Raw genomic sequence first — 72,089 nt, forward strand, 5'->3', positions numbered from 1 at the left:
TTGCCTTAAGCAATTGCTGTTAGGAGAGCTACTGTTGCTGATGCCAGCTGCCTGCAAGACCCCGTGTTGGTAAATCTAGCACTCTGTCGCTGCAGCCTGCTGTCCCTGTGGTGGTGAAGCTGCTGATACCATTATCGCTGCTAAAGCGCGAACGATGGTACAGTACGCTTAGGAGCTGAACAGCCGTCCCTCTGCGAAGACATCCAGCAGATTCCAGCTGCCCGCGGACGCTGTCCCCCCTCCTTCCTCGACGCGCTGAAGAGACCCGCTGCCTTTCTCGTGCAGAGAAATCCAGCTACGGCGTTTCCGGTCTGCCCTCGCGGGTGACTGGGATATCGAGAGTGACCCCTGAAGGAGATACCAATCCTCCATCATTCTATTCAGAGGTATGGTGTTGACTAAACCCTTAGACGAGAATTCTTGAAACAAACCTTGGCAAAACCAACTTAACTTAAGCTACTTACTTACTCCCCTTTTCACGTGTTAGGCTTAGGTCAGGCACACTGGGGTAGGCTTAGTTAGAAGCACCAGTTGAGTATGTTAGCCTAATGTATATATGACTGTATATATGTTTTATTACTTTTAAACCATTGTATGGCTAAGAAACCATATCAATGCTTTTACAGTTCTATTTCGCAATCCTTATCTTACTGTACGTACTTTTTATAATAACAAGTCTTGCAATTGTGGCAATACATTTCTCTTGTATGAGAAGAAAGACTGTTCAATAAATGTTAACCCTTTATTGACAAACGCCCGTCTCTCTATTCTCTACATCTCGTGAAAGTAAACTGCACTAGACTGACTGAGTGAAATACGTGTCTATTGTTTCACACGACCCTAGAGATTGACTCTTGATCTGAGGAGCAAAGTTGTCATGTTGCACGGTTGTTGGAAAGCTGAATCCCTTCTTGTCTGTGCCAAGGAAGCTGATCACTTCCTATGCAGAGAAGAAAGTTTCCAGTGACCTCTGAGCTAGTTGGTAACACAACCCAATTAAGTTTAACATAGTCAGTGGAGGCCTGGAATATCCGCAGTTCCACGTCGCTACTACTGTTTATGTTATTCCAATGTGCAGGGCCTAGTGGGAAACTAGGAACTACACTACATGGCGCCCAACGTTTGGTAAGGCGATAAACTAACGCAAGACAGTTAGAGTAACTCAGTCGTGCATATTTCACACCCTTTTCTCCCGTAAATACTCCAATAGACGTCTGGAGTGGGTGAAAGGTTAAAATCCGCCCGACCTTAGTAGGAAGATATTCCTATGTAAAGCTCCGGTTTATTCAACGTTGAAGGATACAGTGTTCCAAAATATTGTGCACCTAATCTTTGTCTCCTTGGAGACCTACTCTGCAAACCTTGCATTTTTACAATGCCAGAAAACGGAACCAATGGGGCCGCAGCAGATGCGACTCAGCAAGGTCCCGAACACACAGACCCGGATGCAATTATCATCCCGGTCCACTTAAGAAGATCTATAACTTTAAAACTTATAGAAAATGGACTGACACCTCAAGGTGGTACAGTAATTTTCGTGATAGACGCTCACGATTATCGGCAGACAGAGGTATTCTATTCATGGATAAACTTTCCAGCGATAAACGCTATAACAAAAGAGTTTCACTATTACAAAATAGAGAAACCTCCGGAAGAGTACACTCCTTTCGAGGAGATTGAAATTCCACTTAAATTTCAAGAGCACCTGCTCTGGTTTAATGGCGCCCTAAAAAACAATGATCACATTACCAGGCTCGGTCCACTAGGTAGACCAGGAGCCACGTGGCCGGTTCTAGCCAGCTACACACCACATCCTGACATTGCAAAAATGTCAAAAGAAGATCTCTTCGTTAACATAGGAGAATTAACTAAAGCTTATAGAGAGTTAGTAAAATTATTTATTAAAAATAATTTAAACACTCCTAAAAAGAGCTGGGATGGAAATAAACAATCCACTCCCAAGGAAAAGTTTTCCAGTCCAGAGGAAGGTCTCCTCGACGGAGGGAAAGAACTCCGACTCGAGAACGCCAGTCTCCCCAACGGGAGCCCTCTGAGAAAAGATATAACCTTTGAAATAGGGATAATCTGAAAAAACCTGATAGATATCAAAGTATTGATACACGTCCCTCTCGATCTTCTCCACAGAATTCGGAAAGAAGAGGACGGTCAGACCCAGGAGAGCACACCAAGTCCAAAGACAAGGAACCTGCTCAAAATAAGAAATCTCAATTTCAGAAAAAGAAGGTAGCCAGTATTAGAGTAATCAACCATGCCGAGAATACTGAGGACACAGTTGAAAAACGGGGAGTGGGCATTGACAATGTTGGACAGTGCAGCAGAAATCAGTATAGCGCGCAAGATCTTGATGAGTCATCTGGAGACAGTGGACACGAATGAATACATTCAAGTTGAAACTGCCGACGCCAGACTTAGCGAGCCCCATAAAATATACGAAATTACATTACGTATAGAGGGTGATAAGACTAGGAAAATTAAGGGTCTATTTTGGGATAAGCTCTCAAAAGGCTATGATATTCTGTTAGCTGAAAAAGATTGGCCCCCGGAGTTTGTCAGGGAGTGCCCTCGTGGCGAAGAAGTGATTATGCCTGCCTTCTCGAGTCACATTCCGATTCATAAAAAATATACATATGCACGGAAATGGGCAGTAGCCCAGGCACCTGCATTGTATAAAAATCATGTAGGATGGGATGAGGACTCTCCTCCTCACAAAATCCAACTAAAAAGTGAACCAACTGCCCAACGGCAGTATCCCATAAAGCAAGAAGCTAAAAAACAAGTCAGGGAGATCTTAGATCAACTTGAATACCAGGGGGTGATTGAAACATGCACCTCTCAAATGAACATGTTTCCTGTCTCCAAGCCAGACAATTCATATCGTCTAGTTTTGGACTACAGACACCTTAATACATGTTGCAAATCTTTTGCAGTACAAAACTCGCATAGTGCAGCCCTAATGAATAACATAGTTAGGAAAAAATATAAAACGACATTAGACATATCTAATGGTTTCTTTTGTCAAAACATTGCACCAGAAAGCAGATATTTGACCGCTTTCTCCGCATTTGGGTCGCAGAAAAAATTCTGTCGACTCCCACAAGGGTTCAAGGACAGCCCAGGACTATTCTCAGCTAGGGTAACAGAGTTACTACAAATCTATGATGACGAAGCATTATCTTACGTAGATGATATTTATCTCACAGACGACGACTTGGATACTCACTTGAAAAGAGTGAACACCATTATACTTGGGTTCGCAGCAGAGGGTTACAAATTCAACTTTAAAAAGTCTGGAATTGCCCATCTGACAGTACTGTTTTTAGGGTACGAATTATCAAGTGAAGGGAAAAGCCTAGCGGACAACTTCTTAGAGAAGTGCGCTGTACTCCAAGCTCCAAAAACACTGAAGAATTTACAATCCATTCTAGGTTTTCTGAATTTCGGAAGAACTTACATCCTAAATTACGCAGAGAGGGTTAAACCTCTCTACGAACTAATTAAACCTGATTTTAAACAAGTCAATTGGACTCAAAAACACACAGAAATTTTGAGATCACTGCAAACAGACATGTTAGCAAAAACAAAATTAGATACACGTGACAACACACGCGATCTTGTAATCCGAGTCATCCCAGGAAGATGCGGACTCACATACCTAACCTCTAATGAGGGAGAAAAGGTACCAATTTCAATTAAATCACACTTGTACACACAAGTAGAAAGAACACTCAGTCACACAGAAAAAACTGTGAAAGCAGTGCAAATCGCATTAGCAAATGAACGAGAACTAGCACACGGCAAACGGATTAATATCCTTACAGTGGAATCCGCCTTCGAGGCGCTATTCAGCCCAGTAAACCTGCCTACAGTGTCACTGGATCCGAAATGGATACAGTGTATAGATTCTCTAGGAGCGGAAGATGTGAAATACTATTTCGCCCCGCAATTCCAAGAACTGAATGATTTAGAATATGAAGAAGAATATCCTCTGCCAATCGAAATTCTGCCTGTCCCACAATACGCATGTATAATCTATACAGATAGCTCTGTACAGCATTTCAACGTAGAGAGAAAATCCAACGATGCAGCGTGTGCGATCATTAAAGGTCGTTGGCTGTGTGGTAAATTCAGACCGAAAGTAACAAAAACTGAATCTGTAAGAAACTGTTCGGTTCAAAGAACTGTAATCAGATCTTTAAAGATGGCGCTCGAAAATGCAGAACGTGAATTCCCGACACTTATAGTGTGCGATTCTCATTTTTGCGTCAACTCTTACAATAACAAACTGCAGAGTTGGATCGAAAACGACTACAAAGATGACACAGGTGCCACAATAAAGCATAAATTGCTCTGGGAACAGGTAGCTCTTTTATACAAAGAACTACAAAAGACTCACGTGATTCACGCACAGAGTCTTCAACGTGATGGCGTTCACGTTGCAGGGAATTCATTGGCTAATACAGCCACCGCGGAAGCAACTAACCCGGCTTCCGTAGCCACAAAAAAGCGTACAGATAAATACATAGACGGGGAAACCATGCTGGCAGTAAAAACGACCGTAAAAGGCGTCTGTGCAGCACTGCCCGTAAACTATCCACTCAATTATGCATACATAATCGATGCAAACTCCGTTCCTTTTGCTCGAATCCCTGGAGTGGGGGACAGAGTAATTCCAAACAGGAGCAGGAGGGGCTTCCTCTTACTGGAAGCACACATGGGGTTGGGTCTGAAACACCAAACAATCAAGGCTTCTCTGAAAGAATTACAATCAGAGTACTGGTGGCCAGGAATGAGTATAGATATTCAATGTTTTGCTCAAAATTGTGAAAACTGCAACTGAGATCGCAGAAATGAACAGGCCAGTGTAGTTTCAGGATCCCTTCTAGAAAGCATAAGGCGGTCTATCTGCGCAATAAAAGAAGAGAAGCGCGTCCCAGTGTACACCATTAAGACGAAAAGCACTTAAAAAATGAGGCCTCCAGCGCTCGGCTGACGCTAGAACGGTTATAAAAGATTTGCGAGTCAATATCGGCACATACGCAATTACCACGTTCCATTCTGACCAGGGTCCTGCTTTCAGCTCTCGAGCCTATAAGGAGGCCATGGCTAGCATGGGAATTGGGTTGCGGTATTCTTGTCCGTCGCACCCCGAAGGGAACAGTGTGGTAGAAAGAAAAAACCGTGACATAAAGCAATCTATAACAGCGAAGGTATTAGGTTCAGGCGCTGGGTGGGTCAAACATTTAATAAGTGTCCAGACTAGTTTTAATAACATGCCAAGAAATTCTCTAAAAGGTTTCAGCCCATACGAACTATTGTTCGGAATTAGAATGCGCGTTCAGGACCTCGATAGTCAGATGTCAGTGGTACAAGAAGAAACAACGCACTTTGATGTAAAGGATCGTTTGGCTGTTTTACAGGAACTGAATGAAACAAGAAAATCATTAAGCAACATAAAGTTAAAGCAACAGCCAAGTACCACTGACGAGGCACCACCAGCAACAGCCCCAGCAAGGCCTGTCTGGATTCCAAAGATTGGGGATCTAGTCAGAGAAAAGATCGCGGTTAAGAAGGAATTTGGGCCTTCTTACAGAAAAGCAGTACCTGTCTTGGCAGTCACCGGAACAAGATCAGTTGTGCTACCGCCCCTTGCTGGTAAAAAGGAGAACAGAGTCGTGTCCATCGACCTGGTAAAACCACAAGCATGTGGCCTATAATCATTCATTTCCAATCTTTATTTCGACCATTCGGTCATAAAAGATGCAGATAATACATAAAATCACATGAAACTTGTCATCACAAATAAAACATCAGTACATGAATTAAAAAAGCTCAGACATAGCAGCAATTTTAAGAGAAATGGAGCATTTCTAGATCCTACCCAGCATTTTTTAAAAAGCGATTACGCGTGTACCACACATTTGTAAAGAATTTGGAAAGTGCAAAAACAGTTGGGCCGGAAACATCGGATTTTAAAATCCTATACATAGGTGCATATTCCCTGCCACCCAAATTCTTAATCAAAGGAAGGAGCCAGTATTTTCTGGCTGCCTTATAGGCTGGGCAGAAAAAGATCACGTGCAAATCATTTTCCTCTTTGTCATCACAAATAGGGCAGTGCTTAGTAGAGGGGACCGGTGACCAGGAGCTTGTGAAGGACCGAAAGGGCAATGAACCATATCTCCATTGGAGGAACAGCTTCCTAGCAAGTGTGGGATATATAGGGTCCAGTGCCCTCTCAAATCTATAGAGATCCTTGTTTTGGAGGAAGACAGATGATAAGGACCCCTCTATCTGAGTAGCTTGGGCCCTTGCCCTTTTGTGTTCATAATACAAGTTCGCCAGGGATCTCTTGGAGATACTAGGTGCTACATTTGCCGGATCGGTCCACAGATCAAGAAGTCCCAGATCAGTACAGATGGCTTGGATGTTTTTAACCCAGGGGATGCTAAGCGCCTTAGGATGATTTAGTAATTCGACCAGTTCTGCCCTATAGTCGGCCAGATCATTGCTGCTCCATAGCCTTCGCCAAAAGGCAATGGGTCTCAAGCTTATCTCTTCAGCAAGTGGTCTTAGCCCTAGATCAAGCCTCAGGGGGAGGAGTGGGGTGCTGGGGGGAAGTGCGGCTATCTGTCTTATAAACTTATTTTCTGTTATTGACAGGTTCCGGCATGGCGTGTGGCCCCACAGTTCTGCCCCATACATAATCGCCCCCCTAGCCTGGGCCTTGTATATCTGGATTAGAGCCCCCAATGGGCGATAGGTCGAACCGGTCATCATCCGGGCAATACCTCCAGTGGTTTGTATTAGTTTGAGGTTTGCCCTACTCTGATGGGACCCCCAGGTCATGGTTTCGTTGAGTGTCACTCCCAAATATTCGAAAGTGGCTACTCTCTCCAGCCGCACGGCTCCCAATTGTGGATTCGGGCGCTGTTTCGGGCTGGGGTTCAAAACCATGAATTTGGTTTTTGTGGCATTGATTTCCAGCCCTCTATCCTGACAGAAAGCCATAAAGGAATCAAGTATCCTTTGTATGCCCATGGGTGTTTTAGATAGCAACAGAGTGTCGTCCGCAAACATTATTGCGGGCACCCTGCTGCCATTTAGTTTGGGGGCGTCAGTGTAGTCGGTGGCGTTGAGGTGGGCGATTACCCCGTTGACGAAGAGGCAGAACAGGGTCGGCGCCAGCACACAGCCCTGTCTTACCCCTCTGCCAACGGGGAATCTCTCAGTCAATTCCCCCGCCCTCCCACACCTCACACGGGCATAGTTATTGTGGTGCAGCCTCTGCAGGATCAGTAGGATATCTGGGGGCACTCCCATCTCTGCTAGGACACTCCACAGTTTCCCCCTAGGCACCAGGTCGAAGGCGGCCCGAAGGTCCACAAAAATTGTGTACAGACTGCCGCCCTCGAACTTCGCTGTCTTCCAGTAGATCAAAGTTAGTCTAAAAACCTGGTCCACTGTGGATACCCCCTTCCTAAATCCTGCCTGATAGGGACTGAGGGCACCCACCTCCTCCATCCAATCCTGTAGCCTGTTCAACAGGACCCTGCCGAACAGCTTCTGTGCTACGTCTATCAGACTAATCGGTCTGTAATTGGCCGGGAGGAGGGGCGATCCCTTTTTGAATATAGGGACCACCTCAGCCCCCAGCCAAGTAATAGGGATTTCCATGCCACCGAGGACACTGTTGAAAAGAGCCGCAAGGTAAGGCGCCCAGACGGTGGGCTCCTGTTTAAACAAGTCCCCAGGAAGCCCATCCAGTCCCGGTGCCTTCCCCGAGGCCAGACCTGAAATGGCAGCAGTGACCTCACCCACTGTTATTGGATCCCCTCTAGGACCCGTCCTCTCCTTTTCAATGGGAGCAGAGAGTTCTCCCGGCTCGGAGCTATACAGAGACTGGAAATGGGCCTGCCACACTCCAGGAGCTATATTAGGCTCCAATGCCGAGTGTAAACTCCCCGATCCCCCATTGACAGTCCTCCAGAACAGGCGTTGGTCTTGGATCGCCAGTGCCTTGGTGAGTTCTTCCCACTTGGTCTCCTCCCATTCTACTTTAGCCTGGACAAGCAGCTTCTTATAGGCTTGCCTGCTATATTTAAGACGTTCCCCTCCTATGCCTTCCTTAATTACTCGAAGGAGTTCTGTTTTGGCCCGCCTACATGCTGTGTTATACCACTGATTTTTGCCATGGCACCTCTCCCTAGGCTTCCGCGCACTGCAAGTGAAATGGGGTGCCGCAACTTTTATGAGTTCCTCATGAGCTTCAAACAGTCTGCTCTGTGAATCTCTATTGTTTTCCTCTATGTCAAGGCTCCCCGTGATTTCCAAGATGGGAATAATCTCTGCATAGAGCAGAGGGAGTTTGTCCTTATTTGTAACCATATGCTCCCACCTAATTCTTCTCCTGCTATTATCCAGGAGAAGCGTGGGGTTGCTCCCTTCCTCATAAGACACTGGCGCTTGAGGGCCTGGGCGAACAAGGTCAAGCTCAAGGGCATTATGGTCACTGTCGGTCCTGTCTATCACCCTAAAGTCCTGTATTACCGACCACCTCACTATTTGGACCAAAACATAGTCCAAATGAGATTCTCTCCCCCGTCTATTGTAGGTATTTTTGCTAGGTATGTCGGATTTCATTCGCCCATTACAGGCTCTGAGTCCGAACCTTAGCGTGAGGGCAGTAATTTGGAGTGCTAAAGGGGTCCAGGCTTTCGGGGGTGGAGCTTCCACCAGTGGTACTGCCCACCTGCTCTCTTCTTCCGATGAGAAACCCTCAAGAAGGCCGGGGAGTGGCTCAAAGTGAGAATTAAAATCCCCACCCACCACATAGTATGAATCATTCGACAGTTCAGATAAAAAATTCGAAAGTTCATCAATGGTTGGTGATTCCTTTGCCATTCCCATCGGCCTGGAGTAGATATTAATCAGAAGAAGTTTGGCTTTATTAGGCCATGTTAATAAGACCAAAAGGATATCATCAGAATTTAGTGGCTGTCGTATGGCCTCACAACCCAAATGAGCAGCGATCCATGTCATAAGCCCCCCTGATGGGCGGCCTTTGCCTTCCCACCTTGCTGGGATGGAAAATGATGAATAGCCTTGATGGCCGTAATCCTCTCTGGCCCAGGTTTCTTGAAACATACATATGTCGCCAGTCTCTATGTAGTTTACCCAGTCCGGCTCTTCCAACTTATTGGCCAATCCCGCGATGTTCCAGCAGATTAGCTTTAGATGGTCAGGAGTGGCGGGTGCCGTGCCTTCAATGTTAGAGAGAATATTTCCAGGTCCCACTTCTATTGCAGTGCCTGGAACTGAGGCAGCAGGAGATGGCACAGAAAGTCTGGGCACACCATTGTCCACAAAGAGAGGGACCCTATCTGTCCCCTCAACTCCGGCTACACTGTCGGTGATTAGATGCAAAGATTCACCATTGCCATGGTCAGGAGCCACTGTGTTTTTCAATGGGCCAGGGGTTACGCCGGAAGCCACATTCGGCAGTTCGAGGGGTCCACAGGGACCATTATCCCTGGTCAATGGCTTATGAACAGTGAGTCAATCAACCCCATCCAAGCCACTCAAGCAGTTGAATCGATTAAAGTGGCAGAAGGGTGTGTCCGGCGGTTGGAACTGTGGGCGTTGTGCATAGCCTTTGTATCTACGTCTGTGTTCCACCCTTGTCCAATCATCGTACAGTGGTGCCTGATGCCTACGAGTGGGGGGGAAGAAAAAAGAAACTGGGATAGTCTGTATAGTAGAGTCCAGAGATCTATTTACTCCTCCACAGATATGCTGAACAGTGCCCGGATCTTTAAAAGTTACTAGAATGCAGTCCCCTATTATGGTTTTTCTGGTCTTCCCTACCCATGGGACCCTTCTCACCATAATAATCTCGTTGTTAAAATGGGATGGTAGGGGCCGGTTCCAGTTGAGCCATTTGATGACCTTTTTCTTAAGGGATTGATAGTCCTCGTTTTCCCCTGCTCTAACGTGAGGGGCACCCGCTAGAACCACTGTTAAACTATTGGATTCTGGCGGCAGGTCTGGCCTCCGTGGTCTGGGGATTGACCGGGGTGGGGAATGTGGAGAGGCGTTAACCTCTGCTAATTCTATTCCAGTAGTCTTCGTGTGAGATCTGTGAGAGGCATGATCTACTGGTTGTGTGGGTCTGTTGCTTTGGTTGTTATGCTGGGCCTGAAGTGGAATGGCCATAAGAGGTTGCAAAGGGGCAGGAGTTGGCGGATTCCGGGAGGGGGCTTTATTGGCAATTGTAACAGCTTCAGTTTTTGAGGGGTCCCCACCCGAGGGATAAGTTCCCACTAGCTTTGTTTGCTTGCTTACTAAGGTGTTCAAAGTAGTAAGGGATGTTTCTAATAAAGTGAGCCTAATCTCAACTTTTTTCAAACTATCGCTAATGGGCTGCAGGAGGGAGCGGAATAGAAATTCGATACTCCCTATAGCAGTAGGAGCCAGGATTAAGTTTGATATGCTGGCCTCTGGTTCTTTGGTGGTAACAACTATAGTGGGGCTTAGAGGCTTAGGGGGTGGAATGGTGGGTACTATCTCCATAGCCTTCCCCAGTAGGAGGCTGTTAGTATGTTTCTTGCCAAAGTCAAGATGTAGTGTTTTAGTTTTCCCCCGTCCCCCGGCTGCCTTGCGTGCACGTTTGCTAGGCGGGGGCCTATGCAACTCTACCACTGCATTAGGTTTTGACTTAGTTTTCTTCGCTATCTGCATAGGGGGCGTTTGGGTTACCCGATTCACAGGGGTGGGAGATGGCTCTTGAGGGTCTAACTCTGCATTATTTCCGAGTGCTCTCCCTAGGGTAGGTGACGTATCCCTTAGCAGGAGGGGGAAGTCCTCGAGTGTCGGGTTATTTGAACTGCTAGGGGTCGCGCCTTCCTGTTGGGAGCTTGGGTAGGGGATAATATCATTAAATGGTCTGTTTTTCATGGATTCAATGGAGCGTCTACGCTCCGCCCTGCGTTTCTCTAGTGAGCTTTCCTTTCCCACATCTCCTTTCGCAGTTTTGAAATAATTGTCCAAAGTCCCTGCGCCAGAGGCCCCATCCCTTGATGGGGTTTCTCTTGATGGTGGCGAGGGCATGAGTTACTTCTATTGGAGAGTGGGATCAATAGAGTAGGCCCGGCCCGGCCTCCTGCGGCCCCGGACGGCCACAGACGGTCCCGCCCTTGTCCCGTGCTTCTCCCGGCGTGCTCCCGCGCGCTCCCGCGCAGCGGTGTCCGTGCACTTATTTATATCTTTAGAGTCAGTTGGGTAATTGTAGGGGGCGGGGCGATGAGGGAGAGCGGCCCAGGTGTTACGGGCGCGAGGTAAGCTGAGACTCTTGGGAAACTGAGTCCAGCCCCTCCTGCTCGCAGCCCTCGCAGCCCTCAGCCCAGAACGGTACTCACAACAGCTGCTCACAGGTCCGGCAAACGCCCCTCAGCGAAGCGGGACCCGCGCAGCGGGTTCCGCGAGGCGTGGAGGCAGAGACGTTCCAAAGGGAGTCCTCAGGTCCTCGTAGTCAGGAAGGTAGGCACAAATGGGGGTCCCACGCAGAAGAAAGTGTCCAATGCTTTTCACCAGTCTGTTGGGGGCGGGGCGATGAGGGAGAGCGGCCCAGGTGTTACGGGCGCGAGGTAAGCTGAGACTCTTGGGAAACTGAGTCCAGCCCCTCCTGCTCGCAGCCCTCGCAGCCCTCAGCCCAGAACGGTACTCACAACAGCTGCTCACAGGTCCGGCAAACGCCCCTCAGCGAAGCGGGACCCGCGCAGCGGGTTCCGCGAGGCGTGGAGGCAGAGACGTTCCAAAGGGAGTCCGCAGGTCCTCGTAGTCAGGAAGGTAGGCACAAATGGGGGTCCCACGCAGAAGAAAGTGTCCAATGCTTTTCACCAGTCTGTTGGGGGCGGGCGATGAGGGAGAGCGGCCCAGGTGTTACGGGCGCGAGGTAAGCTGAGACTCTTGGGAAACTGAGTCCAGCCCCTCCTGCTCGCAGCCCTCGCAGCCCTCAGCCCAGAACGGTACTCACAACAGCTGCTCACAGGTCCGGCAAACGCCCCTCAGCGAAGCGGGACCCGCGCAGCGGGTTCCGCGAGGCGTGGAGGCAGAGACGTTCCAAAGGGAGTCCGCAGGTCCTCGTAGTCAGGAAGGTAGGCACAAATGGGGGGCCTATAATCAACAGTAGGCCCAGTGGACTCCCAAGAAACAGCAGAATACCCAAACTTGCAACAATCCAAGAGGTTCAAACTGAAAGACTCATCACATTCGATCAGCCTGCAGTGCACAATGAAGGACTATGCAATAATGCCATGGAACTCGTGCCTCTTGAAACACAGATTGAAACAGTTCGTCAAGAAAGAACACCAGTCTACAATGATGTGGCATCAGAAAGTGCTACCGAAAGACAGATTGAAAGAACAATCCCATCAATTGACAGAACTGCCTCTGGTTATTTCATCAACTTCGACAACTTCTCTGAAAATCAAAACGACCTCGAAATAATGGCAGAAACAAAAAAGTCTTTTAAAGAAAAAGCAACGGAACTCTTTCATCAACTGAAGGAAATCTACCTTATTTCCCCTTGGCTAGAGTTCTGGTTCGGTCTAGGTGTATTTTTACTCCTGCTTTGGCTCATCATGGTACTTTGTCTGGGAAAATTCATTGAGGGAAAATATATTACAATGGACACAGCAAGTCAGAACATCAACCTAGTCCTGAAACCACAGAGATCATCCCACGTGAAGAAAAGAGAACTGTCAACAGTAAATGTCACAGCAATTCCAATACCTGGTGGGGTAGTATGGGAGAAAACAGACTATGAGATATATGGTCCGGTCGAAATCCTGAAGTATCCTCATCAACTAAAGGTTTCCTTAAGTGACTTTGTGACACCTAGTACATTCTCTGATGATTGGGACTTTAACAGTATTAATGACATGATGTCTGATTTAGTAATGTCAGCTAGATTCACAGATCATGATTATTTACAAGGTTCATCTAGTTATGAGCAATTATTCTGTTACACCCACTATGGGGATCATTACTTGCATAAATCTGCACAGCCTAGAAATGTTTTTATGTATAATCAATGGGAACATTGTTCTACACCACCTAAAAGCAGTTCTAAAGCATTTTTTGAGAAATTCAAATACTTCTCAGGGTTTAACACCAGTGATGCAGAAACGTTTTATTACAAACTGTTAGATAAAACAGGAATGAAAACAATGCTGACAAATTCTAAATTGATATATTCAGAAGCATTTTATGACAAAATGATGCCATTTGGTTTTGATTATTGGAAAAATAATATTGAAACGAAAACAATTTGGGGTACAAAAGATTGGCAGGTGCAAGGCATTGAAGCACTATTTAGAACCTGCATGATACCAGAACAAATGTTGTTTTTAAATGACACAATACACCAAACATCTTGTCTTGGCCTAGCTAAGAACAAAGACCTTAAAACACCCTCTATACCAAAGCCAATACCTGAGAATGCTACCCCGGATATTGAGTTAGACGTGTCACAAATTTTACATTTCAACAGAACACATCCTGATTGGAAAAAGTGGTTAATCTGGCCTACAGACACAAATAGCTGTCAAGATAGATTCCTGAATAAAACACAGGGGTTAAAAATGACCAGATTAGACTCGAGATATTCCCAGAGACAACATCCAGGGATTATAACAACATACAGTGTAGGGAAACTCTGCCTTGAATGGCTAACTTCGTCCACACTGGCTGAAATGAAGCAACACTTGTCTTTATTAAAAGATGGTGCTGATTTGCGCGATTTCATCCTTGGACCACGCAAACAGCGTCAAAAGCGTTTCATAGCGACCAGTATCTATGCTGCTTACAACGAGGCTTGGAAAGTAAAGCAAATTGAAACTGCTGAGAAAATACGAGAAATTGATCGTATTAATTTGGAAAAATCACTTTCTGTAGTAGACAATGGGTTAATGACTCTGTCTTCCAGAATATATTCGTTGGACAATATTGTATCCTCTGCCTTTGATGTGATAGACAGAGATTTGCTTATGTTACAACATGGCCAGTCTCAATTACGCTCTATTATAGAATTAGGCTGGACGCTGCAAAATCTTCGTTCAGGCTATGTGCCTTGGCGTTTAATCAACACGACGTCATTATTTTCCAGTTTTAACCTTACTGATAAACAGATCAGTTTGGCACAGAAAGGAGCAGACTATACAATCCTGAGCATCGAAAAACTCGAGAGATTACCATTGACAATGTCAGAGAGTCCTGTCATTGAATGGATAATACACGGAATTATCACAATTCCGATAACAACTTTCCGATTTAAAAAATGCCTTGAGTACATACCTGCTGGCCAATATGAACAATTGGGTAAAGGATATGTAAAATCTGAATGGAAATTACCATACACTCATTCTTGCTATAGTGACAGCAACAAAAATGTATTTCTTAGTGGTAACAACTGTAAACATTCACTAAGCGGTATACTTTTGTGTCAGGGTATTAATTTACACGGAGCATGTGATGGAAATTCTAACAACCTTTCATGCCACCAGCTAGTCACACCTGCAACTCAGATAGAGCCCTTCTTTATGCAACTTTCGAACGGGAGTTACATTCTTAGAACGGATCACAGATGTTGTGGCCTCGTGCCAGGGAAAAGTTATCTAGTAGAAGTAACATCCATGGTCAAATGCTGTATGCAAGCATTGTTTCCGAGTGGGCCTGCAGACATAGTGACTCCCATCTGGCCTCGTCTGAATCTCTATTCTATACGAATTGATACATTAAGCAAAATGAAATCTGTACTTTTACAGACAACAGTGCCTATAACGTCATCTAAAGAGACGTATGATCTTCTAGTTGCAAGGACAGCTACTGAAGTTCATGACCTTTTATCAACAAATTGCCCTGTGCATTTCGTAGAAATGTTAAGCCAACTCCTTAACATGTCTAGTGCAACAAGCATCCCAGGCATATTTAAGACAGTCTTTACGGGACTGCTAACACCCTTCGAGGCAATTTTGGGAATCGTTCCTAATTTTGTGCACTCTGTTTTTGGAGGGATACCATTATTTTTGGGACTTGTAGCAGGGATTCTATTTTTGACCCTCCTGCTTCGTTATGGCAAGCCTTGACTCAGACATAGCTCCCATGGGAATGGAAGAGACAATCCTAGCAATGCGCTACCGGGACAGGATAACTAACGTCCTTGGATTGGCCAGGCTGAGAGATCTAAACATGACCTGGTTCCTTTCATTCAGACCTATATGGCAGAACTGTATCTTACCGGTACTAAGATGTATGCTATGCGGCGATGAATGCGTGTTGGACATCTGTCTTTCACTTCCATCAGCAGTACCAACGGACGTCAATACTTTGCTCAGTCCAATAACGGCTCACGCATTGTGTTGTCCCCAGCGGCTACCAATCCTGATGACAGCATTCGTTGAGACTCCTGTGCTACGACTAGGTGGTAACAGTGGAGCGAGTGACAAAAGCAACATCACCCAGGTACGACCTTCTGTGAGCATTGCTGCTCCTGACTACGATGACAGCAATCATTCTCACACCTGCCAAGTTACAGCGCTATCTAATTTGGTTGAACTGTCACCTGATTTTGTAGACCAATTCTTTGAGAGCCTGTCTGATACGATGTTCTCACCCGTACAGAAACAATAACTTTTAAGAAGCTTTCCGACAACACAGCGTTCCCATGAACTCTGAATTCGGCCTTCAGTTTTGATCAACAAAAACTGCAAAAAAGCTTTGGAACTCTATGTTTCCCCGTTCAAGCATTAAAAATTTTTTTTTCGATTTGGACAATTTTTCTAATATTGACCCTTTTTGGCACGAACAATTCTTTGCTTAACGTAAAAACTATTCTTAGAGAACAGAAGCTTCACACTTCTATTTCTAAACACATCTAGAGACATAACAATATTACACCAGCCTCTAGCACATGTTATTACAATGCATTTTTATGTGATGATTTATCTCGCTTTTCTTCTGTCAGAGATACTTCATGTGTAATTCTTTATGCATAATCGTTCATTGATTTCATATGCAATAATTTTTTGAATGATTTCTATGCTTTAAATAACGTACAGCACCTAAATTTCATGTATTTCAAGTACGCCTGTTTCAAATGCATTTATGTATTTTGGGGTGGGCAATGTTACACATGCATCTAATTGCTTTAGTTTTAGTAATTTTGATGGACATTAACCCGTGGAGTGGGTGTTGCGTGTTTATCTAGGTTCCTGATCGATACTGTGACCTTATGCCCCTATTCGGCTATAAATCCATTTATTCCCTATATTGGCATAACCGTTCAAGTGCGATTTTCTGAAAAGTCATCTCTGGCCTCACACGAACAGAGCCACATTCCAGCATAGTTCTCTCTGCCACTTCCTTTGCGACCAATTAGTGCAATGACAGAGCAGTAGTCACTATCTGATATTCCTAGATAACACTCCGAGTTCTTCAACAAGATAAAAACTCAGCAAACCTGGAAATCCCCGCTTGCTGTGTTTTGATTAGTAATGGAACTCTAATGAGCAACTGATAACTATCACTTTCTAGTGACATCTTTAATTGACGTCTTATGTCCAGCAAGCTTGCGTCAAACCCGGCACCTGTCAGGTATAAATATTACCAACGTTGCCTTAAGCAATTGCCTGTTAGGAGAGCTACTGTTGCTGATGCCAGCTGCCTGCAAGACCCCGTGTTGGTAAATCTAGCACTCTGTCGCTGCAGCCTGCTGTCCCTGTGGTGGTGAAGCTGCTGATACCATTATCGCTGCTAAAGCGCGAACGATGGTACAGTACGCTTAGGAGCTGAACAGCTGTCCCTCTGCGAAGACATCCAGCAGATTCCAGCTGCCCGCGGACGCTGTCCCCCCTCCTTCCTCGACGCGCTGAAGAGACCCGCTGCCTTTCTCGTGCAGAGAAATCCAGCTCCGGCGTTTCCGGTCTGCCCTCGCGGGTGACTGGGATATCGAGAGTGACCCCTGAAGGAGATACCAATCCTCCATCATTCTATTCAGAGGTATGGTGTTGACTAAACCCTTAGACGAGAATTCTTGAAACAAACCTTGGCAAAACCAACTTAACTTAAGCTACTTACTTACTCCCCTTTTCACGTGTTAGGCTTAGGTCAGGCACACTGGGGTAGGCTTAGTTAGAAGCACCAGTTGAGTATGTTAGCCTAATGTATATATGACTGTATATATGTTTTATTACTTTTAAACCATTGTATGGCTAAGAAACCATATCAATGCTTTTACAGTTCTATTTCGCAATCCTTATCTTACTGTACGTACTTTTTATAATAACAAGTCTTGCAATTGTGGCAATACATTTCTCTTGTATGAGAAGAAAGACTGTTCAATAAATGTTAACCCTTTATTGACAAACGCCCGTCTCTCTATTCTCTACATCTCGTGAAAGTAAACTGCACTAGACTGACTGAGTGAAATACGTGTCTATTGTTTCACACGACCCTAGAGATTGACTCTTGATCTGAGGAGCAAAGTTGTCATGTTGCACGGTTGTTGGAAAGCTGAATCCCTTCTTGTCTGTGCCAAGGAAGCTGATCACTTCCTATGCAGAGAAGAAAGTTTCCAGTGACCTCTGAGCTAGTTGGTAACACAACCCAATTAAGTTTAACATAGTCAGTGGAGGCCTGGAATATCCGCAGTTCCACGTCGCTACTACTGTTTATGTTATTCCAATGCGCAGGGCCTAGTGGGAAACTAGGAACTACACTACAGCGGAACCTTTTGACACATAAAAAACTTGAATAAAGAAGATAATTTTTGCATACAAACATCGGGGCATATTACCAAGCAATAGCGATAATTATCGCTATTGCTTGGTTAGAGACAAAAATTTATCGCCGACCTGCGGCGATTTTTATCGCAGATAAACCTTGGTATTACCAAGGTTTATCGCAAATGCACGCTGAAAAGTCAGCGATATACATGCATTATCGAGCTAATGCTCTTACCATGTTATCCACCTCCCATTGGATAACATGGCTAAGAACTGCTCAGGGCAGATGTTGGCTTTTGGAGATATTCGCGCTTAGTGCGAATATCTCCAAAAGTCGGTAATAGGAGATAGCAATGTTAGCGACTGTTTCCAGTCGCTAACATCTTGGCACGCCCAATTTGCATGTCATTAGTGATAAATTTCTCTGACATGCAAAGTGGCGCCCAAGATGGTCGCTATCTCCTACTAGCTGTCGCTAACTGGTGTTAGCGACAGCTAGGTAATAGGGAGATAATTTTATCTCCGCTTTCTTGGCTTTTAAAGCCAAAAAAGCAGAGATAAACCCCCTTGATAATATGCCCCTTCATTCTTTCTGGACTCTATCTTATTACGCGCACCCCCAACCAAACCTTTAAATATCTCAGTGATCTGGAGCTCTGTGGCGTCACTCAGCAGCCGACGCAGGGGTTGTTTGCACGTAACTTTTCAATTATTTGCTGAACTGGGACTAAGGTGCGGCATCCAAGGACCCGCTGCTGGTTTTAGATTTGAAATAGCACTCAACAAAGTGCTGAATATTTATCACTCTATGGTGAAGCATCATGGGATCATGCCTGTTCTGGTGGCTTGGTGGGCTAATGCATCCACTGTTAGGATCTGTGTGTGACCTCATGGTAGCAGGGTATAATTTGAGTGGACCCCCTCAGCCTTTCAACCACAGTACCAATTATATGGGTAACAATAAACAGCCTTGTTTGCAACCCTGTTTAATATATATTTTGGGAAACAAGCAGTTTTTGTCAAAACAACACATAGTTAAATATTTGTATATAACTGGGTGTAACTAACCCATGCTACTAATTTCCACAATAGTTTGCCTCTGTCTACCCTATTGAAAGCAGCTCAAGAATCATTATAACATATGTTCCTGGATCTCTTTGATCTTTAAGCATATTGCAGTGCTACCTCATAAGTGCTAAGATATTGTCAAAAGTAGAATTGATTTCTCTAAACCATGTTTGAGATACAGAAATGTGTCACTATTCCTCCACCAAAGACATCAGTTATTTTAATGGCATTTTAGCAAAAAAGATGGCCTCAGAAATCTAGAGGTGAGATAATAGTTAGGATAAGCTCAGTCACCCTTTTGCAAGACTGACACTTTCAATGAATTTGGCATATACCCATTATTGACTATATAGGTAAATAAGGAAGTAAGACTTTTTTGTAAAATGTTTTATTGGTATTTCAAATACAATAAAATAAGATGAAAAATAACTACTAGAGCACTTCAGACCAATCAGTTGTCACAACATTTTTATAATCTGCCACTCCGTTGGCTACAGTAGCATCTATACATCTGTATAAAGGTATATCCACACCTAGATGCAGATACACTCTTACATGGCCCCTCGATAGTACATCCATGCTCCCTAAAATTTTTTGGTGTTTCCATGGGCTTTAAATATTGGTACTTCGATGATTCTGTAGGATTCAGCAAAATCTCACATTTAGCAAGGCTTTGTGTTTCTACGACACACCATTTCTGGGCTATATCCTGTTTCATCAAGACCAAGGACAAACCTCTACACGCATGTTGATCTCTATTGGCTTCTCTTCCAACTAGAGTTTTAGAAAGGCTATTTGTTGTCAGAGTATAATATGTAGACCCATTGCCTCCAAGAAAATTACTATATCTAACAATTGTTTGATGACCTCTCAGAACCAAACAGCATCTTTTATCTTACATCTTAGGCACTTCGGCAAGGTGCCTTGTTTGATAAGCCATAAATAGTTCTAAAACAGAGGTCTTCAACTGGGGGGCAGGCCCCCCTAGAGGGGTCTCAGTTAATCCCACGGTGCGCCAGGCTCAGACCAAAAGAAGCCTCATGCTGATAGAAGTGCTTTGTTTCTGGTGGACAAAAATAGTATCATTAAGCCACTCAGTAATCTGTGTTCCAAATATATTGGTGGTGTGTATATTGTGGTGTGTGGGGTGTTTAAGTATATTCTAGCACTCTTTTTATCTGGCGGTAGAGACATAGTACGTTTATCCTTAAACAGGGCTAAATTCCAGCAGGTATTCCAGTTAGAGAGATATAGTGATACTGCGTATCACAATTGTTGTCCTGTAGTTCCTAAAAATATATAGGATCTCTGTGTTTGTTGGTAACATAAACTAAGGGATTTGTGTCTAGACTGATTCTGGACACACCCAAATGATATGTCAGCCTATAGACCAGCTAGCTCACAGTGCCACCATAAGCCCCCCAACCTTACCAAGGAGCGAATTGTTTCTGGCAACCATCGAACATGACAACCCTTGACCCTTTAGGGATCATGGAAACAGTACAGTACTTTTCACTCTGTCAGTCATGCTTACTTAGTCTCAGAGAGATAGACAGAATAAACGTTGGGGAAGTTTTCAATAAGCATTTATTGAACCAGCGTCATTCTAGTATAAAACATGTTTGCTGCGACAGTCATTAGACAGAAGCAAATGTGAAAGATTACAAGCACCAACAGAGTAAATAGAAGGTAGAATTATGCCACCATGGTGCTAAAACAGTGAATATATGCGGGCATATAAACATGAAAATAATCAAGCGTACTCCTACTACGCGGACCCGACCTAAGTGTACCTAAATGTGTACCTAAGTGTACCTTGCATGTATGTGGGTGTAAGGCCAAGAATCCCCTAGGAAAGAGCCAACCCCACTACCCAATGGGAGGGAATGAAGGACCCCGTCCTGGTCACGAATTGGACACCCTATAAGGGATGTCGGTCCACTGCACGTTGAAGCTTCAGCAGGCCAGGAGCTCAGGGGCCGATTCACAGAGCTAACTTAAGACAAAATCCTAAACTTACTACTTTTGGTATTCTCAGAAGTTAGGATTTTGTCTTAAGTTTGTCTTAAGACAGACTTAAGACAGACTTAAGTTAGGATTTTGTCTTAAGTCTGTCTTAAGTTTGTCTTAAGCCAAACTTAAGACAAAATCCTAACTTCTGAGAATACCAAAAGTAGTAAGTTTAGGATTTTGTCTTAAGTTAGTTCTGTGAATCGGCCCCTCAGTGTCTTGTGTCAGCGTGGAAACATCTCCTCTGCTGATCTGGTGAAGGTATGGTTCTTTTATAACATAAAGATAGCCTCAGGGTTCCTACCATAATTGATATGTCGTGAGCACAATTATGTAAAGGAGTTCATTGATCGAAATGCAATCGTATACATTGATGATATACTGATGTATTCAGATACAGTAGAGAAACATGAAGAACATGTAAAGCAGGTGCTGCAAAGACTTCGAGGAAAAAGTTTATTCGTCAAATTGGAGAAATGTGCTTTTAATGTTTCTTCAGTGGAATTTTTGGGATTTGTACTAGCACCAAGCAGAGTGACAATGGATGAGAACAAGATCAAGGCAGTAACTGACTGGGAAGCACCCAAGTCGGTAAAAGAAATCCAAAGTTTTATTGGGTTTGCAAATTTTTACCGGAGATTTATACAAAATTTCTCCTAAAAGTTCATTCCATTGACCCGATTGTTTAAGAATGAAGTCAGATTTGAATGGACTAAAGAGGAGGAGGAGGCATTTACCCAACTAAAGAGAGACTTCACATCTGCACCGATATTATTACATCCAGATCCCTGTGAACGTTTTTATGTGGAAACCGATGCTTCCAATTTGGCAATGGGAGGTGTGTTATCGCAGAGACATAAATCTACGGGACAGCTGCACCTCAGTGGCCTTTCGTTCAAGAAAATTAACCACCCCAGAAGTAAATGATACCATAACGAAAAAAGATCTACTGGCAATAAAGGATGCCTTCAAGGAATGGAGACACTATTTGATGGGAGCAAGACATGTGGTCACAGTATATACAGATCATCGAAATCTGAAATTTCTGAAATTAGCTCGAATTTTAACACCCAGACAACTACGTTAGTCTTTGTACTTCGCCGACTATGATTTCGTTATTACCTATCAACCTGGGTCGCAGAACGGAAAGGCAGATGCACTATCCCGAATGGGTACTGAGGAACTTCAGGAAGAAGTCGAAAATCATATCTGAAAAGGTAGTTGGAGTAGTGTTGCAGGAGGTCGAAGAACAGAAAGATCAGAAGTTGCTAACTAATGAAGAAATAAGGAAATGATTGGAAGAAGATTCAAAAAGAGAGATCCATGAAGGATTAATGTATCATAATGGAGCACTGTATTTGCCCACATATGAAATGCAACAAAAGGCCTTGAAGGAAAGTCATGACCATATTTTAGCTGGACATAAAGGAATTTTTAAGACTGAAGAATTGGTGCGGCGACGTTTCTGGTAGCCAAACATGATCAAAGATATCTGGAGATATGTAAGCACATGTGAGATTTGCGCAAGGGGAAAATCAGAGAGACAAGTTCCCAAGGGGCTGTTACAGCCCTTGCCCAATCCACCTTATCCATGGCATACTGTAACGTTAGACCTGATAGTGGATTTTCTGTCTAGCACGGGATATGATACCATCTTAGTGTGTGTTGATGCCTTCACAAAAACGGCCCATTTTGTGCCTTTAAAAGGTTTGCCTACCGCGAGGACCTTGGCTTGCACCTTTAGTCAAGTCGTGGTTCGAGCACACGGTATACCAAGAGTTTTGATTTCAGAGGGTCCCAGTTTTTGTCACATTTCTGGAATGCTTTCACTAAAAAATTGAACATAGACACTAGGTACACTACTAGTTACCATCCAGAGTCAGATGGTCAAACTGAGCGTAGAAATCAAGAATTAGAGCAGTATCTGAGATTATGTTTGTTAGACCAAGAGGGAGACTGGCCAGACTATCTGTGGGCAGCAGAATTTGCACATAAAAATGCGCAAAATGTAGCTAAAGGTTACACTCCTTTTTTCTTGAACACTGGAAGACATCCACCTCAGTAATTACATTTTCAGGAGGTAGATGTACCAGCTGTTACTGATTTGGTAGATCATATGGCGCGGGTGCATAAGGTAGCTGCAGAGAATTTGACTAAAGCTAAGGTACGTTACAAATTCTATGCAGATAAAAAGAGGAAGAAGGAACCAGAGTTTCGAGAAGGAGATAAGGTTTGGCTAAACACTAAAAATCTTAGGCTTAAGGGACTCAGAAAATTACAGCTAAAGTTTGTAGGGTCATATTGAATTGAGAAAAAACTAAGTGCAGTGAATTACAAGTTGCGTTTGCCAAAGAGTTTACGAATCCATCTAGTTTTTTATGTCTCACTACTGAAAGGAGTAGCAAATGATTTCCGGATGAATAAACCCACAAGGCCTATTCAAACTGAAAAGGGAGAAGAGTTTGAGGTTCAGTAAGTGTTGGATACTGAAGTATGTAATGGGAAAATGTACTACCCGTTAGATTGGAAAGGCTATGGACCGGAGGAAAGGTCCTAGGAGTTATCCACAGATGTTAACACTCTAAGATTGGTTCGAGAGTTTCATAGAAAATTCTCACACAAGCACCAGTTGAGAGGAAGTACTTTGAGGGAGGGTACTGTCAGGGCTAGCAATGCCTACTCAGGTAGAAAGCATAGTGTAAACACAATAAACTACAAGACCAGGCAATACAAAAGGAATGGGCAATGCAGACTGAAGGCTGCACGTAAATCCAAAATGGCCGTCGCTAGTACCGAGAAAAGGTTACAAATTAGTGCACTAGTGGTGGACAGCAATCAGGGCGAAGCAGGTGTTGAGACTGTGCCGTTGCGCACTTCACCTGAGTTCGGAAGAGGAACGGTTTCCCCAGAGTTTCGTCGCGAAGATTAGTCAGGGAAAAGCGTTGCGTTGATGAAGAAAGCTAAATAAAAAGGCAGCGAAGATTCTACGAAGTTGGAAGCTTGAGTTCATGAAGTCAGAAACTCAAGTAAGATCGTTCCAAATTACTTTTGAGGAGACTGAAGTTGGGTCAGAGAGAGCGCCTTACTGAGGGTAGAGTTTGCACATGACTAAAGAGAATTACGTTGTTACAAGTCCTGGGTTCGAGTAGCATTTTCATTCTGGGCATGCTATGACAAGAGAGTAGCGAATACAGTGAATTGGCATTGCTATAGATATACCGTCTAATGAGAAGTCTAGTTCATGGGAGGCGTCTGTGCAGAGCAAATAAGACTAGTAAAAAGGAACACACATCATAAGCCTTAGAGATACACAGCAAATATTAAAGAATTGATATTGGACTACAAGTAGAGTGAAGTAACTCTCAGAATAGAACAAGAAAAAGAAAGAGAAGCAAGCAGAGAATTATTGAGGGAAGAAGAGAGTGAATTGTACATAAGTTACTTACCTATCCAGAATCCCATTAATGCTGCAGCAGTGCAGAGATTAGGTGAGATGAGAACCTGAAAGGCAAAGAGAAGGATTAGGAACACACTAAAGCAGACACTAATAAATCTTTATATTAGTTTTCAGCATTGAAGCAGACATAAGAAAGAATAGAAGAGAGGAAAAGGTCACAACTGCATAGGGTAGGTGTAAACTATACATATATATATATATATACATGGGCATATTGTTGAGTAGAGAATAGTGAGATTTACTAATCAGTAAATTCCTTGCAGCTGAACAAACAAGCCAAGTAACAAATGAAGACAGAAGAACACAGACGTCTGGAGTTGAAGAAAGAATCAGACGAGAGGTTACGCAGTGCGGCAGTCTCTTCTCTGTCCCATCACTTTCCCCCCTCAGGTCTAGCAGCGTTCACGCTATTAAAGTTTGTTGCTGGGAGACTTGGGTGAGGCATTGGGAACTTGCAACATTCTGCTCCTGTGCGTTTGGAAGTAGAGCATCAACTCTGATTCATCTTGACACTGACATCCTAGTACCCCAAGATGGTCAAGTGCAAGGATGCAGATGCCTCCCCAAAGGAAATGGAAGCACCTGTCCACCCCCTCTCCTGGCGATCGACTCAAGAACGAAGGCCTGGAACCATCACTGCAAGTGGTCACCGAATGTTGTCCAGATTCAGCACACTGCTGGCAATTGCCATCACACCAGTCCTTCCCAAATGCATCACACACTACCATCTCAAAAGTACTGATGGACTGGAGTCCTACACCATTGCCACATCAGCTGACAAGAAGCACCAGAGGCTATCTGCTACCTTGCTCACACCTGAACTGTGGCAGCGAGAGCATGTCTTGATCAAGACTCATCCACCCCTGAGGTTTGTGTGAGCAACGAAGTAATGGCTCCTTGGTGGTCTTGCAGCTGCCCCCACATCGGCACAAAAGCGGCCCTGGTGCAGCCAATAACCAGTCCCGTACAAACCCCGACAAGGGGCCTCCCCAGGAGGGCGAGTTGGACTTGATACTGCCCCACTGCTGTTAAAAGGGGTTCAAAGACAACCAGTAACCAAAGACCCCTTTATGTTGCCCGGCGGTGTCGCCTCTATGACCCACCAATATTAATCAATGAAGAAGCAGGCGCTGGAGACTGGAAGGCAGGAAACGAGGATTTTATTCTCTCCGGAGGAGAACACATCAATTCAGACAGCAAGTATCGTCACGAGGTGCTCTAACCACATCTCTGAGGCCTGGCCTCTTATACTAGGGTTTATGACCTTTATTGCACGTAACATATTCTCGCAACACTTTGATATTTGAAAGAACCTCCTCGGAATCTCCCCTTCAGGCCCGTTCCCACATACATTTACAGTTGAATTCCCCACCCCGGTCACAACAGGTGATGGTTGTCGCGCAGCAGGGCATTCCGCCGGTTCACGGAATGCGTGGAGTTGATCGGATCTCATAGTGTGGGGGCTTTGATCAGCTGGAGGGTCTTTTGATGGGGAGGGGAAGCTTCCTACTGTACGGGGTAATAAACAGTATCCGCAGGGCCAGGTGGTGGCCTGGGAACAAGGAAGACAAACGGGGACACAGGGAAAGGGGGTTTGCATCAAAAGGATCTGAGACCATGAAAGGAATGAAGGGAGGTGTCGCGCTGGGAACAGGATGGGATTCTGTGGCGGAGCTGCGCTGAAGAGGGGTTTATGACCCAAGGCATGAGAGAGCGGGGGTTGTCAGCGTGCGGGGGATGCTTGCGAGGTTAGGAGAGAGAGAGAGAGACGCGCCGGCTATCAGCGAGGGGCAGGGAGGCCATGGTGTTTAAAATGGCTGCTGCTTATGCGCAAGGCATGTGAGAGTGGGAATGACCGGTGCGTGGGGGTCTTTCGTGAGGGTGATTCTGATCGTAACGGCTAAAATATGGCGGATGTGCATGACGAAAAGTGTGGCATCGGAAAAAGGCAAGATGGCGTAGATAATGTTCACCAAACTGTATTAATTTTCCACAGTCCTCCCTTTAACATTTCCAAGACATCTTGCTGGCCTATTTCCTATCTATACCTATTGCAGCGGTCATAAGTAAGGGAGAGGGGACTTAGGCAAAAGAACTGTACATAAACATCACATTATAAACATCACATTGAAAAATCTCATCATCTAGTAGGCGGGTTCATCGTTAAGTTGGTTGCAGAAAAAGTCATAGTACTGCAATATCAGACTAGAATTATGTAGCGAGGGCGTTGGGTACAGATCATAGATACTTATAGTCATTTGGAATAGGAACTGGTAAGTTATCATATAAGTAAGTCCTTTTTGTACTCGGCGGGAGCATAGTCAGTCCAATGGTGGTTGGGAGAGAAATGAGATATAATAAAAATAAAAATCAGAGTTCTCAGTGTCTTTGTCGTCTTCTGTTGGCACTGTTAAGCACCTGGATTACAATTCGTTCTGTCAACAGGAATGTTCATGTGGATTGAGTCGTTGGAGGTCTGCGGGCAGGGGTACATTTTGTTTTGTTTCGCCAGACCTCATGGGAGAAATGCGTTACGGTTTTGGAGCAGGTGCATTTTCTTCCGTAACCCAGAGCATAGTTATTAGGAGGCAGAAAAAGGATTGTGATGAAAAGTGCAATTGTCTTTGAGTTGTGGGGTCTGTTTGTTTCTTGAGTCTCTGTGGTGGGTATTTCCTGTTGCTTCCATCATCATCGAGGCGTTCAGCAGCGGGTAGAACCACATACTTCGTTCATCTTCTCTTTAGGGGCGACCCTTGGTGGAGTTCTAGGTCACCGTTCTGAGATTAACATAGTTCGTGGTCTACTTAGTCGGAGCTCCCTCCCTTATGACGCAGGGAATACCCTTCTCTGGATAGCTCAGTAGGATTTGGAGGAACTTGGAAGTTCAGGTGGAAAGGTGTGTGTGTGAACAGTCCTTATGGTAGGTCGGAGGAGGAGGGGATGGAGCAGGGCCAAGTCGGGAACAGATCAGGGGGACGGAGAATTTGAGACAGGCGGGTCCATAACCAGGTTCAGAGAGCGGGGACTTTTTGGCACACGTCGATCATAGAGCAGGGGCTTCAGGTCAGCCCTTTCCTTAGCTTTGTCTGAAACAGTGCCTCATCCTGCGAATCCTTACTGCTGTGGTCTCGCCTTGGCCTCCGTCGCTGAGGTTCCATGATCCGCAGTCAGGCCGTGTGCTCCCACATCCGGTCTCTTTCTCCTCCGACAGTGGTACCCTTAAATGAGTTCGAAAAGACAGTCTTTAGAGATTTTGCAGAAGAAGGTAATTACATAAACCTATTTCTCTCCCAACACCAAGCAACTGGGGTAAACATCCACTACATTGAGATTTGCAGCCAACGTATAAACAATTGATGATGGGTTTGCTGGATTTCCTACAACTTCCCTTTGTGGCTAATTCTTTGGCGTTTTGTTGGTTATTACATTCATTTGTCGTGGTACGAGGTCTGGTACCCATTCATTGCATTCGTCTATTACAGTAGATGTCAGTTCTTCTGGTAGAGACCCATTTCCCTAGTACGAGTCTTGCAAGGCTAGGCCGGTCTTCAGGGCTTTGTATCTTACGGAAAAATGCAACGTGCTATTCACCATAGTCTGATAGGCATCCTTCTGAGGGATGAACATAGGCTAAACGACTCTCCATTACATCAATGCGTCCTATCTTTTAGCTAAACATCCTATTTTCAACAGGGTTTACTGCAACGAGTTCTTTCAGTTTTCGATCTAATTTTAACTTTGCACACATCTTTCTAACTTTCTATATAGTTTCTCGCATCCTGGCTACTACAAAAACTCGGGGGGGCTTGCGATAATTATTAAACTTATCCTTGGGGTGGGTGGGATCTCATGGAAAACAACTAGGAACACAGCGAATTGGAGCAAGGAGCGTTTTTCAGATTCTCGTTCAGGGCAGCTGATACCAAACTGGGGGCATTATGGGAAGACGGGGGTGTCTCGATCATTTCTTACTGCTTGGGGTATGGAGACAATTTGGAATGGGGAAGGTCGCATTACCACAGACATTTTTTTTTTTTATTATAGAAGCCACTGACAAATAGCTCCCTGACTGTGGGTCAAATTTAGGGGACCTTAGTCGTCTTACCTGTCCCTTTTCTTTTGGCCAATTTAATTTTCATCCATATTTAGCAGAAAAGGAGAGGTAGTAACGTGGTATCGATACAATTTTATTTAGGACGAATTTGTGCAAATACTTGTGGTATTTGGGGCCAATCAGGAGGTGCACCAGGTTCGCCAATTAGGTGCCAGTCGCTAGGAAGAGGGAAAGTGTGGAGGGGTGAAAGAGAGAGAGAGAGAGAGAGAGAGAGAGAGAGAGAGAGAGAGAGAGAGAGAGAGAGAGAGAGAGAGTAACAATAGGCCAAATAGTACACGTGTGACATGGAGAATGACCGTGTATTGTTTGGGCTATTCAGTGCGTTACCCAACGTTAGACGTTTCGGGTCTGTGTTAGGACGTAGAAAGCATGCAGTTTTGGGACGGAAGAGCATTAGGTCAGGTACAAAAAGGTCGCGCATTGAGTAGGGCGTCTTGTTGTGTCGTCTTGCAGCGTTAGTCCGTATTCATGCATCGGGCGTGACGTGGCTCCAGATCCTTTACGATACCCTAATCGGGACTCCAATGTAACCTGCAGAGGGAAAAAGGAGGAAAAGGGAGGGGGAACAACATTCGAACACATCAAATGTACGGGCACGAAAGTCCTTTACTTACCACATACTCGTACTTATCTCCTCGGGATATAATCCCTAGGGTCTTGGTTTCTGAAGTCAAGGGGGCGGGCAGTGTGATAGGTGGTTCATGGGGGGGTTCGAGGGTGGCATTATGGATCGTGTGTAGGGAAACGCTAAAAAGAGGAATCAGAGGTGCCTAGCGCGAGGTACCTGGTTTTGTAGATGTATCTGGCCATCGGGATCCTTAAATCATTCCCAAAGCTGTGATGTTCTAAGGCATATCAGTTCTTCGGTCAACCCTGTCCCTTAGTACCTTCGACCACCATACCTTTATAACATTCTATCAATCACACCGCTTTACTTTACCCATTCTCAGAAGTCGAGGTCCTTCTTCATACGTTAGTTCCTGAGCTTAGTCGCATATTTTGGAGGCAGCGTATCATACCTTTGATTCGATCATCAATCCAGGGCCGAACAACCATTTTTCAGATAACCTTAAAAAAAGAGCAGAACGGTTGCGCACAGAAAAAGCCCTCCCACCAATTCCCACATTTACAAAAGTATGTGGTGCCTATTCATAGTTTGGAAAACCTTTATTTGCATAATCGTTCAGTACGTAAAATGTGAGAGTGCAATCATATTTTGGCCGGACATGTCGACGATGGAAGCACATACAGTAGGGGGGGTTATTTTGCGGCACAAGAACATGTTAGAAAGGCCTAATTAATTATTTGCAAGTAACTAAAAACGTTTCATTGCGTGATGAGGGATCAGGGGCATTTCAGTTCATAAATGGAAACACAGTCAAGCTCATTGTAATCACATTTCCTAGATGTATACCGTGGGTGTGCGTCATAAGCGACGTTATGTACCAGTTACAATAAATATCAAAATAAATCGTTCATTGAAATCAACATTTTTACGGGACCCCTTTCAAATGTTCGTCAAGCGAACCCTCCTCCCTTTTTCATCAAGTGCGCAAAGGTTCGTATATAAATCTTAGTACATCTAGTTTCATTAGCTAAGGAACACCACGAGGCATCCGTTAGTTCCTATTGATACCGGCGCCATTTTGGGCGAGGCCGGTTTAGTCCGGAAGTAGCATCAGGGGCAAAAATGTCTCCGACGATTGGTGGTTGGACCAGGGTCCCTTTCGGCAGTTCAAAAAAACCTGTGGTAACAGAGGGGCTGGTGGTGTGGACCGTCAATCAAGGAAGGGAGGGAGGTAGAGTCTTTCTTACCGGGTCATGTTGATGTTCAGCCGGAACTTACTCGAGTTCGTTAGCCCATAATGTTCCTGGGTGGTTCAGACGGAAGCTGATGCAGACACGAGAGCACCGCCATCTTGTTGCTGTGCCGTGGTTATTTCATTAGTGATTAATGCAGCTGTTCCCCACCGGAAGCCTGAAGGGGCTGAGGGCTCTTGGGACTTTGGTAGAATCTTCAAAGTCGAGGGGATGTTTGTCGATGGTGGGGGCTTGCGCCCAGGTGGGCAAGTGCCCGAGTTGCAATTTCGGACAAAGTCACTCCAGCGGCCTAGACCCGCCTTCCGAGGGCCCAGACGCCATTTTGAGACCCTGCGGCAGCCGCCCTCCGTCGTATCTTTCAGGAGTGGAAGAAACTTCTTGTGGCGACAAAGACAGAACATCATGCTGTGGGAGCAGGACATTTTGGTTCGGGGCGCCAGGGTGCAGCAGTGGAGCCTTCATCTGGGGAGGTGAGGGAGGCTCGTCCGTGCCGCCTCCCTCTCCCGGCGCATCCCACGCCGTCCCTTTGAATCAGGGGTGCACATGATGACCACCCTACACCCCTGATTCCGACTCTTGGGGGACCATTGTACGTCCGGTGCTGCGCAAGTATGCCCGTCGGACATTGTATGTCCTGTGCTGCGGAAAAATATGTGCGTCGGACATTGTAAGTTCTGTGCTGCGCAGGTATATGGCCGTCGCCCGGCTGGAGGACATCGGGGCCGGGCCAGGGCTGGGAAACCTCCTACCTGCGGAGGCGGGAGAGGCTCGTCCGCGTCGCCTCTCCCTCCCTGCCCACCCTGCATCAGTTCGATGGAGGAATTTGTGATGGCCGGACCAGGAGATACGAGGGAGGGGGTCATTTGCATCCGCCCCCTCCCTACTCGTGGCCCGGGGGACGCCATCCCTGGAAGGGTAGTATGGGAAGACCATTTCATTGCCTGCTTTGAGGAGGCTCCTGTACCTTCTCGCCGGCGATCTCTTTTGGTCTATGGCTGTTGGCAGGCCCCGCCCCACACGTGCTATGTGTTTCGGGTGGGCGGGACCGTCGAACTGTTACATTTCGAGGACTTCCGGAGTGAGCGTAATATGTTTTGTATTTCTCCTATTAGTACAGTTTGCTTTAGAGAGTGTTCTACTAGTTATTCTATTTACCGTTGGTTGTGTGTTATCTTTACCGTAATTAAATCCTAAGTTATATAACAGATGCTTGGCTTCCTTGAGTCCTTTCTCTAACGGGGGTTATTTACACTGGCCTGTAATTGTGTTTGTTTTTCAGAGTGGGGGAGCAACAGAGAGCAATCAGTCCCAGAACTCTAACATGTCGTTAAAATTGGTCTGACGAAATCTGTGCCATCGAACATAATCAAACGGGGTGGTTCTATCTGTTCTGTCTGCACTAGTCTGATTGGTTTTTATCTCGCGCCTTTTCCCTTTCTGTCGGCCTGTTCTTTCTGTCGACCCTCCGTTCTTACCTATGCTCTGTAGAGTCGGGCATTGGGCTTTCCAGTGCCCGAGACATCTACAGAAAGCACATTGGTTTTGTTTTAAATCTGTTCGTCCTGTGCATAGTGTCGGGGGATTACTTTCGGGTCGTTGTGTCCCGGGGTTGTCCTGTCGGCACATCCCTTTACACCGTTCCCTTTTCATGTCTACTCCTCGGAACTGTGCCATCGCTGGCCCTTCCCTTTGCCTACTAGACGTTTGGAGGGTTGTCCGTCGTGTCTCTTCACCCTTTCTGACTTCATCGCTTTCCTTTCGTCGTGTGGCTTCTTTGCGCCACATACCGAGACTATCGAGCATAATAGGTGTTGTTTCATTCCTACGAAGGGTTATTTCTACCGTTTCTATTTTGTCAAGATCGAAGGATCCTATCAGTGGCCACTGACTTTCTCGATCCTTTTTCGTATATTTATGCCACAGCTGGCTATAGGCTATAGCGATTAATCCATGCTTCATGAACATGTCCTTATTAGGGGTTCCTTCCAGCGGAGCCGGATGATTCATCTCTAATAAGCGGTCCGGGCTAAACAGGCTACTAACCAGTGGGGAGAAGACAGGCATGACGGATCACAATGGGGATAATAGTCAGCACTACCTATCTTATCACTGCGTGCAAAGACTAGACAGAATATTTCTATTCTACGTTGTTTGCAGGCAATGAATACCTCATGAACCAATCTTGAGCAATCAATGTTAGGTCAAAAATAAAAAATCAATATGGTCAATGGGGAGAATAAGTAGGCTCGCAAAGGTCCGCGTCACCTACCCTTTCACTATCTGCAAAGAGGGGACCTATTCTTCCCTGTTTGCAGACAGAGAATCTCCAGAAAACAATCTATAACAGTTAATCAATGGGGGAGGGGCAATTGTTCAGTGGGGGAGAAAGATAGGTCCGACGGATGCGTACCTATCCTTCACTGTTTATAAAGGGAGAGCCTGTTGTTTCTCCGTTTGCAGACAGTGAATCTCCAAATAAATTAACAAAAAGTAATACTAGTATTTTCTCATCAATTATCAATCACTTTCGCAATTCGTCGTGTTTACACGACCTTACCCGGACCGCATGGACAGTTTCTTGTCTTCCGAATCCAGCGCCCGATCGTCCTCTTCTCTTCGTACTCCTTGTGGCACTCCTGATGGTTCCCAGTCAGGACCGCAGATCACTCGAGAGAGGTCTGTTCGGAACCAGTGAAGTTCGGATGATCGGCTGTCAGACGAGGGTCTATCGGACAGGGTACCTTCCGATCGTTGCAGTCGTTCACTCTGTCGTCAGGACCTCTCCCACTGGATCCACGAGTCGCTGATGGGCCCCACGCTTGGGACGCCAATTGTTAAAAGGGGTTCAAAGACAACCAGTAACCAAAGACCCCTTTATGTTGCCCGGCGGTGTCGCCTCTATGACCCACCAATATTAATCAATGAAGAAGCAGGCGCTGGAGACTGGAAGGCAGGAAACGAGGATTTTATTCTCTCCGGAGGAGAACACATCAATTCAGACAGCAAGTATCGTCACGAGGTGCTCTAACCACATCTCTGAGGCCTGGCCTCTTATACTAGGGTTTATGACCTTTATTGCACGTAACATATTCTCGCAACACTTTGATATTTGAAAGAACCTCCTCGGAATCTCCCCTTCAGGCCCGTTCCCACATACATTTACAGTTGAATTCCCCACCCCGGTCACAACAGGTGATGGTTGTCGCGCAGCAGGGCATTCCGCCGGTTCACGGAATGCGTGGAGTTGATCGGATCTCATAGGGTGGGGGCTTTGATCAGCTCGAGGGTCTTTTGATGGGGAGGGGAAGCTTCCTACTGTACGGGGTAATAAACAGTATCCGCAGGGCCAGGTGGTGGCCTGGGAACAAGGAAGACAAACGGGGACACAGGGAAAGGGGGTTTGCATCAAAAGGATCTGAGACCATGAAAGGAATGAAGGGAGGTGTCGCGCTGGGAACAGGATGGGATTCTGTGGCGGAGCTGCGCTGAAGAGGGGTTTATGACCCAAGGCATGAGAGAGCGGGGGTTGTCAGCGTGCGGGGGATGCTTGCGAGGTTAGGAGAGAGAGAGAGAGACGCGCCGGCTATCAGCGAGGGGCAGGGAGGCCATGGTGTTTAAAATGGCTGCTGCTTATGCGCAAGGCATGTGAGAGTGGGAATGACCGGTGCGTGGGGGTCTTTCGTGAGGGTGATTCTGATCGTAACGGCTAAAATATGGCGGATGTGCATGACGAAAAGTGTGGCATCGGAAAAAGGCAAGATGGCGTAGATAATGTTCACCAAACTGTATTAATTTTCCACACTGCCAGATTACAAGGCACAGCAAAGTCATCTAACAGAGACTTCAGTCGATAAAGCAACACCTTCATGAACCTTCACCATGGACTCCAACCATGCTCATGATGCACCCTGTTTTAATGAAATGTTAGAACCCCCCACAGACCATCCTCAACATCAGCGAAGTGGAGCAACTTCCACCAAAGGACATGTTCCCACTGGTATGCTACCAGAGTGCAGCTGACGTCTCCAAGCCAGTGTTCGTGTCCTGAACCACTCACGTTAAATTATGATTGCCAGCAAAGATTGTCCTGCTGCAGCCAGATTTATCAGCCCCATGTCTGCTGTTTTCCCACTGCCTGACTCGTGAGGCTGATGGACCCGGTATTGTTTAGTTGATTGTTGTTTTCCCCCACAGATTGGACTGATGTTTGTTTTGTTCTTCAATAAGGTTTGGGAAGAATGTAGTGTCTTGCTAGACACGTTTTCGTGTTTCAGCAGGCACTGGTATCTACAGCCACTCCCTCATGGGCTGGACACACATGCACCCCAAACCCATCCATCTCTGGCATCAAGAGTAACGTGACCCTGCTAATAAAAGGGCCAGAGGCCCCGTTCTCGAAGCCAGTTGTCTAAGTATTTATCTAGTGTAAGCGTTGTGATTTCAGCAGCATGTGGGCTTAGGGCTCACAATGCTACAAGTGCCACAAAGGCTTATGAAAGATTATGTTTTTCCTCGTGCTTAGTATCCCGCCACCCACCACAAAGAACACAGGATTTGTAGTTTTGTCATGCAACCGGCTGCACTCTGACTACCCTCCACTCTATCCTGATGAACATTTAATTGGACAAATATAATACTCTACTGCAGCTGATTATGCACAGCACACTACAAATACCTAAATGAACAAACACAAACTCATCAAATAAGCAAGATAACAGGCAACAGAAATATATACCAGAGCAAGGTACGGGAAGAAAAGCATGAAAGGTCTTTGAAGCTCAAAGCCATTGTCTCCTAGCATTAGGTTCTGGGCCAAGTAGGTGAAGGGTATGGGAAGCATGTGCTCGGTGCTAGACAATTGTGTTGAACTGAGTTTTTTGATTTGGTAGCCAGGTCATACATAAAATATATCTGAATATTCCCAATAGAAACATTGGTGTAATGAAGAGCAAACTTTTGAGACAGATTAAGACATCAAGCTTTTATTGGATGCCCTCGACAACCACCACGGTCTGCACCAACTGAAAAAAAATCAAGATTGAAAGTTACATAAATTCGAGGACCACTCACTTTGGCTGTGCATTCGGCAACTCCTGCTCACCCAGAAGTACTTTTATCTTCTCCAATATCCAGCTATGATTTTCAATCAAATCTGATGTCGAGGAAGATTATACAGACAACAAATGAGATCCGCACTCACTGATGAAAAATGTCTTCCTTTGCATTATAAATGGGCCACATTTTTAATGTCAATGAAGAAAAGTTGCATTTTATGCATGTCAAATGAAGGATCCTGTGGCACCTACCTGGGAGGACACAACATAAATAAAAGGGTTTGGGACTTCACCCACTAATAGTAAATTCATCTCTGTAAAAAGAGTTCAGCACCAGTTCCGTGATCGATGCCTACCGTCATGGTGGTCTTATCTTATATCACCTATTGCATCTCCCGCTAATCTCACTAAAGTCACAGAAGACCCACAAAAGAGAATTAACCATAAAAAAGCAGACAAATCAGTAGGAACATCCCAAGGCCTTACTTTGAACCTGGATTTTTGAAGGTCACCTTCTTCCAACTGGAGTTTTATGGTTTGACCAGGCTTGCTTTAGCAAGGATTTGAGTCCTGCGTATCTTTTTTGGCAGCTGTACAGATATCTCCTCCATAACGTGCTGCAAATTAATGAAGAGATAAAATCATTCACCAGGCTTTAATCCAACTGTAAATAGCAATCGACATACATATTAACTGCTAACACTAGTCTGTCAGGGTAAGCATGAGTAGGGAAGTATATTTTAAAACAAAATGTACTTACCTTACAAATATAGCGAAATTTGATTTTATGGAATTGATATATGTGTAGGTAGACATAAAAAATATGATATTTTATCTACACCAAGAATTATACCCTAAGTCCTTCTGAAATCCGACATATGTTTTGTTTGATTTGTTTTCAGGATGTTACCGTTTCCCATTGAATGTAAGTAAGCAAATGAGTTTTCTTTATTAGAGCATTTTTATTTTTTTAAGATCATATCTGATCACTTTTCAAATTTGCAAGATTTTTGGTTGCATCAAAATGATATACTTTGGATATTATAAAATGGTTCAAGCCTTGTGATGTTTATTTATTTTTGTTGCTGTGTGCGTGCTATTACACTACAAGTCTAATGTATTTCTCTAAAATGTAGTCTGTTGGGTCATTTCCAGCTGGCGGAGTAAAGCCAAACGGTGAGACTATGGCAAAAACAAATGTATCCCTGTGCTCTTAAAGGAATTTACACAGCTGAATAGTGTGTCCTCGCTCTCTTCCATAACTTGGCAGGTGGATTGAATCCTCTCTCCTCCATAGCCCTCCAGGTGGACTCAGTGCAAAATGGATAACAGGGAACTGCAATGATGTGACAACTGGTTACTTTAATTCTCTTTTAACAGAAACAAGCATTAAGGTTTCCGACAGGAAAGTGAAAATATGTGCTAATTGGGACCAACAATTCTATGCTAAATAGGAAGTATAAACACAGCTTATTTAGAACTAGCAATACTGCAATTGGATTTCTGAATATGTCAATTTTGATAACTGGCAGTAATAATGTTGTGCTTAACGACAATCAGTATATTGAGATCATTTTTATGACACTATATCAAAGTCAATAATCTCAACCTACAACGATGTCACATACAGTGTATTGCCTAAGGACTAACAGCTAGATTCATCATAGTGCCGTTTTGCGAGTCCTTTATAGCGATTATTAAAGAATCGCTATTAAGGACTTGCAAAACGGGATTCATGTAGGAATCGCTAAATAAATTGCGATTCCTACACATTCCTTATTTGCGATTAGCAAATTGCTAATCGCAAATAAGGAATAACTCCCCATTCATTCCTATGGGCCTAAATACCGATTTTTGCATTTGGGATGATGAATCCCAAATGCAAAAATTGCGCTCGCAAAGGACCAGATTCGCAGAATCTGACCCTTTGCGAGCCGATTTTTCTTTCATGAATCTACCTGTATGGCTATTATTAACTATGTCTACCTCCACACCGTCTAACTAACTTTATTGACAGCTGTATTCATCCATTACAATTACTTATGCTTAGCTTGTCCTGTAATGGTTAGACTGATGTATGAGATATAAGGGTCACGCAATATAATGCATGCAGTGTTAGGGGAAAATGCTGTGATTTGATTGGCTGGATGTACTTACAGAACACTTCAACCATGCGCTTTTGAGGGAGCTGGAAATGCTGCTCTTGCTGAGACTTAGCAAGGGTGCTCCTACTCACTGTAAAGGAAAATGTGAATGTAACATCCAGGGAATTATGGACACCTAAAATGTGTGCTAACTTGGGAACGTTGGTATATTGTATAGTACTTTCTTGTTCACTAACTAGGACACTACACATAAAATTGTAATAGTCAATATTCAATTCAATAAATCTTTATTCGGATATAAAATATCCCTAAAAGCACAGGTCAAAATACCAGCAGAAATACATACATTTAAGAACAATACACAACTTAAAAGGCAATAAGCACACAGGGATTTGAGGTATGCCACAAGGACAACAATAATAATACGTATATTATAAAAAGGGCAAATGTGCAAAGCAGCCACTTCTTGAAAGCATTTACCAAAATTGTCCATGACAGGTAGCAGCATAATATAAATAAAGTGCAATTAGATAATGAACAAATAGCAGCATAATATGATAAAGTGCGATCAAAGGTAAACAGATGGCAGCATAGTATAATAAAGTGCAATCAAGTATAAACTATGAAAGGAGGACCATAATATGCAGGTTAAAAATGTCTACAGAACACCCTCCACAATCGGAGCTTATGACCAATATTAAATAGCAGCAACATGTAATTAAATGCAATCAAATATGTTATAAGATACCCATTGATTACTGGACTGCCACTTTCAGGAAAGAACTTACACAAAAAAATCAAATCTTACCTCTTAAGCTTAAGAATTTCCATATAGGCTATTCTATAATCGATAGTGACAGTTGCCTTGAAAAAGGAATCAAAGATTGTTTGGTGTATTTTTGATAAAATTTGCAAAAGAATAAAAAATGTAACATTGATTGATTGCTGCGATTGCCACGGGGGCAGGGCGTTTGCTGTTAAAACCGATAAGGAACCACATTAAATATTTCAGGGTGCCTGCCCTACGGCGGAAGAGCAAACCTCTCCTCCCACAACTTATATTCTTTAAAAGATAGCTGGATGGCAAATGTGATGGGGGGCAATTAGCGTCCACCAAGGACATATACCTTGCAACTGACGATTTTGAAAGTCCCCAGGGCAATAGTAGTCTGAATCAAACAAAAGTGAGGGCATTTGAATGGGCATTTTAATAACTTAAGACTGGATGCTACTAGCAAATGATTGATGCTATAGGTGTGCAAAATAGTCAACAAAGAGTGTCATGGATGGTCATCTGGCCTGTAAGGTTGGACATTTTGACGCTGGCACTCTTAATGGGCGCAACTGGGAGTGCATTTGACTTTGTATTACAAGAAAACTAGGCCCCATTAGCTGAACATTGATGATGTAGGTGAAGAAGAGTTTGGGGAGTCTCATTATCACCAAACCAGAACTGCACAGTGCTTTACACACTACACTTCTCTGGTACACGCTGAGTGTACGCTGCAGATCATCTATGGCTCTGCTAACCTTCTGATCAATTCTGCTGCCTAGCTATAATAATCCTGTCTTCACCTCCGGAGAGAAGGAGAGTGCTGACCCGTGCACCACTGAATCTGGCAGAGCGATTTTATGATTCCTAGTGGCGGTGCTGAGCCGTGCTCGCATTACTGCACTTGGCCCTCACAGCTAAAATGGGTAAACCAGATAAAAAACAACCCAGGCTCGAAATTTGAAGATCACAAGAAAGCAACACGATTGCAAGATGAAGAATTGGATTCAGATGGAGCCTCAAACACTGCCGAACAAACTGAATTGGAAAATGTGCCAGACCTTACAACTATCATACTCCAGGTTAGTGGCGGTGTTGCAACAATTGACTAAAAAATTGATTGCCTCATTAGGCGCTTGGATGACATAAATGATAGACTGGACTATCAGAATACACATATCGCAGACATTAAGGATAATGTGGTAGCTCAATCTTAATTGCAAAAGAGCTTAAACTCGAACTGGAGTAAGTGAAAGCCAAGAGCGAAGATCTGGGGACCTGGTCTAGAAGAAGTAACTTACAAATGGTAATTGCTTTTATATTGTCCGCCATTAAACAAAGAAGAGACCTTGCCTATTTGGAAAATTTGAATCATAAAATTGAATAGATAATACCCGTTAAATGGCATAAGTAATTTTTTTAACAATTGATTATGAATGTATTTTGGTGTATGATGCATTGTTTTATAGTATGCTTTTATGGACATTTTCAATGTACCAAATAAACCTTGATTTGATTTAATTTGATTTGAACTTACAAATTATTGGGGTCCAGGATTCCAAAAATGTGGGTCGCGTTGAAGACCAAGTGGAGAGGCTCATGAATGACGTCTTTGGCTGAAATAATTAATTCTTAATTTTAGTTGAAGGGGCCCATTGCTCACTTGCCCCATAACTAGTGTCAGGAGCCCCACTCTATTGTCGATTACCAAGAATGGGACACAATCCTGAAACTACACAGATTTCACACAGGCTGTACAGAAGGAAGCTCACTGCCACAACAGATACACAGTGGGTTATTTGTCATCACTTTAAGCTATTACACCTGCACCAAGTGGAGAGTACAGATTCTAGGGATTACACATCAGCAGCACATGTGTCCTCCTGATGGATAGATTTCTGGTTGGGTTCTTAGGATGAGATGAGTTGGGACATGGGTACTGTGCAAACACCTAGGACTATGTCAGACCACTCACTGTTTGTCATTACATTTAACGTCCCCACAAATGCCAACCCTTGAAATCTGTGGTGATTTAAGCCTACTGAACTATTGGGTATGGTATTAAAAACTGACATATGTCAGGTAATTCAATCCTACTTTGATATTAATCAGGGCTCTGTGCCTACATTTGTGACATAATGGGATACTTTCAAAACAATTGTGCAGGACAAGTTCATCTCCAAGGGACACAGCATCCTTAAAGTCTCCTCAAACTCAGGTATAGTCCCAATGGAGACATTGACTTTAGAACTAAAATCCAATCCTGCTGAAATTGTACATGGATTTAATGACTAATATACCTACTTATGCTCCCCAGGGTTAATTTATCAGCACAATATTTAAATCAATTTCTGGACAGGGACACATTTACCTGGATCAGAATGCACCAGCTAAAACCTTTATGTACCCCTATCATTCTAGAAGAAACCAAAGATGTTAAAAAACCATGAAAAATGACACCACCCTCAGAAGGGATGAGCATCCAGTTGAAGTTTGTAAAGAATATGCTGCAGAACCTGGTCCATTTGTACATGCAGTCTTTAGTGAAGCATTCCATTAGGTAGTAGGAGAATGTTCAAATGTTCCCCTCCTGGACGTTTTAGCCTTGTACTTAGTGTTGGAGGAGGTGAATCTCAAGGTATCGAACCTTTTTGTACCTCCGTTAATGATTAGTGGGGGGTAAGTGAGTACCTCCTCCTCCTTTTCTCAGTTCATTCTGGGTGAAGAAATGCTTTCTGGATCCTGGTTGTGGTTTCACATATGTTTATTTTTCCAATATTCATTGTATATTGAAACAGGGAGAGCTTTTTAAAACAATGTTGCTAGTTCAAATGAAGCTATTTGAACTAGCAACATTAACTATGTTTGCCGAAAGACCGCAATTCGTTTAACGCTGCTGAGAGATTTATTGTAATGCTAATTGAAAGCACAAGACCTGATATGAACTGAAAACAAACCCTAAGGAAGCCCTGGTCCGAATGACCGCGAAAGGGCAAAACACGTGTTGGCTGTTTTAAAAAGCTCTCTCTCTTTCAAGAAAGCATTTCTTCACCCAGAATGAACTGAGAAAAGGAGGAGGAGGTACTCACTTACACCCCTACTAAAACCGGGAAAACCACCTCAGTCGAGTAAATCCTATTGCCTGGCTGTGTCTTGTAAATGTAGATAATACGTTCTGGCCCAAATTATCGCCAGGAGTATTCTTCCACTGCTACCAAGCCTGTTCCTCAAAGACTAGTTTGGGTTTTTCTCCAGTAGTTCTACAGCAGATAATCTGCATGCACCTTTTTTGACATTAAGCACCAGATATACCCTGACGTAGAAGTAGGGGCCAGCTTTCTAGACGCCACCAAGGTGTTCATCTCCTTGGAATGTTCCTTTCTCTTGTAGGTGGCCGAGAAAATGGGTATGGGTAAGACCATACTCAAATGGATTAATCTACTTTACTCAGAACCTAAAGCTAGATTCAAGGTTAACGGTCTGCTATTTCACCCAATACCAATACACAGGGGCAGTTGCCATGCTTGCCTACTTTTGGCTATATTCATTACCCTGATTGTGGAACCACAAGCTTGTATCTGGAATGAATTTTATCATCTGCGAGGCATACAGTTTGGCTTATTCTTCTCTGTGTATGCGAATGATAGTCTGCTATTAGTGAAAGACCCCAGAAGGAATCTTAACGAGATTTTTGAAAAAGAAATACATATTGGGACTTGTCAGGTGTAAGAATCAACTGGTCACAGTCGATGATGCTTCCAAGGATGAGAAATACAGCTGAGCTCACATTACAATTGCCGCTCAGATGGCAACTTGAATCTGTATAATATCCAGGCTTTCAATAATATGGGAAATGGTACCCATCATAAGGAAACCTATGGAGAATGATTATCAAAGATCACTAAGCTAGTAGAAGTGGATGAGTTTTCCACTAAAAGCTTTTGGCAGGCTTACATTATTGAAATGGTGATCGGTCCCAATCTTATTTATGTATTGCTTAGCATTCATATTCTGTTAAATAGGGAATTCTTTGAACAACTCATCGTTGATGGTGAGAAAAGTGCTTGTCTGAGGAGGCTTCCCCTGTTTGTTTAATTGAGGATTTTGAGGGTGTCTGTTCAGTCATATCGCAGGCCCTCAGAGGAAAATATTCATCTTCCACTGCCTCCATTTTCCGGTCGTTTAATATGGCTTGCACGAAATTTCATGAGCAGTTAAAGATGGCCCTCAACTCTGTCCCAAAGAACAGGGAAACCATTGTTGCTCCACATAAAGCATACAGAGCAACTACTATGTCTAGAAAGGATGAACTCAGAAATAAGGCTTGGCCTGACTTGCTGGCTGTGGGGATCTCAAGCGGAATGTAGCAATTTTGGGAGGTTGTGAACCGCCCATTATTTTTAGAAGGATCAACATCCAAAGTATATTGTCTAATCTCAGAGACAGTATGGGTCAAACATTTTTTCCTGAAGCTTTAACCCCTTTAAATAAGGATGTTGACCATCAAGAAATGGGGCTTCATGCAGAGAGAGGCACAGAATTGGCACTTCAGTTGAGATAGTCCATCACAGTGAAGGAAGTTGAGGTAGCTATTAAAAAGGCAGGCGCAGGAAAGCTCCAGCGTTAGACAGAGTCCCTGTGGACCTGTTTAAAGATAAACTCAGTCTCTGGGCCCCTATGCTAACTAAAATACTTGAGTTGCTGTTATTGGTCCCTTTCCTCAACCTAGAAAGAGGTCATTGTGGTACCGATTTTATAAAAAGGCGGTAAAGTCGACCCAGCGTTTTATAGGCCAATTTCCTTATTGGATATCACAGCTAAGATTTTGGGAAGGATTCTTTTGACATGACTAGAGGGATGGGCTACCTTAAATAACATTTTCTCAGAAACCCAATACAGTATCAGAGAAGGAAAGGGCACAGTTCAGCTGCGTCTAAATATATCACTCACTGTTGGAAAGTTTACCAAGTCCATGAAAGGCTCTTAAAATCTAGCATTCATGGACCTTTTCTGTGATTTTGACATGGTCAACCGGTCTCAATTATTGGACATGCTGGTCAATATGGGGTAGAAGAATCAATGGATACTCTCCTCCAGCGATTGCATTGGAACACCTTGGTCAATATCCATTTTGGCCCTGGGGAAGAATGCACGCCATCTCTATATTCAATCCTAGGTGTTCGGCTGGGCTATATTCTACCCCCTTTCCTGTTTTTTATCTCTGTAAACAGCTTAGAAGCCCACTTACTCCAGAAGAAAATTGATTTTCCCAGGGCAGGTACACGTTTCATCCCCATCCTTCTTTATGCAGATGACACGGTCCTCTTACCATAAATCGAAATTAGTATGCAGAAAGCCTTGGATGCCTTTGTTGACTTTATGTCTCCCCTAGATTTAAAAATTAACTACTAGAGGTCTTTTATAATTGTTTGTGGGCCAAGAAAAGCTAAATCCAAAACTTTTTATATTCAGGGAGCCCCAGTCACCAAGGTAGCAGGTTTTTACTATATGGGACTTCCTTTTGACTCAAAATTAAATTGGAACCCACTGTTGATGTTGAGGGTGCAACAAACAAACAGAGCTATGGAGACAATGGAAGCAATCTTCCGTTTCACTGCCAAGTTACGCCACCTATCTGTGACGGAAATGATTGGCTTATATAAAGCTAAGTGCCTCTCAATTGTAACATACAGGGCTAGATTGTGGGGTTACTGTGACGTGGTAGACGCCAAATAGCAGAGAAAAGTTTTCTTCGTAGAATTTTGATGACCCTGGAGAGCCGCAACCCTCTCTTATAAGGCGAAGGTGGAACTAAATTATGTAGGGGATATTCTGAGTTTGGCATCACTATTATTTTGCCTATAAAATTGGAAAACACTGGAATTAGAAATTTTAAAACATATTCTCATAGACTGTTTAACTCTAGGCAAGGCAGGATCCATGCCATAGCCATTTTTACTGTTTTGTCTCACTAGAGATTTGTCATGCTGTTATAAGTTTCATTAGAGAGACTTCTTTCCTTAGGAAGAGATACTGTTAACCATGCTATCATGTGGGCCTGTTCTTGGGCTTATGCAATAGTTTACATGTCTTTGTTTTAATTAATTGTTTTATGTGTCTAATATATGAAATTGACAGTGCTATGCTCTTTTATGGCTTTTTTAAGCTGAATAACTTTTCTGACTGACTGAGTTCAGAACGAAGATTGTTTCGCATATGGCATAGTCTTGCCCCAATAAATATTCATATTGGCAAAATTTATTTTCAGAACTGGAACAGACCACCTCCTCAGATTTGGTGATATCCTTAAGGGTTGCTAATTTGAGGTACGTTAAGGAAATTTCTAAGTGATTCTGGAAATGTATTGCGGTTGCCTTTCTCCTGGATAAACACAGGGGGGGGCAAGCATTGGAGATGCAAGAATGCATCCAGTTGTGAGACCTGACTGAGGGATTTCTCTATATGTTTTGAACATATTGAAACATAGAGGTCACTGGAGAGCTTCATCTATTCTTTTTAAGAGATATATGGGCCTCACTTAGGTCATATCTCGCAAACGAAATGACACTTCCTTAAATTGTAATGATAATACTAAAAACATAACCTCAATCTATGCAATTTTAAACAGTATATCAAGTTGAGTATCCATTTAGTCATAGTACTTGAACAGTGTGGCTGATATGTGTAAACTGTCTTTTGTCCGTGTAAAGTGTTTTGTTTAAAAGGAAATATAAAAGTTTTTAAAAATTACACATGATTTGGGTGAATGTACCTGGCGTTTTGTGATTAAAAGTGCATAATTTCAACAACAAAAACTCCCAAAAATGCATGAAAGTGAATTTTGGATTTCATCGACCTTAACCATTCTGACTGGTTCAATGAGCTTATAAATGCACCGAATGCCAAAATTATAACTGGTGGTACATCTAAATGGAAAATGTAGTGAACGCTATTTGCACTCAACTTGCAAAAGACACAAGTTATATAAAAAAGGCATAAAAAATATTTTCCTCTATTTTTATAGTTGCACCAATTTCTTTGGTAGACATTGTGAACATGTATATGTATATCCTACCTAGAGCCAAGTTGGAAGCTTTTGCCAGGGGGTAATAAGCATAAATGTAAGTTTTGAGGGGCAGATTTACAAGAAAGTGACGCATCTGTAGAGATGCGTCACTTTCCCTGCGCCACCCAGAGAAACCCTTTAGCCACCATGGATGCGCTGTATTTTCAGTACAGCACAACTTGGCGCAAGCATTGACGGATGAGTCAGAAATTCTGATCTGTTGATGCAAATGTCACGCATTGCTGAGGTTGTATCGCAAGCACAATGCAACTCCAGCAATGCATGAGGAGGCCTATACTTATTGTGCTGCATCACTCCTCATGCCTGCTCCAAGCAGGAGTAAGAATTTGACGCAGTGGCATCCTAGAAGTGGCTCAGTGAAATCTTGTAGATGCGTCACGTTGTAAATGGGCCACATTTTCACACTGCTGCTGCCTCACAAAAAGTGATGCAACAGCGGTGCAAAAATGACGCAAGCGGCTTGTGAATCTGCCCCCAAGACTGTTGTCTGCCAGAATTTCCCTGCATTCACCACAAAATATTTTGGGGCAGATGTACAAGCCCCTTGTGTCATTTTTGCTCTGCTGTTGCGTCACTTCAAGTGACGCAGCAGCAGTGTAAAAATGCGGCCCATTTACAATGTGACGCATCTAGGGAGATGAGTCACGTTCTAAAGCCCTGCGTCACATTACACCTCCAACAGGTATAATGTATACAGGGTGGGTGTTCCAATGCAACAAAGTCTTGTAGAAGTGACACAGTGAAATCTACAAGATTTTACTGTGCCACTACTAGGACGCCACTGCGTCAAATTCTTACACCTGCTTGGAGCAGGCGTAAGGAGTGACACAGAAAAATTTGTATAAATGTTAAATGTCGTATACTTGTAAAGCGCACAGCTGCCCCAGCAAAGGGGCGTCCCGGCACTGTATACCGCTGGGGAACCCATCCTGGCTTTCCCTGTGAGATGGTCCCTCCTGGGCATCTCCAAGGTGAAGACAAGCATCCCCGGCGCTGATGGGGCCGTTAGTAAAGATTAAGCAAGCTATTGTCCAGAGTTGCTGAGTGGGACCCATGGTTGGAGTAGGCACCGAGGCGCGAATTATCGAGTCCGCTGACCCTGGCCCAAGACCCTGCTGCGTCGGGAATCGAACCCGGGTCCCAGGCCGACCTCTGCTTCCGGGTCTGCTGCCTCTAACCAGTGAGCCACACCACCACCATGCATTGCTGGAGATGCGTTGTGCTTGCAACACAACTTCAGCAATGTGTGATTTTTGCATCAACAGATGCGTCAGAATTTCTGACTCATATGTCAATCCTTGCGCCATGGTGTGCATCCATGGTGGCGAAAGGGTGTCTCAGGGTGGAGCAGGGAAAGTGACTCATCTCCACAGATGCGTCACTTTTCCATCTCTACAGATGCGTCACTTTCTTGTTTTTTTCATCTCTAAATCATATTGTGTTTCTGCTTCTTGTTGTCTGTGTCGTATCCTCATCACCTCTGGAAGAGTTAAACCGGGAGCTATGCCTTGCCCTAGCCATGAGAGAGCCAAATGTACCTCAAGAAGGTCTTTGGCCCAACCCTTGTCCTAGAGCTCCCTTGCTACACCAGTTATCTACTGTTAGTCTGTTTTTGTTGTACAATGCCATGTAACCCGGTTGAGTGTAATCTAGGCAGGGCTTTAAGTGGGATAAAAAAAACTGGGGGATCTCTCAAAGGGGCGTGGTCAATGTAATTAAGGACGTGGCTCGACAACACAGTAAGCTTAAAATGTGTGCTTAGCATAGTGTGCCGCCCAAGTGGTAGTTTGCTGCTTCAATGCATCCAGATATATAATTGAGCAAGTAACATGACACCTACTAAAAGCCAGGACTATTGGCATTGACAGTGGTTGTTAGCTGCATAAGAGAAATCAACAACAAGAATGGTTTATTAGGATATAATATTGAAAATGCTACAGTTCTGAAATGATAAGCCAGTGAAAGAACTATAACAAGGCGCTTTGAAGATACTTCACAGGCAGTGAAGGGTTGTACCGCTATGGAGTTAAGATTTGTTCTGAAGGTGATGGCATAAATGTAGAGCCCAATAGGGACCTGTCTGAACAACTGGTTTTTGGAACTGCCTGTGCTGAGCACCGGCAAGACCCGACCCACTTAAAGCCCTGAATCTATGCAATATAAGACAGCATACAAATAATTTGAATAAATACATAAATTGGGATCCTAACAAACGGGAATGCGGTGTTTTTGTGAATGAGGCTTCATACTTTGAAAGACCTTTGCAAGCCGGCAGTAAAGACGGTGAGAATGGACTGGTTGTTGGATGTGTAGTGCAAGGGGCGGGCATCCGGTGCAAACAAAAAAAAACATGGCTGCCCCCTTCAAGACGTCCCTTTGAAAGTGGTGTGCTAACTACGGCCTTGTGCTCAGCAGTAGGTAGCCGAATTACTCACCCGGTAGAGGCCATAGTTGTAAGTTTCTCAGTTAACGACTCGGCGGAGCACCTCTCTTTCCAGCACTGCTGCTTTAAACGGTGCGTCAACGCGTCTCCTCGCGCCAGACTTACAGCTCACCCCAGCTGTCACGCTGTACTGTCACTCCAGCTGTTTCAGAGCAATGGATTCCTGTTGCCAAGCTCTGCATTTGCTTTTAATAACAGTTAGTACAAACATTGTAAATTTACTGCTGCTACAGAGAGTTTTTGAAAACATGTCCAACTCCGGCTATAATTTTTCAACCGCAGCAGCTGTTTGCACTCAGCTCATACCTGACACGGCCCCTTTGAAAATAGCAATCACTGTATTTATAAGAAGGGAAAGACTCATAAATATGTCAGAGCTGGAATATACGACGCCATATTTCACAATTTTCTATTTTAAAATTGTGAGTTATGGCCGCAGAAATGTGTACCCATTAAAGGTGATATGATGTATTTTCTGACTAGTTCAGGAGCCTATCCATCACCGAGACAATAAAAAGAAAAAAAACCTGCACTTAATTTTTTTTCTTCTTCCTCCTGTCGCCTGTAATTTATGAGACCCAAAAAGCTGTAACCTTTTGGCAGGCTTGCAGAATCTGCTGCACTGTTAGCAGCTAAATAACCTTTTATAAGGTTTGAAATGTGTTGCTCCAGTCTCGATGCACTTGCTGTATTGATCCCGACGAACCAGCGAAATAAGGGAAGGGAACATGATCTATTACAGATCAATGCCGGCGTATGGATCGGGGGAAGATGTCACTAATGATTTTTGTAAACCATCATTTTTCACTGTGCGCTTCCCCATCTTTTAAGTTTCAGCCTTACAAAGAAAATTAATTGACCTTGCTAAGTTAGCGCCTGGGCTGCTGTTGGAACGTCCGGAGCGTGAAGCAAACAACGTGTATGTTTGTAAACATGGAATGTGGCATTAGCCACAGACCAACAACGGCATCTGAAGGAAAATGGCGGCCCACAGTTAATACGTGTCACTTTAAATGATGATAGCTTCATAGATGGGACCGAAGCTTCCAGGGCCAGGCATCTGTCAAACAACCACATCCAATATGCTTTCACAATGTCATTTGTCACATATTCTACCACTGTCCAGGCACTGCATTACATAAACACTATTCTTTCATGAGTTAATGTTGATGGAGGTTTTGCATCCATCCACCTGCCACCACCTATCTACTGTTGCCCCTTTAAGCCCTCCGGCCATTTACACAGCACGGCCCCGAGGATTGGGGCAAATCAGGCGAAATGACATTTGATGCTTGTAGACGAAATCTGCATGGTGGTGGCACCAAAGACAGCCCATGGTTATGCATTGTCAATGAAAATAATAGAAGCAAAATGTCCAGGAAGGAATCATTTCAATTATAATTTCAATGTTATATATGTCACATGCATGAACACTTAATTATAGTGACCATAGGGATTCACAAACAACAATCCAATTGTTTCAAAAATATAGATTATTTTAATTTTCAATGAATAGATAGCTTTCTTTGATTATAAAAGTCTGGCAACAAAAACTACTACCAAAATAGTTATAAAGGTTCTGTGGTAGTAAAAGAACACCTTTCACATATAATGTGGGTAAACAATAGAACCACCTACAAGTGAATTAACACAATGAAATTCACAGATTATATATTAGGTGAATTTTACAATTTTTTGCAAAAAAGGCGTTGTGCGTCGACGTTTCAGTCCTCGTTGGTCACACCGATCCCTAGGACCATCTTCAGGACAGAATAGTTGCACAGGAATATCTAATATAAACGTAATAACATAAGCATAAATCGAACCCTAGGGTACAAGGAGAATTATGCAGTCAGCCCAACGCAAAAAGACAACAAGGTGAAAACAGCATGACCCGCTTCATGCAGAAAGCCGAATCGAACCATAATCAAAGGTCAGAAACTCAGACAACCATCACCAAGTGGAACTACCATAGATCAAATTCCCAAAAGCATGCTTAAACCAGGTGCTATTTGTCCAAGACCTAATTTTAAGAGTGTACAAAAAATCTAAGAGTGTACAATAAATCCAAAATAAAATTACTCACATGTCCATTTACTAGGACCAACTGATAATCTAATGAGAAATCTATAAAGCGATAACACCATAATTAGTCGATGGGTTTGAGTAGTACTACAGGCACCGTGTACTGGTTAGAGTGTTACTCACGGTAAATACACGCCAGACTGGTCGCTCTAAATAACAATAAAGAGGGACTTCGTTAGAACGTAGTGCTGTACGCTATAGCACCATAATTTAGCACTACACCCAAACGTGAGACATTGTTTTAAACGTACGTATCAGAAAGCCACCATATAACCTGCGGGAAATTACGAATCCACATTAATGACACATCGGGGTATGCAAGGTATAATATCGTGTGGCAAACTACATAACATGGAATGTACTTACTTTAGCAGCAAACAACAACTGGCAAAACTCAGTCCGTGTTGATCCCGGTACAAAATCTCAGAATCACTAACCCGATGCACACGCCGTGATTAAGACGCCGTGTGTAACTGACGTCACACAGTCAACTAGCGTGGCGGCCATCTTAGAATGGACCACATGATGCCAGAAACCCATCCACGTTTAAGGTTATATGCAAGAATCCGATCCCTTTGACTCATTTTCCCTCTCCCATAGACCATGTCCTGTCTGCAACTGCCCTGGCCTCTCACCCCTCAATATTTCCTCAGTAGCTCCACTTAATCAAACCTCACCTTGGCAATCGTGCCTTCTGACCAGACTTCTATATGGTCCCCACGAACCCAAGTTTCTGCTTCATTGGTAGACCTCTCCTTTGGCCAACCTCAACTCTGTTCTACCTTCCTTGGCTAACATTCCTGACTCATTGTCTCACTGGCCTGCATTAGCTCTGGCTGACGATTCCCTTGGCCCTATTTTCTTTTGTCTTCTCTTCTCTCTGCTCTGGTCTATGTCTTCTTTGATGCACCAGCTTAGAACATCTACTGGGACACATTTCTATCTATCTAACCTACTTCTGTCTGTCTCAGCTCCTTTGACTTAACTTTGATGATCCACTCTCCCAGACAGGAGCAGCCCATGCAGGTAAGAGTGGTAAGGAGGAGGGTACAGCCGCCAATGAGGTAAAGTTCAATTAGGAAAACCATTTACCTTGTGCCCGCCGCATCACCGAGTTGGCGATGCAGCAAGCGTAGGGTGAGTGGTTTCTTTTTTTAAATTTAACTCTACCTCATGGTCGTCTGTCGACTCCCCCCAACATCACACCCGCCCCACCACTCTTAACTGCATGGGCCACTCCTGCCCCCTGAGCCTTTACTTGCCACACCTCCTCTCTTGCCCTCCACAGCCTTCCTATTTCCCACCTACTCCTTGTTCTACCTCTAATCTGGACAACCTTTACTTTGCCCATCCTCATTTGGTCTAACTACCCTGCCTTTCTCCACCTGCACACCACCACAAGCATATCTTTCATGACCTATCAGCCCTTCACCCTGGTCATTTCCCTTTCTCACCTGGCCCATCCCCCGTACTTGTTCCATTTCGCTTTACCTCAGTTTTCCTTCAACCTCACTCCCCTGTGGCTCACTGTAATTTCCTCTTGAGATGACAAGTATTCTAATACAAATAGTGCCTATCCTGTATTTCAAATACTGCCATGTGATGTGCCTAGATACCCATTCAGATAGAACTTTCTGATCATTCCGACTAACTTTTTCCCACTTTACCCCACAACCTTGCAAACTCCACTCAAGATGAAGTCCTTCAAGATTAAAATTAATCATGATTAATCCAAAAGAGACGAATACGCCATGGGGTAACAAGGCTATCCAGAAGCCCCCAGGAGAAGAAAAGCCGCACCAGGTACAGTCATGTAGTCATAAAAGTCGGAGCTGTGATGAGCAGGTTGAGTGGGAGGAGGCAAGTGAAGCAGGGCACAGAGGAGAGAGCGCTCATGGCGGAATCAGCCCGCAATCTTTCTTTTCCCCAACAAACGTAATGCAAAGTATCAAAGATAATGATGGTATTTTTCACTCTAGTTCGCAAGACACTGCTGGGCAGTTCAGTGGCTTTTATAAGGATATCTACAGCCAGCCTCAACCAATTAGTCCATTAGGTCTCTCAGAATATCCTCAGTAATGTTGATACCTCCCTGGATGAATACCAGGCCTCGGATCTGGAGGGAGATATCTCTTTGTTAGAGCGCAAGGCTGCGATTAGAGCTCTGCCATGTGGGAGGAAGCAGGGGAAGATACCATCCTGATAGAATTCAATAAGATAATCAGCAAAATTCTTCTCCCAAAATGTATGCAGATTGCGGAAAATATTGACAGAGGCGGAGAGATTCCTGCCTCTTTGAATCTTACTAATATCATTGTCCTTTTAAAGAAAGATAAGCCACTGAGGACAGATGCTCTTATCGGTCTATCTCCTTGATCAACTCTGGCGCTAAGATCTTTGCAAAATTGTTAGCTTACCGGTTAGCTCCTCTGGTCCAAAATCTGGCCTCACCACAACAGCACAGCTTTGTGCCTGGTAGGGATACTACCAGTCAGTCAATCAGTCATTAAAAACCTTTATTCAGACAAATATTCAACCAGAAAAGTCCACATTAAACACAATTAGAGACATCAGTGTTCAATAAAACCATAAAAACAGGTGTAGAGTTTTAAATAAAAACAAATTAGAAAACATATCAACGCTGCAAGAAAATCAAACCCTCTTGGTGCGACTTAAAAGATCTCCCTCTGAGAATGGGACATAAAAATTGTGATCTGTTAAATGCATACAATGGACAGACAAACATGAATTGCTTAGTGGTTTTTGCAAGAAACCCAGTCGTAGATGCAGCTTGTTAGAGAAGCAAACCAAGATCCTGTGATGTGGAAAGGCCCTAAATAATGGATCATATTGAGTCAAAGCCGCAAAAGGTAAAGTGAGTGTTCAGTGGCTTCAATCCACAAGAGGTAGGGTTCTATGCCATTGCATGTGGTAAGCAATGTGTAATGATGGACTGATACCATGTCAATTGCTTTCTCAAGCCTAAACTTTTCTCTATGTTCCAAATACCTGTAGTTTAATCTGAGCCTTAGAGAGGAAGTTAATGTAATCAGAATGTGCCCATATGTTAATAAGCCCAAGGTCTTGGAGCCACGTCTTAACAAAATGTACCCACAGGATAGACTGCATGTTACTTTGCTTCAGGCAGTCTTCAACAATGTTACAGGTAAACTTTATGTCCAGATAGGACCATATTTTTGCCCATAATAAGACAGGAGCAAGACCTAGCAGACCTTCAAGGAATCTTAACTCCACTTCATTGTGGATTATCAGACTCGTGGTGGATCGTCGAAGTCCTACATATTGGACTAAAATTTGTTTGCAACTGATTGAAGGGTCTTCCCAGAACCATACCCCCATACTCCCGCTCAGTATGTAGCCACTGACTGACATTTACTTTTATATAGCATCACTATTTCTTCAGGGGGTTTGTGACCTAATTTAATGGAGAATCAAGAAACTGTTTTGCATGCAGCTTCAATTTGTTGTGACCTCTGAATTGTCAATATGTCCCAACTTAAATTAGTAAAAAATAGAATACCCAAATAACTAACATTTGAAATTTTAATTATAGGTATTCCTTCCACAGAGAAACTTTTGGAGCTGATGTTTTTAGGGACACTTGTCAAGACATGGGGGCAGATGTATCAACTTTCTGTTTGGCGAGTCTTTAATTGCGATTTTTAGCGAATCGCAATTACGGAATCGCAAAGTGGTATGTATCTACATTTCTGTGAATAATTAGCGATTTCCTAAAAATCGCAAATAATTCTGAGAATATTTTGCGAATTCTTATTTTGTGAATTCGCAAATTAAGAAATCGCAAAAAACGTGAAAGTGCAATGCTGGAACAGGCAGATGACATCACACCCAGGAAGTTGGAGTGATTGCCTGCACCTGCTTGCCTGAGCCACACCCAGTGGCAGTTGGAACACTGTTGGGAGGCAGAGCAGACCTGTTTGGAGTGCAATGGAGTCACAGTACACACAGGAGGAAATGTCTGGAGACAAGAGGAAAAGGAACTAAACATTTACAGAAAAGGAACAAGAAATTCTCATAGAAGAAATGGTGTGTAGCCATGAGTTGCTTTTTGGAAAGAAATAATTAAAAGTTCCTGAAGCAAGGAAGAGAAAAATTTGGTAGGAGATCCAGGAAAAAGTCAATTCTGTTGGAGTTACCAATCGAACCATTGATGAAATTAAAAAAAGATGGTATGACATGCGTCAAAGATCCAAAGAGAGGGTTGCTGAAAGGATCAAGGAGGCAAATAAAACTGGTGGTGGTACATCAACATCAGACCAACCAACGCCCCATGAGGAACTAATTGAAACAACCCTGCTTCCAGAGAGTGTGAGTGGAGTGGCTAACATTGATAGCTCTGACCCTACACCAACAGCACAAGGTAAGATACAAGCAAAGCAGTGTATTACATTTTTGAAATGCATGTGTGTGTGTCCTGTGCAAGTTCTCAGTGTGAGGAATGTAGTAGTCCAGTGGGACTTTGGAACATGTAGCACACAATGCATCATGGGATTTGTAGTGCAATCATAATTATTTTGACATTTCCATCATAGGAACACATGAAATAATTGAGAATTAATTATGATGGTAGAAATTTAGTATAGTGATAGTGATTTTTCAAAAAAAAAAAATTATTTGTCAGAAAATGCACATACAAAAACATACTCATATGTCTCACTCTACATCCACAGAACAATCAATGGTATCCAGGGAGCTTGAGGGTGATGAATCACCTCCCCATGTCACATCTGATACTGAAGGAGGAGGCACTGATGCCACTGCCCTTACTCAAATTATGCGCAGAAAGCACAGGCATGTAGCTCCTCTGCCACCATTGGAAGAAGATGAGAATGTAGATGGAGGCACAGTACACAGTGAGCCTGACACAGTGTGCCCTCGTGACTCACAAGACCAACCCCAAAGTCAAAGGAGTACACCGTCAAACAGGTTGCAGACATGTAGGAGCAGCAGTGGGCAAATGGAAGCAGGCTCAGTTTTTGCTGGTCTTGAACAGGATATACTTCACGTGCAGCGCCTGCAACATAAGGCCCTCAGATCAATCAATAGTCAGCTTTTAAGATTAAACAGAAATCAAGAAGGTATGGCTGCATCAATTGATAAACTGTGTCTGACCCTGGAACGCACGGAGAATGCACGCAACAAGGCTGCAAAGCATGCACATATCAGGATGCAAGGCTATACAAAAGCAATCAATCGGCTACGTACTGTCACAAGCAACTTCACCAGGCGCAGCATTAACATGCAGCGTGAAATGAGCGAATGCACCCATAAAATGGCAAACAGCTTGGACAGAGTGACCTCTGCTGTAGAAATTTTGCAAACCTCCAACTCAGGCGCAAGGGCTCTCATTGTCTCAGCTGACAGTGAGGACACCTCCAGTAGGAGCAGTAGGAACCCCACACCAACTATTCACTTGACCCAGCGCAGAAGTGGAAGGCGTGCTGGCACAGCACATGATGAAGAAATCCTACAACCACAGGAACATCCTGCTTCAAGCCGCCAGCGCAAGAAGTGACAGTTTAAAGTACAATTCATTGAGCATTACTGCATTGTGGAACATGGCTCCATGTTACATTTGTGTTTCTTTTCATTAACTTTCTTCTAAAATTTACATTTTGCAAACTGCACTATGGTTTGTGTGTTGTGAATAAAAACAACACTTGCATAAAAAGTAAATCTGTAGTTTTGCTTGTCTTACCTAAAAATAATCTCAGACCGTCTCTGACGGCCAGCCACAGCTCCTACTCCTGCTGCAGCCCTTCTAGGTGGAGGTATGTCATCATCATCAGATGTGTCGGACTCACTCACTTCAATGTCTGTGCCTTTGCGCATGGCCATGTTATGCAGCATTGCACAGCTAGTTACAATTTTACAACAGGTTTCAGCACAGTACTGCAAAGCGCCTCCACTTTTGTGTATGCATCTGAAACGGCTTTTTAAAATGCTAAATGTGCGTTCAATGACCCCACGTGTTGACCGGTGTGCCCTGTTGTACCGTCTTTCTCTTGCAGTTGCAGGGTTCAAGTATGGCGTTAGGATGAAATCACGCACTGAATAGGCACTATCACCTGCATGGATGGAAGAAAAAATTAACTGTATGTTCCATTGTCAAAAAATGGATGGATGGATGGATGAATGTTTGCATGAGTGTGATTTACCTAGCAGGTATCCCTCTCCAAACTGTCCAGCACTCAGACGTCTATGAATTCTGCTATGTCTGAAGATAAAGGAATCATGTGTGCTGCCTGGGTACTTTGACACTATGTCATTGATGATATATTTGGCATTGCACACAATCTGGATGTTGAGAGAGTGGTAGCTTTTCCTATTACGAAATACATATTCTCTGGCTGCTGGTGGAGTCATGGCAATATGAGTTCCATCAATGCATCCAATCGCATGTGGGAAGCGTGCAATTTGATAGAATTCCAAATTGGTTTCCTGTATGGCTTGTTGGGTGTTTGAGAAGTAGATGTGATGTTGAAGCCTGTTCAGCATTGCATCCAGGAACACATGAAAAAAGCATGATAGGGCACTTTGTGACACCCCACCAACCTCTGCAATTACGCTGGATTGTCTATAGTGGGTAGCTGAATTACAGTGCCAAATTAAATGCGTGAAAATAGTGCAATGTTAAAATTAGGTTGTTATTGAGTGGATAGAAAAATATTTTATTAGATTCCCTCAAAACTCCTTGATATGTTAAATCTGTTTGCTTTTTCACATTTTAATATTAGGAGTTTCGAGGGAATCTAATAAAATATTTTTCACGCATTTAATTTGGCACTGTAATTCAGCGACTCACTATAGACAATCCAGCAGTCCTACCAGCACAACTTTGGATTTTTTCTGAAGTTGATCTATCAATACTACACTGATAGACATACTGCACTTTCTCCTGGGTAAGGAGAGCCCAAATGATGTAGGGCGGAACCAGGTGGGAGCTGATGGGCACTTTTTCCAAATATGGGAATTTGCGTGCAGCATGACACATAGTCACATCACTTTGTTTATCACATAACATTTCTTTTTGATGTCTCCATTGTAAGACTCGTAGTTTCTCTCTAGACCCCCGGATACTTTTTCTAGTTGTATGGTGTTAGCAGGGCATGTGTCCGTCGGGTCGTTAAAATAGCCCTAGGACCCCACTCTAACGTTCTTTTTTCTGGGAATAGCTCTCCACCATTAAGGATCTTTAGGGGCACCCCTCAGGGGTGTCTGCTCTCTCCACCTTTATTTGCACTCTATGTTGAGCCCTATTCAAGGTCCCTTATACTTAAGCAACGGATTCAGCCAGTGATATCTAACAGTTTTGAGCTTAATAAGGTGACACTTGAGCCAATTTGATAGAAATCGTAGGAGGTATTTATTCAACAACCTCAGCCATCAAGACAGCAGCAGCAACTGCCAATATCTAGAACCCCCATGCACTAGGTTCCATGTCAGAACACCAGAACTGGAACCTAGATACATTACACATCTCCCTTCCGATATAAACAAACATATTAAAACTTACAAGAAAAGAAAATGGCACACATGAGATATCATTTTACAAAATCCTTCAGATATCCAGGAGCTCTACTAACTCTGAGACTCCTGCGGCTAGTAACATTACTGGCATCAGACATGGATGCACTTACACCAGAGGAATTGAGGTGCCGGGTTTTTAGGAACCCGGTGGTGCCAGGGGATAACACCCAAAGACCTCTGAGTTCTCCCTGTTCCGGACCACAGAAACCAAGAGTCTTCTAGGTGAAGTCAGAGATCGAGTTCTATTGGCTGCAACCAAGTAACAAGCGTCCTAGAATTACAACAGCACGGGTCGTAAGTTCTCAGGAGACTGTTCGTTTTTACAGAACCAGCCTTCTCCTTAAATACAGAAATAACAGCTGCAGGCAAGAATTCCTCAGTTTACAATACGGTCATATACATATTTCCATAATAGAGCAGAAAGCACAGTCATGTCAGCCAACCCATATTTTGGATGTCCAGTTTGTGATGGATTACCCAGCCAGGCCCAGAACTCCCATCAGATATCGATGAAACCCCAATAAAATCGGGCACCTCCTCATCGTAAAACTGGCCATAAACAAGAAACATGGACAGGTGTATGTTTGTAGAAAACATAGTCTGTATATAGTGAATGGTTTATGGCATGTTGTGCATTGATGCTATCTTATTCGGCCACTGGGAGAGGTGCTGCCCAAACAGGTTTGGCTGGAGGCAGGGGAGTCAGTTTGGCCAGGTCATGGGGAAGTCAGCTAAGGTGGACGTGTCCTTTCAGATCAAGCTCAGCCTCAATTAATTGACTATATGAGGGCAAGCCATAAGATGGATGCCGTTCACAAAATGGAGTCCGAGGGTTCAGAACGGAAATCGTGATTTAAGGGAGTTAGCATCGCTCAATCACGACGCAAATGCATAGGGATAATGTCCTAATCATTACCGGTCTGTCAATACCAAATTCGTCATGGTACGATGATATTTTGTGACACGAAGGTTGGGCCTCGGGACCATAATACAGCAGGGTCCAGAATTTCAGAACCACAGACCCTCCTTTTGCCCTCATATTAGGCAATAACTCATGCTAATCTGAGTCCAAATCTGTATTAATGAATTCACGGAGATGCTGCTGTAGCATCATTCTGTTGCTCAATTCGTCCCTTGACACAGGCTTCCTTACACATGAAGTAGCACAGAGGCCACATATTGCAGGAGCGCACTGCACAAACAGGCAGAACATAAACAGAATGACTAAGATCATCCCGATTAAGACCAGAGTTTTCCATCCCCAGGCAGAGATCAGTTCCCAGAACCACCCTAGCAGGGACCAATCCCCTTTCTCCACGTGAAGGGAATCAGAGATTTTGTGCAGTTTGGAGATGGCCTGGTACACTGTCGGGGCATTATCAGGGACGAAAATGCAGCAACTGGATTGGATCACCCTACATACACCACCACGGTCTGCAAGTATGACATCTAGGGCGACCCTGTTCAGAAAAGTCATAAGTCTGTCCGACTGAAGCTCAGCTGTCAAGTTACTAAGGGCACCGGCCGTTTCGGTCACGGCGGATTCGACTACCCTCGTTAACTGGCGTATGTTCCTGCTGTTCACCATTGGCCCCCAAAACGGCAGAAAACCTTTTGCGAAGTCCCCAAACTCTTGACCCGCAGTGCCGTCTTGACTCACGACACCCCTAACTGTCCTTGTCCGATGGTAATCTGCCCCGGCCGTGTAGGTGGGTGGCAGCAGAAACGAGATAAAACATGTGCCCGAGAAGTCAGGGGGCAACCATGTGTATGCTTTGTCATGGCAGATGAAGTATGTACCCTTAGCCGCTAAGAATGGAGGGGAAGTTCGGGAGGCAAACACATACGTTTCCGTGCATACGCTCTTCCCCAACTGTGCTTTGGGATCCCTGCCAATACCTTGCAGACATAAGTGACCTCGGTGGGGTACTATCCAAACCGGGGAGGATTTCTTTGTTTTCTGGCTCTCACTCAAGGAAATCCCATACTTAGTGATGTTCCTTCTACTGTACGGGGTAAACTCATCTTTGGGAATCGTTTGATACGTGTCGATATCCCTGCTCATATTCCTTATTCCTGCCACTAGTGCCTTGTTGCTGGAATTGCTCCCTGTGGGACGCAGGGTATATGGTTCTATGGCAAACAGGAACATTGTCTGGAAAGCCCACAGAGAACCATAGTAACTGAATGGCAGGACGAAGTAAGGGATGCCCTTACCTGTTGTGTGCGGCATAAGTCCACATATCCAACAGTTCGATGTGTTCATTATAGACTGGTGCTGGTGTAGGAGCTGGATGAATGAGTTATTTACAAATTCTAGTCTTCTAGCAGACTCGTGTTCAGGTAGAGGGTGAAAGGAGTGCGGAGAAACAGTAGGAGGAGGTGTGGGCTGAGTGTTATTTACAAAGGTAACTCGAAATGTGAATAAAGTATAGCCAATCAAGAACATCATTATGCTACACACCATTAAAATACATATTATCAAGAATCTTTTTCTGGCCATCACAGTGCGTATTTTCCTTGTAAAGTTCGCGGGTCTAGCAGGTCTCTCTACCCTTGGAAACTCCATCCTCTAGTTGCTGCCCGCGGTGGGAGATTGATTCTGCCAAGGAGTGCTTTCTGTTCAGTCCGGGTTAATTCCCTCAGACCGACCAGAACCGTTGACCTAGACGTCTCCAGCTGCACTCCCCAGACTATCAACCGCGACCCTAGCAGCAGAACCGGATGGCGGTTCGAAAATCAAAAATGAGCAAGTTCCCTGGGCGAGAGAGCTGTAAAATCAAAAATAGTTCTTGGGGGGGGGAAACCTTATAGGCTTGCTTTTTATTAGTTTGTGTTTCTTGATCTTAGATGATACCGTTGTTTCCCCGGTGCGGTGTGGTCTTCAAACAATGTTTCAGGTTCTGTAGTGTCCAACTGCATTGACGGTGGCACAAATCCTTGCAGAATACGATCACTCTCCTTTTCGGTACCAGTTCCTTTCAATCGTGCATCGCTTAAGAGTGCAAAGCGTGGAACGGACTCGGTCTCAGAGTCAGCAATTCCCTCCTGGACCCACCGGTCATATGGAAGGGGCAGCGGGACCCGTTTACAGTGGGAGCCGTGCACCCAATGTTTTTTCCCGTGGACACGTACTGCAGAGCGGGTAGTTAGCAGGACCTGGAAAGGTCCGGTCCAGCGAGGCTCCTCGTTCTTGGTTCGCCTGAAGTTCGGGACTAGGACCCAGGAGCCAGGTTCAATGGCGTGGCCTGGATCGTCAGACGCCGGTGGAGAGGAGCTGTGGACCTGTTGGTGTAAAACATGCAATTTAGTTGTCAATTCGTGCAAATAGTCAAGCAGTACAGGGTGCTCTATTTCGCTTAGTCTCTTGGGCCTTGGCACTCCCCATATGTTTGCTGGGCGCCCGAACACGATTTCGTGGGGGCTAAGTCCCAGTCTAGAGTGGACAGTCATTCTGGTGGACAGGAGTGCTAAAGGCAGGGCGTCAGGCCATTTAAGACCTGTGCTGGCTTGGATCTTGGCTAGTTTCAACTTTAACGTGCCGTTGTAGCACTCCACTAAACCCGCTGATTGGGGGTGGTTCGCAGCATGGAACTTCTGGTGTATGCCTAGACATTTGCACACTCTCTTCATCACTCGTCCCACGAATTCACTTCCATTATCACTCCAGACCATTCTAGGCATACCGAATCTAGGGAAGAATTCTTTGACAAGGGCTTTGGCAGTTGACAAGGCAGTGTTGTCTTTAAGGGAATACGCTTCCACCCACCTGGAGAAGGCGCAGACAACAACAAGCACGTATTTTAGATTGTTGCACCTCTCCATGTGGATGAAATCGAGCTGCAAAACCTCGAACGGGTACGTTGGAGGCGCAAAATGACCAGCTGGAGTTGGGGTTCCCCTACCGGGATTGTACTTCAAACACACCATACAGTTCCTGACCAAATTCTCTGCGCATTTCGGGATACCATTATTCTGCCATACTGGGGCCAACAACTTGCAGATTCCTTTCGCACTAATGTGGGCCATTCCATGGGCCATTGTCACCACTGCAAGCACATATGCATCGGGTAACAGCCATCGTTGATGCTCTGACAATTCGACCCAACAGCCATTCGCATCCAATCTACCCTTGCTTTCTCTCCATTCATTCACCTCTTTTTCAGAGGCATCAGATTGGATAGACTTCACACTTTCAATAGTGTCCTCACACATACCCACATCGGCAATCCATCTCGCAGGACCTACAACATACATTCGACTCATTGTGTTCCTTGCAGTCTCTTTCGCAACTTCATCTGCAAATGCATTCCCACGACCAACGTCATCTTGAATCTTTCTGTGTGCACTGTATTTTACAATCGCAACTTGTAGTGGCAAGGTCATTGACTCGAGAAGCTCGTTGACTAGTTGACCATGTTGGATTCTTGCACCATGTGACGTCAGGAACCCACGCTCACGCCACAATCTTCCAAAACTATGGGCCACGCCAAAGGCGTATTGGCTATCGGTATATACGTTCACTCGCTTTCCTTTTGCCAATACACACGCTCTTGTAAGTGCGACCAACTCGGCTGCTTGCGCGGAATTGTGGGGAATGCACGCGGCCTCTACAATCGTATGCAATGTTGTTACGGCATATGCTGCAGTCGTATCACCATTTGGCAACTTGAAGCATGAACCATCAACCCATAAATTATCATTACATTCAGGAAGGGGAGTGTCCTGCAAGTTTACTCTCCCTTTTGTCTCTTCTTCTGTCCTAAAGCAGCAATCATGTCTTTCAACCTCATCTGTCTCTGCCGGAATGGGCAATAACGTAGCAGGGTTGAGTGTATCACACCTCTTTATGTGTATGTGACTCGCTAATAGTGTCAGCTCATAACTGGACAGTCGAGCACTAGTTAAGTGCTGTGTCTTTGTTCTGTTTAGTAAAATGTCTACTGCATGTGGGACCATAACGATCAGAGTATTATTCATGACTAACCCAGCAGACTGTTGAATACAGACAGCTGCTGCAGCAGTGGCCCTCAAGCAACTTGGTAATGCCTCAGCTACAGGATCTAGAGTCGCTGAGAAATACGCGCATGGGCGCTGTTTGCCCCCAAAGTATTGTGTCAGGACTGATAATGCGCAACCTTCCTTCTCATGGACATATAATGTAAAAGGCTTACTGTAGTCGGGGTTGCCCAACACAGGAGCCGAACACAATGCATCACGCAACTCGTAGAAACTTGTCTGACAATCTTCAGACCAAGGCATAGGATCGGGTGTGTCTTTACAGATTAGTGCCAGCAAAGGTTTAGCCAATAGTGAAAAATTCAGTATCCATTGTCTACAGTACGATGTAATGCCCAAGAAAGCACGCACTTCTCTTTGTGTCCTTGGGACACTCAATCTTGCAATTGCCTGTATTCTTTCTGGGGTCAGTCTCCTTCCCTCCTTCGATAAGATGTGACCTAAATAGGTCACTTCTTGTCGACAAAATTGCAGTTTTGAAAGAGAGACTTTGTGCTTCATGTCACATAAATAACGCAACAACGACAATGTGGCTTGCTTGCAAATCTCTTCAGTATCTGCAGCGATCAGCAGATCGTCTACATACTGAATCAGAGTCGAACCATCAGGTAGAACAATCGCGTCAAGTTGTGTTTTCAGAGCCTGACTGAATATCGATGGACTTTCACAATAGCCCTGAGGAGCGCGTTTGAAGCGGAAGCTTAGTCCTCCTAAATTGAAGCCAAAAATATCTCTGCTCTCCTCAGCAATCGGGATGCTGAAGAAGGCGTTCTTCAGGTCAATCACCTAGAACCAAGTGGCTGAAGCTGGGACCATAGTCAATAGGGCAGTAATGTCAGGGACAACTGGAAACTGTGGTACAACAATCTTATTCACTTCTCTGAGATCAATCACAAATCTGTACACAGGGGGCTGTGAAGGATCAGTACGCTTTAAGACTGGCAAAACAGGACTTTTACAAATGTTGCCTGTTGTCTCTTCAATGACGTCTTTCTCGATCAGATCGTAAATAATCGTTAACAACGCCTTTTCACATTCGCTAGAGATCTTGTATTGGGGAATACGTGGCAACCTAATATTGGCTTGTAAAGTTATGACATATGGCGCTATCTCCAAAAGACCCACATCGTTAGAACCAGTAGCCCAAAGTACATCTGGAAGAGATGACAATTCTGTTGGGATATTTTCCTTTGACAGATACATCGGGGAAACCACTTTCTTACCAAGGGTAAGTTGTACTCCCGAAGGAGAACAGTACAAAGTAGCATATAATCTCTTCAATAAATCCAAACCTAACAAATTTTCGCCACAACCTGTTGTAAGAATGAGGGGTGCTTCTAATTCACATGGGCCAACAGAAAGGGGCATAGGACTAGAGATCGGGTTTCTAACCGGGGCGCCAGAAAAACCTACTGAAACATTCATTTCGCCAGACAAAGGTGCGCCAGGAAGTTTTGAGTGCACAATCGAACTTTTTGTAGCACCAGTATCCAGCAGAAAAGGTTCTGACACTCCTGATGTAATCACCTCAACATAAGGTCCATTCTGATCTACTGGAACTGAAACAACTCCCTCTCTTTGTCCATGGCTGTCCTAGCAATTATTACCCTCATTCTCGTTCTCTGCATAGTAGTCATCAGCATAGTACTGAGCTGACCTAGAAGACGCATTATTCTGTTGGTCAAAGCTGTTCATGGAATTCTGAGACGGAAAAGAAGTAGTATTCTGGGGGAAATTTCCACGGCCGCTACCCCTAGGAGCCTGTTGAACGCCTCTACCCCTTGCACCGGAAACACCATTTAGACGTCGCGCCAGAGCTGGACAATTATTCTTGAAATGGCCCTCTTCTTTGCAATAGGCACACTGATTCGGACCATACGGTTAACGCTGATGAGAAAACTCGTTTCCTTGCGGGTTTCTCGAATACTGCTGTGGTTGCTGATAATTGGGCTGACCAGGAGTGCGAGGCGGATAGGCTTGCTGGAGAAGAACTTTAGTTTTTAAATCTTTAGTCTTTTTTGTCTACCTTATCTAGCTCGTCTTTGCGCCTATTTTCGTAGTACTGGGCTGTGGCTAAAATCTGCGCTGACGTGGAAACAGCTCAAGCACTCTCTGAATCTTTCAATTTATTACATAGTTCAGGAAGTAGATTATATACGAATTTGTCTACAAACAATCTTTGGCCACTCTCGGTAGCCATATCCTGACCACTGTGGTCGACAAAAGTCTCTTCAAACCTTGTGAAAAAGTCAGACACATTCTCATCTTTCTTCTGCTTACACGCAGACAACTTGTCCCAATTTACGCGCAATTCAGGCATTAGAGTCTTCATGTACGTGATAATTCTACCAGAAAGTTCAGCTACTAAAGGTTCAGGTTTGGAACCACCAACTTGTCTAGCATCTGCAGCAGTAATATTAGCCCACGTGTCACCTAGTTCTTGATCATGATCTGCATGACGAATCTTACTCCACAAGGGCTGTGGAACAACATTCCCAAACAACATGTCTACATCCGCTAAATTCATTATACATGAGCTGGCAGTCTGTGATAACTCCTTATAATACCCTGCAGGATTTTTACGAGGATCAGGTAATGTCTGCTTGAGTGCTAAAACTTCAGATCTTTTCCAGGGGACATTTACCCATACACGCTGGAAATGCGGCAGAACGGGTGGATTTGCATTCGCATCACCTTCCCTCCAAACCAGAGGAACCTCTCTCATGGGGTACTGTCGTGCCTTTTTCCTACAAGACATGTCATCCTCATATAGTGATCTAGACACATTTCCTTTACTCCTATAAGATAACAACAAGTCTATTGCTTTTTCAACGTCGGCACCTACAATCATGCCTTCATAGAATTTGAATCGCATACGGAATAATTCCTTCATTTTGCGTTTCGGGTCGTTTGTCTCCAAATCTTCACAAAGGTATACACACATCTCTTCGAATACATATCTCTGAGTGGGTGCATCCCATTGTCGGAAAACTTCCATAACAGACTGAACATCGTATCTAACAGTGTCAGTAACCCATTTGCGTGCTAACTCATTCAGCACTTCTCTTTCCTCATAATCAGGCAGTTGACTACGCAACTGTCTATGTCCTGTTTTAGGGGTCATTTTAGGCGACCCAAAGAAAGGTGAGAACAGACCAGTGACAGTACTTGCCACTCTCTGTCGAACAGAAGGAGAAGCTTGCGGAGAGGCAGATGTGCCAGAGAAGACAGGCTGATGCAAAGAGGAAGTCGAGGCAACAGTAGAAGAAGTCGAGGCAGTGGCAGAAGTAGTATCATGAAAAACAGTTGGAGCAGTGGGCAGAGTTGTAGGAACAGTAGAGGTAGTATGTAGCAAAGGCAGCGGCCCTTGAGAAGGCTGCGCCGGAGAAGTAGGAACCAGCTGAAGAGGAGCTGGTGTTTGTGCAAGAGCTGCATTTCGTGCGCCGGGGCGTGGTATAACAAAACGCTTCGGGGGTCCAGTAATACTCGATGTGTATGGGGGTGGTGAATTCAATAAATGGGACATTAATGGATCTTTCTCCGTTGTTCCCTTTGAACCTTGTCCTTCATGCGGCAACATTGGGTAGCATTTATCTACCGCAAATTTCTTGCTTCTGAGCATTTGTTCGCTTTCCTGCTCTTCCTCATTATCCCTGTGTGCAATGGCAGCTTGTACCAGTGACATACCTCTTTTATTTTTCTTTGCTAATTTCATTTCTTTCTGTTTGGCTTCTTTCCGCCATAAGTGAAAAGAGTCAAACATCGCCGGCCGGGCTTTCTTCTTGAAGAGTTTGACCTCGAGGTTATCTAAAATTTCTGCGTCAAAGCTACCATATTGGGGCCATTTTAAAACACCATCTTTTCTGGTGTATTTTATCCATACCTCATTATATGTGATAGGGCCTACTCCGTGCTTTATATAAAGTTCGTATGTTGGAGTTCCAATCGGAGGAACCGGACACGAATCCTCTAATCGGGAGTCCTTACTACAACCAAGACAAAACAAGTTTCCAAGTCTGCTAAGACCAGGCATCTTTGCTCACTAGTCTAGCTTCAAACTTCAAGGGATTATCAATTTACGATATTCTCGTGAATACACAAATCCCTCGGTTTTGGCGCTTGCAAGTTCCAAACAAGGTGTATCTCAAAGATACCAAAACTAAGAACAAAACTAGGGACTGGGAGACGCTCCACTTATACTTAACTGAAGTATTGAAGATTGATGACGTCACCAGAAGACTCGTCTATAGTTTCGCTCTACCAAGGATCACTGGGTCCAAAACAGGGCGATAGTCAGGGCAGCAGTCCTTCGTAGCCGTCGGGTCGCGGGGAACCTCGCAGCAAAGACCTTCGGAACCACGTCGACATACAGCGGTCGCTGAAGTGGCTGGCCGTCCTCTGGAATTTTCACACAAAGCTCCTCACGAACATCTGGCTTGGACCGTCACCGCTTGATACCGCCCCACGTTGGGCGCCAACTGAGGTGACGGGTTTTTAGGAACCCGGTGGTGCCAGGGGATAACACCCAAAGACCTCTGAGTTCTCCCTGTTCCGGACCACAGAAACCAAGAGTCTTCTAGGTGAAGTCAGAGATCGAGTTTTATTGGCTGCAACCAAGTAACAAGCGTCCTAGAATTACAACAGCACGGGTCGTAAGTTCTCAGGAGACTGTTCGTTTTTACAGAACCAGCCTTCTCCTTATATACAGAAATAACAGCTGCAGGCAAGAATTCTTCAGTTTACAATACGGTCATATACATATTTCCATAATAGAGCAGAAAGCACAGTCATGTCGGCCAACCCATATTTTGGATGTCCAGTTTGTGATGGCTTACCCAGCCAGGCCCAGAACTCCCATCAGATATCGATGAAACCCCAATAAAATCGGGCACCTCCTCATCGTAAAACTGGCCATAAACAAGAAACATGGACAGGTGTATGTTTGTAGAAAACATAGTCTGTATGTAGTGAATGGTTTATGGCATGTTGTGCATTGATGCTATCTTATTCGGCCACTGGGAGAGGTGCTGCCCAAACAGGTTTGGCTGGAGGCAGGGGAGTCAGTTTGGCCAGGTCATGGGGAAGTCAGCTAAGGTGGACGTGTCCTTTCAGATCAAGCTCGGCCTCAATCAATTGACTATATGAGGGCAAGCCATAAGATGGATGCCGTTCACAAAATGGAGTCCGAGGGTTTAGAACGGAAATCGTGATTTAAGGGAGTTAGCATCGCTCAATCACGACGCAAATGCATAGGGATAATGTCCTAATCATTACCGGTCTGTCGATACCAAATTCGTCATGGTACGATGATATTTTGTGACGCGAAGGTTGGGCCTCGGGACCATATTACAGCAGGGTCCAGAATTTCAGAACCACAGAATCAAGATCTTCTCCAGTAACCTTTGTATGCGCACGTGCCACACGATTAAGATTCCAAATACGTCCATCATCCGTTTTTACAGCATTTTTAAAAAGTTTAATACCAGTTTTAGCACAAGTAAACTTTGACCATTTTTGGCACCCCACATGACCTCTAATCTTAACCAAGTCTCCTATTTTGAAATTCGAAACTTTTGAAGATTTCCGCCAGTCATAATAAACTTTTCTCTTTTCTTGTAAAAGTAATTCTCTATCTCTCCACTGTCCAATCTTATTATCTTTAAATCCCTTATCCAAAGTCATCCAACCCGTACACAAACAGGTATTAGAAGGCCTCCCTCTAAACAATTCAAAAGGAGATCTACCTGTTGTAGAATGAGGTGTAAATTGGTATGCAGAGATTCTATTCTGTAGCTCCACCCTCCAATCAAGAAAATTAACCCTTGCCAACTGAATACACTCTTTCAGCGTTTTGTTGAACTTCTCCAAAGTTCCATTTGATACCGGATGATATAAAGAAATCTTTTTGTGGATAACACCACTGGCAGACAGATATTTTTCCATGTCACCTGAACAAAGTTGAGGACCATTATCCGAAAGTAAGGATTTTGGAAAACTCTCCCTTTTAAAAACTGATTCTACAAATGTTATCACGCTCAGAGATGTTACTTCATGTACTGAGCTAACTTCAACCCAACGAGAATACAAATCCATTAAAACAATCAAGGAAGGAGTTTGCTGTTCACCATGTAGGGGACCCACTATGTCGATTGCTACTTCATCCCACTGACACAACGGCAACTTTCTACAAACCATAGTGGAACATCTCGGCTTAAGAACTTTATCGTTCAACTGACATGGCACACAATCACGAACAACACGCTCAACCATTAAATCTAGACCTGCCACCAAAAACCCTGTCTGATGCTTTCCTTTGTTTGTTTTAATAGCCCAAAAAATGGCAAGCGCCTCCTTCTCAATAACCGAATTATTAAGCTTGGCACCCTTCAAACACCTGGAAGCACAAGCTATTAGGTCCTCACTACCTTTCCTCACCTGAAACAGCAACTCCCCCAGTCCTTTACTACTGGCATCTGTGACAATAAACGTAGGATCTCCAGGTCTAAAAGCCTGAAGATTTGGTTAATTTTTAAGTTCTTTTTTAATCTGTATAAACTCCTTGTTGCATTTATCCGTCCACAAAAACTCATTTTTCCGACACGTCACACTCCTGAGTTTTTCAGTTTTATCTGCAAAATCTTTTATGAATTTATTGTAAAATGTAGCCATCCCCAAGAATGACGAAAGTTCATCTTTAGAACATGGCTCCTTCAGCTCTTCTATGGTTCTGACCAGATCTTCCTTAGGTCTCACACCCAAACCTGAGATATGATCGCCCAAATAGTCCAATTCTGTTACACCAAATTTACATTTGTCACGTCTGAGAGATAACCCCGCCTTTGACATTTTACTCAACACACATCTCCGTCTTAAATCATGTTCTTCTTTATGTTTTCCGCAAACTAACACATTGTCTTGGTAACATCTCACACCAGCCACCCCCTTAAACAAATCATTCATAATTCTCTGAAACACAGAGGCGCGGGGATTAGGCCAAACGGCATCCTTAAAAATTTGAACGAGCCGAAAGGAGTTATAAAAGCTGTTAACTCTTGTTACTCTTTGCTGAGTGGAACTTGATGATAGGCCGAAGCCATATCCAATGTTATGAAAAAGCAGACTCCATCCAATGTTGAAACTAACTCTTCAATATTGAGTAGCGGAAACTTATCTACCACCACCTCCTTGTTTAAAGCACGAAGGTCCACACACAGACGACTTTCGTTATTGGACTTACGAGCAACAACAATGGTGCCCAACCATTCTGTTGCTTCGACAGGTACTATCACCCCTGCCTTTAACAACTTCTCAATTTCCTTCTTAACAGCATCTTGCATGCAAATTGGAATCCGCCTCACTTTCGCAGCAACCGGAGTTGCACCACACTTTAACTTGATCTGGTGTTTGTACACTTTTAAACAACCAAGTTTTTCGTTCAATAAATCTTTAAAATTTTCAACCAGATTTTCCTCTTCACCCTCTACAGATTGAACTTGAACAGAAGGTTTTGCTTTCGGATTCAGTATCACCCCCAAACCAGCTTAATGCGACAGCTTAACAAGCTACCACCTTTTTCACCCACATACATTTTTGCCACCACAAACCTCCCATTATATTCTATGCATTCACTAAAACATCCCAACATCTTGATAGGCGTTCCCCCATGACCCGTTGGTCTCACATCAGATTTTCTTAAAACAACGTTCTTTGAGAAAAATTTCAAATAATCTTATTTTCAAACAAAAGTCAAGTGGGAGCACAAATCGAATTTCATTTTTATCCTTACACCACCCACCTTAACCCACTCAGATGGATGTTCTACACTACAGTCATTTATTTGAAAAGTAACCTCTTTAGTTTCAAGCTTAACATCTTTTCTGTTTTTTAAATGGCAATTCTTCCCATAATGACCTCTTTTGCCACAAACATTGCAAATTACTTTCAAGGCCGGACACTCTTTTGCATTAGCCATATGTCCGAACCTGCCACACCTAAAGCAATTGCCCTGGAAAACACCAACACATTTCTTTTCCACCTGCAATTTACTAGCTAAGTTATCACCCATACTACCGTTAACATCTCCTGAATCTTTTCTCTTATCGTCATCAGCAATCTTCACCTCTTGACACTGTACTTCTTCCACCTTTTCACAAATAGCACTTGACTTCCCAGCTCTACTCAATTCCGCCACACACTTGACCATATGTTCAACCAGCTTGGCTATTTCCATACCTTCATCCAATGGTGGCTCATCTTTCAGCCAAAGTTCTTCCCTTATTTTATCATTCGAACACCTCAGTACAAACTGATCACGTATCCTTTCCTCATCTAATTCACCAATCTTACAACTTGAGGCCAACTTACGTAAAGCAGTGACAAACTGCTTAACTGTTTTGTCTTTACCTTGTTCCCGTAAACCAAAGTAATAACTCTCCATTATCGTACTTACTTTCGGTAAATAATGTAAGTCAAGTTGTCTTATACAAATCTCATATTCATTTAGCCCTCTCTGATCTGCCTGACTTTACTGAGGTAAGTTCTCCAAAACGTCCTGTTCTTCACCCCCCAAACAATGCATCAATAATGCATGTTTTCTTTCTGCACTCAAATTCGTACCACAGACCCTTGCATAATTTTCAAAGATCTTTCTTCATTTCTTCCATCTAACTGGTGGATCACCTGGATCAGATAGAAAGAACGGAGGCGAATTGACATTCTGCATTTTCTTACACAAACTAGATTTTCCCTTCAAACCTTAAAATACTACAGATAACAACAATTTGAATTATAATTGAATTAACTTTGAGGTGTGCCCGTCACCGTTTTCACAAGCACATTGCCATTAGAACCTATCCTACTTTAAAATGAGTTGTACTTGTCAAATCCACAACATACTAATGAGCATTCAACATCTGCTAAATTTAGATTAACTTGAGGTGTGCCTGTCACCGTGAGCACAAGCACTTTCCAAGCTTTACCAATTCTGTTTTTATGATGAGGTGTGTTTGCCACCGTTAAGCAAACACACAAAGTACTCCTGTATCTTTCCTTTTTTTTTATAACACCAAACTGTCAGACAAAAGGTCTTCCTGTAAATTTTCCAAACCTTCCTTTGCAGCAAAGCGTCCTCTTTCACACCAACGCTACTTCTTGTATCACTCTTCTATTCCGAGCTTCAGTTTCGCTTCACAGTTCTTCCAAGCGATCGCATCGAAACTGCTTAAAAAGTAGAGGAAATACAATCAAGTACACTCTCCTTCCAGATATGCTTAAAAAAAACTTCATGGCCACCATGAGTCCTGTTTCTACAGGAAGTTGGGCTTGATCTCACCCACACGCCACTGCTGCAGAAACCAAATCGAGGCTTGTAACGCGATTGCCACACGCTTCAGACTCAAATCTTCAACAAGGCCTGGAACGCAATGGTGGCACGCACGCAGTCCTGACGTTACGCTGAAGTGAGCATCATGCGCCAGACGATGAAGCGCAGACGCTTCCCTACCGATCCCGCGTGGAAAGCAAATGGGGCCTCGCACACACCAAATAAACAATCCACCTACCGGCAGTTTTGGCAGATACCACAACCTACCACCGCTAAGGTAACATAACTTCACAGCAGATCACTTCTTCTATCTGCGTATCCAACCTTGCGTGTGTCCCAGATTCATAGTCAACAGTTCC

General features: G+C 44.0%; 1 long non-coding RNA gene across 1 annotated transcript; it reads right to left on the minus strand.

Annotated features, from left to right (window-relative positions):
- Window positions 1–35,809: 35,809 nt before the first annotated feature.
- Window positions 35,810–47,969, minus strand: LOC147683341 (uncharacterized). Its single transcript, XR_015301035.1, has 3 exons — window positions 47,725–47,969; window positions 37,483–37,560; window positions 35,810–35,942 (listed from the first exon to the last, which is right to left on the minus strand). It is a non-coding gene; the product is annotated as an uncharacterized LOC147683341 (long non-coding RNA).
- Between the last annotated feature and the right edge of the window lie 24,120 nt (window positions 47,970–72,089).

This window comes from Lissotriton vulgaris, chromosome 11, assembly GCF_964263255.1.
Source record: "Lissotriton vulgaris chromosome 11, aLisVul1.2, whole genome shotgun sequence".
Taxonomy (NCBI): Eukaryota; Metazoa; Chordata; class Amphibia; order Caudata; family Salamandridae; genus Lissotriton; species Lissotriton vulgaris.